General features: G+C 47.0%; 6 protein-coding genes across 7 annotated transcripts in view; 5 read left to right on the top strand and 1 right to left on the bottom strand.

The window, feature by feature from the left end:
• Positions 1-2,962, top strand: part of laptm4a (lysosomal protein transmembrane 4 alpha) — a 15,134-nt gene extending 12,172 nt beyond the window's left edge. Inside the window, exons 6-7 of one of the 2 annotated variants that reach the window (XM_084440215.1) lie at positions 1,175-1,271; positions 2,019-2,962. In XM_084440215.1, the coding sequence (XP_084296341.1) occupies positions 1,175-1,271; positions 2,019-2,221 (300 nt within the window). In that variant the 3' untranslated portion in view covers positions 2,222-2,962. Of the gene's footprint in view, positions 1-1,174; positions 1,274-2,018 lie in introns of both variants that reach the window. The other variant, XM_084440216.1, reaches the window with a different exon arrangement.
• Positions 2,963-4,154: 1,192 nt separating this feature from the next.
• On the top strand, positions 4,155-9,004 carry matn3a (matrilin 3a; the record flags this gene model as incomplete). Its single annotated transcript, XM_084440153.1, has 4 exons — positions 4,155-4,331; positions 6,047-6,622; positions 7,999-8,145; positions 8,880-9,004. Exons 1-4 carry the CDS (start codon positions 4,166-4,168, stop codon positions 9,002-9,004), a joined length of 1,014 nt encoding a protein of 337 aa, XP_084296279.1. The 5' UTR covers positions 4,155-4,165.
• A 6,283-nt stretch (positions 9,005-15,287) lies between these two features.
• ttc32 (tetratricopeptide repeat domain 32) lies at positions 15,288-18,403 on the top strand. Its single transcript, XM_084440228.1, has 3 exons — positions 15,288-15,442; positions 17,317-17,483; positions 17,881-18,403. Exons 1-3 carry the CDS (start codon positions 15,327-15,329, stop codon positions 18,006-18,008), a joined length of 411 nt encoding a protein of 136 aa, XP_084296354.1. The 5' UTR covers positions 15,288-15,326; the 3' UTR covers positions 18,009-18,403.
• A 1,513-nt stretch (positions 18,404-19,916) lies between these two features.
• Positions 19,917-29,046, top strand: zpax1 (zona pellucida protein AX 1; the record flags this gene model as incomplete). The annotated part of the gene is made up of 18 exons (XM_084440154.1): positions 19,917-19,977; positions 20,068-20,163; positions 20,234-20,358; positions 20,985-21,137; positions 21,399-21,495; positions 21,645-21,793; positions 21,873-22,029; positions 22,298-22,506; positions 22,606-22,690; positions 23,368-23,547; positions 24,216-24,385; positions 24,642-24,772; positions 24,843-24,973; positions 25,054-25,243; positions 25,501-25,642; positions 25,737-25,872; positions 26,313-26,326; positions 29,020-29,046. 18 exons carry the CDS (start codon positions 19,917-19,919, stop codon positions 29,044-29,046), a joined length of 2,253 nt encoding a protein of 750 aa, XP_084296280.1.
• Positions 29,047-38,795: 9,749 nt separating this feature from the next.
• LOC311310686 (delayed-rectifier potassium channel regulatory subunit KCNS3-like) lies at positions 38,796-40,301 on the top strand (the record flags this gene model as incomplete). The annotated part of the gene is made up of 1 exon (XM_084440211.1): positions 38,796-40,301. The coding sequence occupies one exon, from the start codon at positions 38,796-38,798 to the stop codon at positions 40,299-40,301; it is 1,506 nt and encodes a 501-aa protein (XP_084296337.1).
• Positions 40,302-61,646: 21,345 nt separating this feature from the next.
• mideasa (mitotic deacetylase associated SANT domain protein a) overlaps positions 61,647-70,795 on the bottom strand; it is a gene marked incomplete at its 3' end in the record, with an annotated part of 11,872 nt that continues 2,723 nt past the window's right edge. The window contains exons 2-13 of the mRNA XM_084440155.1: positions 70,430-70,795; positions 67,731-67,949; positions 67,048-67,390; positions 65,655-65,721; positions 64,722-64,861; positions 64,477-64,580; positions 64,289-64,364; positions 64,000-64,088; positions 63,730-63,873; positions 63,466-63,588; positions 62,885-63,063; positions 61,647-61,926 (exon numbers count right to left, since the gene is read on the bottom strand). The exon at positions 70,430-70,795 is cut by the window's right edge and continues 1,388 nt beyond it. Of these exons, the coding sequence (XP_084296281.1) occupies positions 61,647-61,926; positions 62,885-63,063; positions 63,466-63,588; positions 63,730-63,873; positions 64,000-64,088; positions 64,289-64,364; positions 64,477-64,580; positions 64,722-64,861; positions 65,655-65,721; positions 67,048-67,390; positions 67,731-67,949; positions 70,430-70,795 (2,130 nt within the window). The remainder of the gene's footprint in view (positions 61,927-62,884; positions 63,064-63,465; positions 63,589-63,729; positions 63,874-63,999; positions 64,089-64,288; positions 64,365-64,476; positions 64,581-64,721; positions 64,862-65,654; positions 65,722-67,047; positions 67,391-67,730; positions 67,950-70,429) is intronic.

The following is a 70,795-nucleotide window of genomic DNA, read 5'->3' on the forward strand; positions in this document are numbered from 1 at the left end:
TATAGTACACACTCACCACACTCCATCCTGTACTGTATATAGTACACACTCTCCACACTCCATCCTGTATATAGTACACACTCACCACACTCATCCTGTATATAGTACACACACTCACCACACTCCATCCTGTATATAGTACACACACTCACCACACTCATCCTGTATATAGTACACACACTCACCACACTCCATCCTGTATATAGTACACACACTCACCACACTCCATCCTGTATATAGTACACACTCACCACACTCCATCCTGTACTGTATATAGTACACACTCTCCACACTCCATCCTGTATATAGTACACACTCACCACACTCATCCTGTATATAGTACACACACTCACCACACTCCATCCTGTATATAGTACACACACTCTCCACACTCCATCCTGTATATAGTACACACACTCACCACACTCCATCCTGTATATAGTACACACTCACCACACTCCATCCTGTATATAGTACACACACTCACCACACTCCATCCTGTATATAGTACACACACTCACCACACTCCATCCTGTATATAGTACACACACTCACCACACTCCATCCTGTATATAGTACACACTCACCACACTCATCCTGTATATAGTACACACACTCTCCACACTCCATCCTGTATATAGTACACACACTCACCACACTCCATCCTGTATATAGTACACACTTTGCATCTGTGCCTCCCTTTTTTAACAGTATATCGTCATTTCTACATTGCACAGTTTGGTTTGCACAGTATTTAGTATGTTTTTGTGCTGTTTGGCACCGTTCTGCACGCTGTCCTGTCGTCTGCTACAGCGTGTGCCTCAACCCTACTCACATTCCTAGTCTGTCTGAACCATACATACGCCTAATCAACAGATCTGGAATTTGCGGGTAGCAGATAAGAGAGAGAAAGTCTGTTTTTGTGCGCGGATGGCACAGATGGCCGCATCTTGTCTAGATAACATAACAGTCATTTGGCAGACGCTTGTATTCAAAGCGGCGTACAATAATTGCATACAACGTAGGAAAAGCCAATGTACCAGAAATCACAAGAGCATCTTCTCTCTAAAACAAGGGAGTAAGAGTGTAATCTAGTGCTGAAGGCAAAGTTGAAGAATAGCACTCAGGCTGTTGGGGTACTGGTTCATTCTCACCATGGCTCTTCTGTTTGCAGGCTTATCTGATCAACTGTGTGTGGAACTGCTACAAGTACATCAATAACAGGAACCTTCCGGAGATTTCCGTCTACCCGACCTTTGAGGCCCCCCCCCAGGTACAGAGACCGAGCTGCTTTCCTCTCTTTTTGAGTGGGGAGGGCTGTCATGAGAGGAAGAAGGCCTTAGAGGCACATGGTTATATTCAGTACGTAAGCTCTGCCAGTAGGGGGCGCACCCTTCATGCCCACCCTGGGTTGGAGCGCTGCGCTCTGCTCTGGTTCTCTGGTTCTCTGGTTCTCTGGTTCTCTGGTTCAGCGCTTTGAGCTGTTCTCAAATGAAGCGCAACACGTTGGATCACCTCTGTCTGCTCACTGAAGCGTGTTAGGAGAGATATGATGATGGATTGGGTCTAAACTATCTCTCTCTCCCTCTCTCTCTCTCCCTCTCTCTCTCCCTCTCTGTCTCTCCCTCTCTCTCTCCCTCTCTCTCTCTCCCTCTCTGTCTCTCCGTCTCTCTCCCTCTCTTTCTCTCCCTCTCTCTCCCTCTCTCTCCCTCTCTCTCTCCCTCTCTCTCTCTCTCTCGCCCTCTCTCTCTCTCCCTCTCTGTGTCTCCCTCTCTCTCCCTCTCTCTCTCTCTCTCTCTATCTCTCTCTCCCTCTCTCTCTCCCTCTCTGTGTCTCCCTCTCTCTCCCTCTCTTTCTCTCTCTCTCTCTCTCTCTCTCCCTCTCTCTCTCTCCCTCTCTTTCTCTCTCTCTCTCTCCCTCTCTCTCTCTCTCTCCCTCTCTCTCCCTCTCTCTCTCTCTCTCTCCCCCTTTCTCTCCCTCCCTCTCTCTCTCCCTCTATCTCCCTCTCTCCACTCTCTCAGTACATCCTGCCCACCTACGAGATGGCGATGAAGATGCCGCAGAAGGAGCCCCCTCCTCCCTACATGCCTGCTTGAACACTCCACCGCCATCCCAGACCTTCCTAACCCCACCCCTTCTCTCTCTCTCTCTCTCTCCCTCCCTCTCTCTCTCTCTCTCTCCCTCCCTCTCTCTCTCTCCCCACACTTGTGTATTTATGTGACCATCACCCACAACTTGTTGTTTTCAGCTGCCCACGCATTTCCATTTTAAAAACCCACGTTAACTTTGACTTTGACCTCCTGTCTTGTAGATGAGTGAATGAAGAGAGAGGGGACAGGGCGTTTCCTCTGTCAGGGAGGGGTGTAATATACCGGAAGGCTTTCCGATTTTTGCCAGTCTTTTTTGATGTCTTAGTAAAAAGGGATATTGTGTAAATGCCATTGCTTGAATGCCAATCATCAGTCCGTTGGTAGAAGCACCACCGCTCCTAGATGGATATGAGAGGAATGTACAGTATGAAAGGAAAACTCTTAAGACAATCAATCCACCTCCGATCGATAACTCTTCTCTTATTGAGTTGTGTGTTTTGTGTATTAAAGATTCTAGATTTTAATCCGTCTTAAGAGTTTGATGGGGAAGTTTGTAGCACTTTTTTCGTCTTGTTATTTAGGCCCATTTAGCTGTGGATGTCCACCAGCCCATTCACTTGTGTGATGTTCATCTCCGCTGCCTTCTTTGTGATCCTGCGTTGTGTTAACTGAGCTAGTGGAGAGTGTTCCAGCTGGGAGAGCTGCTGGTTTAGAAGAGACACTTCCTGTCTGAGGTGACTGACCTCTGACCTGGAAGGACAGACGAGTGTTGTGAACGTTAGTGGATGCATGCGACTCTTTCTTCCTCTCTTTACTTTCCATGCGTTTTAACCCTTGTGGAAAACAAAATGGCTACAATAAATATTTCAAAATATTTGTATCCAGTATCTGACTTTGTGAATTCTTATATAATGGTTTGCGTGTAGTGTCCATTTTGGAAACTGGCCCAGCCCTGCATGTCGTAAGACTGTTCTAGAGAAAGAGATTGCGCTTCAATTTTATGGCATTGCACAGATGACATGATAGCTGACATGACCTTGAGTGGTCGGTGGCCAGATGCTGCTTGGATTAGAGAACAAGCACATTATGTAAACTGTGACTAATGTAGGCTATATTCGGCTGAATTGTGTTACATATAAACTTGTTACAGGGAATCTGGTGTGATTGGCATTTGGTAATCACCCTGCTTCTCTCAAACTGTCGATCAATTGTCCTAATCCCATTAAGCATAAAAGCAAAAAACAGCTAGGGGGATCTGGCCATGATTACTCTCCAGAAGTTGTATATTAGGCAATACATACCACCTGTCTGTCTTTATAAGTCAAATAGGTATGCCTAGTTGTTACGAGAGCCCTTGAAGCCCAATGAATAAAACAATATGCGTAGGCCTATATAAATGGAGTTGACGCATTTACGAGCCTACGTCATGGAGGTATAGGTCTACATCCATTATGATGTGGCAGCCGAGGAGTTTTGTGGCAGCGCTTTCAGTTCGCATCTGGCGCCATCTTGTGGTAGTAAGTGGTAAATAATGGGGGTCATTTTTGGATTGGAAAATGCGTCGCCTAATTTTGCGCTCACAGTTGACCCAAAGAAACCTAACCCCGTCGGTGCAGATTAAACAAAGATTTGCATTTCACAAACGTTTTTATGTTATGTTTTATGTTTTTTTAAAACTGATATTAATGAATGAATGCCTTCATATAATGTTCTATCGTGCCTACTACAAAATATAAACTTTTTAAACATAAAAATACTATAAAAAGGAATGGATCCAAAATAATTGGCAATGTGTCAAACATATAGGAGCTGAAGCTGGTCTAGTTCTTCCACTCCGCCTTCTCCAAACCTAGTTCTATTAATACATCCATGCTCCAAACCCTCCATCATCCCAAGTGCGTGCTTTTCTGTTAGGACATCCTCCGCGTCTTTGGATTGGATAAAACTTTCACACGTGCTTTAACCCTCGGGCTTCAAATTGACCCCCAGGATCCTGTATGGGCCCACATAAGCTTCAGCGCTCAAAGGTTTTGTCCTGGAGGTTAAGCGGACGTGAGAAGAACATTGGTACAAAAATGAAGTCCTTATTCTGGAGTCTCGTCTATTGCTTCTCTGTGCTGGTGTCTGATGTGTTTGCAACGTACAGGTTGAATGGATTTGATCCTCAGCAGATTGCGGGTCAAAGTTACGCACAAAGCAGAAATAACGCCAGACCACCACAGAGGACGCTGAACCCTGAAGGTAAGTCTTTTACTGAAAGTTGTCGGTCCACGTAGGTCTACATCTTTCTATTCTCATTCTGCTTAACATCCACAATTTATTGTCTGTAGCACTAGATTGTTTAGCCAAAAATGAACACTTATTAGGAAAAAAAATGTTGGTCTGTTCAGATCAGAGCCATATAGCAGGATAATCTTAGTGAGTAAAACAACATTTTATGTTACCCGTTAGTGGGAACAATAACAAAAATATAATTTAAAAAAATAATTATTATTATTAGTTTTAAAGATATTCAATAGTCAAAAGACCATATTATAGCCTACTGTATTGCTATTCTTTTAATTCAGATAAATCAACATAATCTTTAAATTAAGTAAGTAATGATAAGTGATAATGCTATTTAATTGTTGGCTAAACAATGACACTAAGTTAACCCCTGAACCACACATATTTGAGTTGCGTTTCACAAGTACCATATTGCCTTGTTTGAAACGAGCCGAGCGGCTACAGCTGAAAGTTTGCACTCATGCTTCAACTAATCTACTTTCTCTGCTGGTAATGAAAGCAGAGGATATTCTCACACAAACTACAACCACAAAACATGACAGCTATTCGTACAAACTCACATCATCTCCCTTTTGCTGACTTCATCTTACTAATTTGCCCTATCGCTTCTCCTTCTTTCTGGTGCTGGCCCTTAGTGGCCCGTTACGGTTACACCTATCGGGGGTATCCCTACCTCTACCTGCCGCCACGGATCCCATCCCCGGTGTATTACCATCGACCGGTGCCTCTCCCTCCGCCCGTGGCTTACCACCACAGACCCACTGCCCCCTCGCCACACGGGCCCTATCGTCCGCCGTTTAAAGGGCCAGCACCACCACAGGTGTACAACCAATACAAACAGCCTTCTCCACCAGTAGTCCACCACAGGTTCAAAGGTCACTTCCCACCGCTGAACCATCACAGGTTCAAAGGTCATTTCCTACCAGTGGCTCTCGCAAAACCTACCCGGCCCCCAACAGTGCCAGCTACACCTGTGGTGCAACTACCCACCACGCTGCCAACCCTGCCAGTGACTACCCTGGCACCACTGACGACCACCTTGCCACTTGTGGTGACCAGCGCTCCCCCGTCGCCGACGCTACTGGTCAGTACCCAAAGTGGCCTCATCACCACCATCAGTGCTGTGGAGACAGGTAGAACTTTCCTAGTCAGGTTTTCCTTTCAATCCCAAACAATTCACAGAAAGTTGTCTAGGTCAGCTCACGTTTGAATTAGAAGTAGAATCAGGCTACGCAACCTGCGAGGAAGTCATGCATTGATGGATTTAGCTGTTAAAAGTGCAAGAGGTGCCACTCATGTGACTGTTAAGTGAAACTACAGCATGAACGTGTCTTTCTGCTGAACTATTGGTAGGATTTTTAACCGGTGAAAGGAACTTATCAAAGTCTCCCCTGAGGGCGCATGACATCGTTGAACCAGTAGCTACTGTAACCGCTGCTTCAGTCTAACCATCATAACCACCCAAACGATGCACAACTCCCATACCTCCTCATCACATCATCTCCAGGAGATCAGTTGTGCATCCCTGCCAACTAATATAGTGAAGTCATGTACTTTTATAATTACAATCAACAAACATGAGAAGTGTTGTTAAATGCATGATAGTGTCTGACTCCCGGTGTGAATATGACAGCTTGTTAAGAGCAGCGATACTTCTGGTTGACCCCCAGCGACGGACTCTCAGTGCAGGAGCCGTCCCCTGGACCTCGTCTTCATCATCGACAGCTCCCGCAGCGTGCGCCCTGGCGAGTTCGAGAAGGTGAAGATCTTCCTGGCCAACATGGTGGACACGCTAGACGTGGGGCCGGACGCCACCAGGGTTGCCGTGGTGAACTACGCCAGCACGGTCAAGATCGAGTTCATGCTGAAGCATCACCTGAACAAGCCAGACATGAAGCAGGCCATCACCCGCATCGAGCCCCTGGCCGCCGGCACCATGACCGGTCTCGCCATCAAGACGGCCATGAACGAGGCGTTCACCGAGCCGTCCGGCGCCCGGCCTCGCTCCAAGAACATCTCCAAGGTGGCCATCATCGTGACGGACGGGAGGCCCCAGGACCAGGTGGAGGAGGTGTCGGCGGCCGCCCGCGGCTCAGGCATCGAGATCTACGCGGTGGGGGTGGACCGCGCCGACATGGCTTCCCTGCAGCAGATGGCCAGCATCCCTCTGGAGGATCACGTCTTCTACGTGGAGACCTACGGCGTCATCGAGAAGCTCACCTCCAAGTTCCGCGAGACCCTATGTGGTAGGACTGTGTAGGGCGTAGGAGACATGTCTTCCTCTGGGTTTGGTACTAGTCCTAGTATGTGTGTAGGGCGTAGGAGACGTGTCTTCCTCTGTGTTTGGTACTAGTCCTAGTATGTGTGTAGGGCGTAGGAGACATGTCTTCCTCTGTGTTTGGTACTAGTCCTAGTATGTGTGTAGGGCGTAGGAGACATGTCTTCCTCTGTGTTTGGTACTAGTCCTAGTATGTGTGTAGGGCGTAGGAGACATGTCTTCCTCTGTGTTTGGTACTAGTCCTAGTATGTGTGTAGGGCGTAGGAGACGTGTCTTCCTCTGTGTTTGGTACTAGTCCTAGTATGTGTGTAGGGCGTAGGAGACATGTCTTCCTCTGGGTTTGGTACTAGTCCTAGTATGTGTGTAGGGCGTAGGAGACGTGTCTTCCTCTGGGTTTGGTACTAGTCCTAGTATGTGTGTAGAGGGGGATCTTGAGTCTCTCCTGATGTCCATGATGATTGATCGTTTAAATATAAATTGATGAATTTAATTTCAGTTTATTTGAGAAGGGACAATGCATATCAATAAACAACAAATGTAAATACACCAGATTTAGCCAAGAGGCTCATTTTCATCTGTGGTCCCTGGCCAAGATGTTATAAATAGGCCTCCTAAAATGCACAGTTAAGTGGACATTCTAGAGTAACTCAATGCCCAGTTGACCATCTTGTGCGGCCATTTTGTCAGAGTGTACGTCAGTCTCCAGTGGGCGTTTGAATTTAAGTGACTGATGAAATTTCAACATACTTGTTTGCTTTAGTAGCTCTTTATACTGTCCACCATTCCGGAGATTGTTATCCGTGTTGCCACCAACGGTAATCTTAGCAGTGTGTGACGGCCTTTGGCGGAGTCATGTTGACGGTGCATGCTCTCCAGTCACATCACACAGTACGACATGCGGCCCACATCCCGCGCCATGTCAACATCGTCTGTTGACGTACTTCCATACACCTCGTTGAGGCTTTGCCAATATTGCAGATATTGTTAGAACGCAGACAAAACAAGTTTTGCATCTACAATTTCATCAAATATGGCTATGGCGATATATTATACACTATATATATATATATATATTCAATAATATGTGATCATTGTTTAGTATTTAATGTTCTCAATGCCTCAAAGGGAGGTTTTCCATCTAATTGCTATCTATGGATAAACAACCAGTGAGAAACACATGACCTACAGTACATAGCTATTAACTGATAGAGTGTGTTTGATTTACTTGCTTTTTCAGAGTGCCGAACCTTAGAGAGAGAGCTCACGATCACTAACAGAACACACTGCCAGCCAATGAAATGGTACCCTTGCCTGTGCTTGACCCCTGACCCCTCTCAATTGCAGGTCTGGACCCGTGTGCCGTGGGAAACGACTGCGAGCACATATGTGTCAGCAGCAGCAACTCGTTTTACTGCAAGTGCCGGAACGGCTTTATCTTGAACCCGGACAAGAAAACGTGTTCCCTGAAACGTAAGCCCCCGAAGCCCACTGGTAATGACTTTAACTTACGCTTATCACTGTCCAATGTATTACAAATATTTAGATGTGTTTATTTAACCTTTATTTAACCAGGTTAAGAAGCTTGAGATCAGAGAACTGTTTTTCGAGCAACACCTGACCAGAATGGCAGCATAACGAACGCGAAACTAAAACAAAGACAGACCGATATAGAACCCAGCTGGCCAGAAGACTGAACACAGACAGAAGAAGGGAGAGAGAGAAAATAGAGCAGTAGCCAACGTGTGTGTGTGTGTGTGTGTGTGTGTGTGTGTATGTGTGTGTGTGTGTGTGTGTGTGTGTGTGTGTGTGTGTGTGTGTGTGTGGGGGGGGGGGGGGGTTAAAGGGGGTGCTGTGGAAGGAAGGTCAAGTTAGATTAGCATCATACACATGCACCACTACTTGTTACCTCATGGTGTTACTGTCACGCCCACGCACATGGAGCCAGGCTCACTGTCTGTCACTCTATCAGAACACAAGGGAGATGGGAAGGTTTACAGATGCTTCTGCTGCTCCCAGTGCAATACCAGAAGACTGGGAGCTAGCGCAAGCTCTTTATTTCTATATTGGAACTATCCACTGGCCTGCAGTTGTACTTCTGTGGGGAACATTGGGGAGTTGAAGTGTTGAGTGTGGAGGTATTGGCGGGGAGGGCTCTGTGTACTTTCATGCCTGCATGTATGTACCTGTAACACTAATGTGAAATGTGTCTCCTTCCTGCCGTGGAGAGGTGAGAGCCGTGGTGGTCCAGGACCCGTGTATGTGTGAAGCCAGACTGGCCTTCCAGAAGCAGACGCAGGCGGCCCTCCAAGAGCTCAACACTAGACATATCCTTTCTCTTATTCCACCATAGGTGAAAAACAAACTTAAAAAAAATAAAAAATACTTTATTTAAACTTGAAAGGACACTGAGGTCTGTGCACCTCATTTACAGCCTCACCGAGTGAACAGTGCACACATCAAATAAACATCACATCACACATCAAATAAAACAATTACAACTCTAATCCCCAAAGACAGAGATCATGTTTTTAAACTCTGTGATTGAAGGGAGAACCTCCATCTTCAACCGAGTCTGAATGTCATTCCCAGACTTTGGAGCAGCGTACGAGAACGCTGTCCTGCCCAGCTCTGCGTTAGCTCCAGGGACCTGACGCACAGTCACAGCCGTCCCTCACAGTACAGTATGCCCAAGACCACCAGTTTATCATTCTGATTATTATTAAAATGCTGAAGGGGCTGAATAAAATGTTAACAATAACTTTGTCGGATGACCCTTTGACCTTTGGTTACAGTAGTGTTGTAGAACCCTAAAAAAGATCATCTGTATAAATTACTTAATTTCATTTAATTTTAATTTCATATACTTTATTGTCCCCGTGGGGAAGTTAGTTGTGGACTCCGTCGGTTCTGCAGGTCACAAGACAGACCAGATCATCCTCAACACATTCATTTAAGTAGACAATAAATAAATAGCAATGGCAACATATTGCACAACCCTCAGTTGACATGTTGTTATTAAATGGCCTTTTTGTCATTTAGGTGTATTCTCCATGCTTCTTGTTCCCAGTAATGTGCCATGGACTCCATTGCCTTAACTGTTCCCACTAGCTGATGTGACGGGGAGAGTTGAGCAGCTCGAGGGGATGTTGGGCCGGGCGTAGAGACACAGAGGGGTCAGTAGTAACAGCTTCCTATGCAGATGTTAGGAGGTGAAACTCTGTCACCCTTGAGTCTCTGACCTCTGCTTGTTTACCGTCAGACGGTTCCCCCGGGCCCTGGGGCCTCCTGCTAGCGTCACGGCCACGGACCAGCGCCAGGCAGGCATGTCACCCGCCCCCCTCCACCCCTGGACCAGGACGTCAGCAGCAGGCCGAGGGGAACACGAGGCCCCTCTGGACCGTGATCAACTGAACTAGGATCAGCCTTCATATCTTCACATCATCAGTATTTTGGTCTCTTTCCCACAAAACAGTATCACAGGTCTGTGGCAATATATGCTGTATGCTGTAAGTTTTTATGTTATATCCCCCCAAAAAATGTATAGCTATCTATGATTTATTTTGTTATTTTATGTATAAGCTTTTTGTATTAAACTATAGTATGTGTTCACAGGTCCAACGTTTTGAATGCTGTCATGTAGGAGGATTTTTCTGTGTGTGCGCTATGGGCATTCTGTTTCCACAAAACAATATTACTGGTTCTTGGACAAGTATGTTTGCTGTATTAAAAGATTGATTGAGCTGGTTGAACACTATAATCTGTTTACCTACAATATACTTCTCTCAAATAAGCTTTTTGTAGTTGGCTATGCCTTATGTATCAATGCTATATGTGGGAAGAATATATACAGGCCCCTATTTGCTCCGTACATCTTTTTGAAATATGTACTGTATGTTGTTTGTTTGAACTGTTTAAATGTTTATGTGACAATAAAGAGCAAGCAGGAGAGAACGTTGTTCTACATAGAGCCTTATTATCAATCTTCACAGAACCTTTATGAACATGACTTCCTGTTAAATACGAGTTTATAACTTGAGTGTTTTTTAATCCGTATTTAATCAATATTGAAATGATGTCTACCATAAAACATTGCAGTCTAATTTGCTCTTACCACCAATGCGGATCAATGAGGGAGACAGTTGAAATAGCAACATGGTAATGATACTTCCTGTGCATATTTCTCTCGTCTGTACATACTGGTACAATAGCAGCACTATATTGCACTCAGTTTTTGAGGTCCTTTCTATGTCAATACAGAAAGGCAAATATCTTGGTCTAGCGATGACATTTCTGTTAACACAGCGTTAAAATGTACTCTGTCGGTATGGAAACAGTGAATCCTTTCAGAAACCTATGGCTTCGGCGGCGGGAGATGGATCCCTTCTGTTCAATGCTATCATTCATGAATTCCTCCACGTACATCACATCCACTCTCCAGGAGAATTTACAACATACACATCCTGTTGAATCACACTGCATTGATAACAAGAAGTCATCCATCATTCAGTCATTGTGATGGACTAATTTAGCCTCTGTCTGAGCTGTATCCAATGAAATAACTTAGTATTTCCAACCAGGCTGGAACTCTGTGTTTTAATTGGGCGAATAACCTGTCTGTCAAAGGCTAGATGCGTGTAGAAGCAGGGGTTGGACCCAAATGCAGGATGCTGGCAAACCAGGTTAATGAGGTTTAGTCCAAAACATATAAACAGGAACACGAGGAGACACCACAACAACAACAACAACAACACACAGGACAAACAATGACCTGACAACAAACACAGGAAGAGCGGCTGACTAGGACAGCTAACGAGGTGCAGATGGACTAACGAGCAGGAGGGTTCAAGTGGGGTAGACGGTCTCACAGGAGGGTTACCGAGACAACGAGAGCACAACAGAGAGAGACCAGCGTAGGGGAGACCAGGGCAGGGGAGGGGAGATACCAGGGGGGAAGGAGAGACATGAGGGAGCTAGAGGGGAATACATGTAGGGTTCAGGGGTGAGGAGACTAGAGGGAGACTAGAGGGGGTTAGGGTTCAGGGGTGAGGGGACTAGAGGGGGTTAGGGTTCAGGGGTGAGGAGACTAGAGGGGGTTAGGGTTCAGGGGTGAGGAGACTAGAGGGGGTTAGGGTTCAGGGGTGAGGAGACTAGAGGGGGTTAGGGTTCAGGGGTGAGGGGACTAGAGGGGGACTAGAGGGGGTTAGGGTTCAGGGGTGAGGAGACTAGAGGGGGACTAGAGGGGGTTAGGGTTCAGGGGTGAGGAGACTAGAGTTTAGGGAACTGAAGCCGTGAGGACTGGAACTGGAACAGGGGAACACAAACAAGAAACTATAAGAAAATACGGAACAACATGGACTCCAGGAAGAACAGACAGAACAACATGGACTCCAGGAAGAACAGACAGAACAACATGGACTCCAGGAAGAAAAGACAACAACATGGACTCCAGGAAGAAAAGACACAAGCATGGACTCCAGGAAGTCCATTGTGAAGTGTGGGGCAGTAATAAGAAAAGTCTCTGCACACTGAGGTCCATACAAGTTTCTTTTCATCTGTGCTTTCGGTCACAAGGCTTTTGTCATGGCTGACGAAGGTCTTGTGACCGAAAGTTCAGATTAAACGAAATTTGCAAGTATTTAAGTGTGCAGAGACTTACTGTTATTCGGTTTTCTGGCACCTCAGCACTTTCTATAGCCGTGAGAGCTATTATCTTCTCAAGGATTGAACAACTTTATTGTTGCCAAAAAATAAAAAGCTGAGAACAGTCATAATGTTCTCTCTAAAATCAGACAAAGGTTATTCAGTCTGCTACTGTCAAGGTTCAAAGTTCAAGTTTATTTGTCTCCCTACAGAGAAATTCTTAATAGAGGTAGAGGCACTGTCTGTGAGTTACTAAGTAAACACTCAAACATTTCCCTCTAGTCTGGTATAGACACCCCTCTAGTCTGGTATAGACACCCCTCTAGTCTGGTATAGACCCCCCTCTAGTCTGGTATAGACACCCCTCTAGTCTGGTATAGACCCCCCTCTAGTCTGGTATAGACACCCCTCTAGTCTGGTATAGACACCCCTCTAGTCTGGTATAGACACCCCTCTAGTCTGGTATAGACGCCCCTCTAGTCTGGTATAGACACCCCTCTAGTCTGGTATAGACACCCCTCTAGTCTGGTATAGACACCCCTCTAGTCTGGTATAGACACCCCTCTAGTCTGGTATAGACACCCCTCTAGTCTGGTATAGACACCCCGTGTCACACACACCCCGTGTCACACACACCCCGTGTCACACACACAGATGAATTACATAAACACAGAGACCCTCGAGTAGTTTGCTTTCTTAATGTAGAGTTTGGGATTCTCAGAAATAGAGGAATCATGACAGTCTAATGAATTCAGAGCTTTGTCGCCTGCACCCCCTCACCACACACACACACATTGTCACACACAGTGGAGTGATGGCCTAATTTCAATAGGCTCTTTGCACAAGCTCCACTACTTCCTGCAATTCTACAGGCATATTTATTTCCTGTCCTATACTATTGGATGGAAGTGATTAATCAGGTGTGCGGCACAGCTGATCACACCTGATTAATCACTTCCATCCAATGGTATAGGACAGGAAATAAATATGCCTGTAGAATTGCAGGAAGTAGTGGAGCTTGTGCAAAGAGCCTATAGGCTACAAGCCAGCAAATGTCTGTGACCAATCATTGTGAAAGTAGTCTTTTTATTTTCTTTTTTTACTATTTTACTATTTATTTGATCAAAAAACACAATTTGGACTAGTTCTGCCTGCACTCACTTAAAAAAGAGAATGTTATTGAAAAGGGTGGTTGTCAGGGAAAAGGATTCATTGGACTGTTTTGTGTAGGCTTTGGGGTAGATTTATGCCTGGCCTGTTTTTGCCAGACCAGTAGACTTTGACACTCTGTGTTAATTCTCTCAGCAAACGACAATATTTGAGGCACTGAAAAAATACCAGCTCCTTGCTCCCTCACCTGGCACACCCTTGACCACGGAGGAGCTGGGCCTGGAGCTAAATTTACTTTTTAACCTCTGCCAAAAGAGGGATGAATTAGATGTGCATAATTAATATTTACTTTACAGCCAGTGAGTAGATCTTCAAGACTGTAATGTAAATCCGGTCAGATGCTCTATCTGTATAGTGCACTCTGAACACAACTAATTTCAAGATGCTGCTGTGTGTTTTGAATCTAGCTGAGCCTTGTGACGCAATAGACGTCTAGAGAAACGCATTCTATCCTCGCCATGATCCTCGCCATAGTGCGTCATTGTGCGCCACTGTATGTTATTGTGACGTAATAGACGTCTAGAGGAACGCATTCTATCCTCGCCATGATCCTCGCCATAGTGCGTCATTGTGCGCCACTGTATGTTATTGTGACGTAATAGACGTCTAGAGAAACGCATTCTATCCTCGCCATAGTGCGTCATTGTGCGCCACTGTATGTTATTGTGACGTAATAGACGTCTAGAGGAACGCATTCTACCCTCGCCATGATCCTCGCCATAGTGCGTCATTGTGCGCCACTGTATGTTATTCCTGCCGTCTGTACCCACAGCAAGCCGTCAGACAGGACCCTATAGCCTCTCCCTTCCAGTGGGGCTTCCCTTTGATCGGCCAGGCTACTACACACTCTTGGCGTAAATGAGGCGTGTTGGACGTGACTGCTGAATAGCCCATAGTTCCTTCCTCAAGGCATCTTTTTTCTTCATCTTCTTTTTAACGAGGAAGACAAATGACCTATTCACCTAGAGTTCATCCAGAGAATTTCTCACATGCGTGCTTATGGCACTTTAAACATCCCTTTTTGCAGTTAGATCTCTGATCTATTTAACATGTTCCCCGTCTGCAGTTGAAGTAATACCTCCTCTCTGATGTGAATTGTGATCTTGTGTGCCCTGTTTTCTAAAAATGTTCCTAGCTCAGACCTAGCTAGTCAATTTGGAGGCCTACACTTTCAAGTTAATATTACATGTGCTATTATGTTCTGACACATCATGTAATTATGTTATTTATTTACAATAACAAAAAAAATAAGCCCTATTTTAGGAGAAAATTGTGTACAAATAGTTTTATTCTATCGCTGTTCTACCATGCCACCTGCTGGCTCTACAGTGCCAGGTTTTGATTGGCTGCTCTCAAACGTCACTTCCACCCGTGCGCTGTATGAAATCTGTATCTGAGAGGAAGGTTGTGATGGAGGGAGTGGGTAGGAATGGGTAGGAGTGGGTAGGAATGGGTAGGACTGGGTAGGACTGGGTAGGAATGGGTAGGACTGGGCTGGGGGGCTCAGGGGTTCAGGGAATACTGGAGTGTGGTAGTGGTGGGGGAGGCAGGAAGTATCTGGTGGGGTTTCTAAAGGAAACCGGCGTGATCGGGAGAGTCTGAATCATAGACATTATAATTATAATGTTCTTTAAAGAACTTCTTTATAATGTCTATGGTCTGAATGGACGGATCCCGTAGAGGTTTTTTAGCTCCAGTAGATGGCGGTAATGCAACTTTTAGGATGCCAAAACCCCACAGAAGAAGAAGAAACGTCACTTCCTTTTCATGGCACTTCCTAGCTGAGAACAGGAAGAGAAACAGATCAGTAAACAGATCAGTAAACGGTTTGCTGCAGTTTCCCTGCTGTTCTTGTATCACTTATGGAAGAAGACAGGACTCAGACTCTTGAACATGCCCATGTCGAGTTCAAAAAACATCATTTCAAACAGGCAGAAGAGCTATACACAAAGTTCATATTATCCTGTTTGCAATCAAGGTAACGTAACTACACTAGTGCTAGTAGCTAGCTTAAAAAGTACTAGCACCAAGCTAGTACCTACTAGCACCAAGCTAGTACCTAGCACCAAGCTAGTACCTACTAGCACCAAGCTAGTACCTAGCACCAAGCTAGTAGCACCAAGCTAGTACCTACTAGCACCAAGCTAGTACCTACTAGCACCAAGCTAGTACCTAGCACCAAGCTAGTACCTACTAGCACCAAGCTAGTACCTAGCACCAAGCTAGTATCTAGCACCAAGCTAGTACCTAGCACCAAGCTAGTACCTACTAGCACCAAGCTAGTACCTAGCACCAAGCTAGTACCTACTAGCACCAAGCTAGTACCTAGCACCAAGCTAGTACCTACTAGCACCAAGTTAGTACCTAGCACTAAGCTAGTACCTACTAGCACCAAGCTAGTACCTACTAGCACCAAGCTAGTACCTACTAGCACCAAGCTAGTACCTAGCACCAAGCTAGTACCTACTAGCACCAAGCTAGCACCAAGCTAGCACCTAGCACCAAGCTAGTACCTAGCACCAAGCTAGTACCTAGCACTAGCTACTGTAGCACCAAGCTAGTACCTAGCACCAAGCTAGTACCTAGCACCAAGCTAGTACCTAGCACCAAGCTAGTACCTAGCACCAAGCTAGCACCTAGCACCAAGCTAGTACCTAGCACCAAGCTAGTACCTAGCACTAGCTACTGTAGCACCAAGCTAGTACCTACTAGCACCAAGCTAGTACCTACTAGCACCAAGCTAGTACCTAGCACTAAGCTAGTACCTAGCACCAAGCTAGTACCTAGCACTAGCTACTGTAGCACCAAGCTAGTACCTAGCACCAAGCTAGTACCTACTAGCACCAAGCTAGTACCTACTAGCACCAAGCTAGTACCTAGCACCAAGCTAGTACCTACTAGCACCAAGCTAGTACCTAGCACCAAGCTAGTACCTAGCACCAAGCTAGTACCTAGCACCAAGCTAGCACCTAGCACCAAGCTAGTACCTAGCACCAAGCTAGTACCTAGCACCAAGCTAGTACCTACTAGCACCAAGCCAGTACCTAGCACCAAGCTAGTACCTAGCACCAAGCTAGTACCTAGCACTAGCTACTGTAGCACCAAGCTAGTACCTACTAGCACCAAGCTAGTACCTACTAGCACCAAGCTAGTACCTACTAGCACAAAGCTAGTACCTAGCACCAAGCTAGTACCTAGCACCAAGCTAGTACCTAGCACTAGCTACTGTAGCACCAAGCTAGTACCTAGCACCAAGCTAGTACCTACTAGCACCAAGCTAGTACCTACTAGCACCAAGCTAGTACCTAGCACCAAGCTAGTACCTACTAGCACCAAGCTAGTACCTAGCACCAAGCTAGTACCTACTAGCACCAAGCTAGTACCTAGCACTAAGCTAGTACCTAGCACCAAGCTAGTACCTACTAGCACCAAGCTAGTACCTAGCACCAAGCTAGTACCTAGCACCAAGCTAGCACCTAGCACTAGCTACTGTAGCACCAAGCTAGTACCTAGCACTAGCTACTGTAGCACCAAGCTAGTACCTACTAGCACCAAGCTAGTACCTACTAGCACCAAGCTAGTACCTAGCACCAAGCTAGTACCTACTAGCACCAAGCTAGTACCTAGCACTAGCTACTGTAGCACCAAGCTAGTACCTACTAGCACCAAGCTAGTACCTACTAGCACCAAGCTAGTACCTAGCACCAAGCTAGTACCTACTAGCACCAAGCTAGTACCTAGCACTAGCTACTAGCAGTTTGCTCTGTTACCAATATTATCTTAGCGAATGTCCACACGACCCTAGCTACATGTTGTGTTATTTTTTTCTTGTTTTTTTTTTTTTCCTAACAGGAAATGTGATGCAAGTGACCTTGCTTCTGCTCTCAATAACCGTGGGCAGATCAAGTATTTCAGAGTAGACTTTCCTGAGGCAATTGAAGACTACACTTCAGCAATTGAAGCCCATTGTCAGTTCGAAGTAGCATTCTACAATAGAGGACTCATTCACTATAGATTAGGTAAATATACCATTCCGAAAATACACCACATTTAATTTTCGTCTTACAGTGTGATATTTGGATATGTCCCTTTCCTCACACACACTCACACTTTCTCGTTCGAGTCACTAGATGGAGTAGTTAATTCACATATTGGTAACATGTTTTCAGTGTTCATTCTCCATGGAACTGCTGACTTGCATTTATCACTACCCCTATAGATTAGACTGTCAAGCTGTGACCTGGCTGTGTTCTAAATGTTCCTCGAGGGAAAAGTAGACCTTTGCCAAATATAACACCTTTGTTATATGATTGTATTTTGCCATATCTTAGGTTTTACTGAAATTATGCCACTGGACTGGAGCATTATGTTTACAGTCTTGTTGTTACATTAATATGATTTGATCTTGTCTTAAAGGTCGTTTTCAAGATGCCGAAAAGGACTTCAAGACGGCGCTAAAGCTCAATGCTAATTTTGAAGATGCCAAAATGAGCCTCCAGCAAACTCTACTGGACCAGCAGCACAAGATTAATAGGGGATATTGAGTATGTTAAAATCTAACAGAAAGTACACATACTTTATTCTGATCCAATGGCAAGATTTTATTCGTCACATGTAATGTACAGTACAGCGTAGAGTCACAGTGAATTGTTCTTGCCGGCTCCAAGATCATGCTACAGATAATACTCAATTGCAAATTTACAAGTTACAAATTTACAATTATAATTTTACTAATTAACACAAAAACACAATAAGTACCCTTTCTATAAATATACAATTACAGTTCCAGATAAGACTGACTATGTGTGTGTGTGTGTGTTTAAAAATAATAATTTTAATGGCCATATTCGGAATATGTTTTTTTGTGATAAATATGAATGCTGCTGAAGCTATAGTCATGCTGTAATGTACACTGAAATGCACTTTGAAATAAACAATAAATAAACCTCTCATCACTACAACACAATGTGGATTGGCACTCACTGGCCGCAAGAAGGTCAAAACAGTCTTTTTTTAAACAATTTAGTTTAACCATTTTCAAACAATCAAACAATTTTGTTGTTTATGTATCAGTCTAATAAGACATTTATTTCAAGCAATGACAAGTCTAAACCAGAACTGGACCTTGATTAAATTGAAAAAGACAGTCAGAAAGTCTAAGGGAGCTTGTTCAGATTCCCTCTCCAGGTTAGTGATTTGTGATCCATCTATTGGTTAGATAGGGCTGCTGATTGCTAATGATCATCACCTGTGTGCCTTGAACTGATACCAGATATAAGGGCAGGTGAGAGGGCCTCCCTACAAATCAAGCAGTGCTTTGGTACTGTGGATCCTTAGTCGGTGTCCTAGGAATTTATTGGTGTGTCGTGCATGAGGTCTTACAAACCAACTTGATTTGACGTGATGCGTGCACTTGAATCTCTGTAAGTATTGTCAGAACTGATGCTTAATGATGAGCTTGCTATTCCCTCTCCAGAGGAGATGTTGTCTTAGCTCGTGTGTTCTCTCCCCTTAGTGCAACATGGAGTCTTAGCTCGTGTGTTCTCTCCCCTTAGTGCAACATGGAGTCTTAGCTCGTGTGTTCTCTCCCCTTAGTGCAACATGGAGTCTTAGCTCGTGTGTTCTCTCCCCTTAGTGCAACATGGAGTCTTAGCTCGTGTGTTCTCTCCCCTTAGTGCAACATGGAGTCTTAGCTTGTGTGTTCTCTCCCCTTAGTGCAACATGGAGTCTTAGCTCGTGTGTTCTCTCCCCTTAGTGCAACATGGAGTCTTAGCTCGTGTGTTCTCTCCCCTTAGTGCAACATGGAGTCTTAGCTCGTGTGTTCTCTCCCCTTAGTGCAACATGGAGTCTTAGCTCGTGTGTTCTCTCCCCTTAGTGCAACATGGAGTCTTAGCTTGTGTGTTCTCTCCCCTTAGTGCAACATGGAGTCTTAGCTCGTGTGTTCTCTCCCCTTAGTGCAACATGGAGTCTTGGCTCGTGTGTTCTCTCCCCTTAGTGCAACATGGAGTCTTAGCTCGTGTGTTCTCTTCCCTTAGTGCAACATGGAGTCTTGGCTCGTGTGTTCTCTCCCCTTAGTGCAACATGGAGTCTTAGCTCGTGTGTTCTCTCCCCTTAGTGCAACATGGAGTCTTAGCTCGTGTTTTCTCTCCCCTTAGTGCAACATGGAGTCTTAGCTCGTGTGTTCTCTCCCCTTAGTGCAACATGGAGTCTTAGCTCGTGTGTTCTCTCCCCTTAGTGCAACATGGAGTCTTAGCTCGTGTGTTCTCTTCCCTTAGTTGCAACATGGAGTCTTGGCTCGTGTGTTCTCTCCCCTTAGTGCAACATGGAGTCTTAGCTCGTGTGTTCTCTCCCCTTAGTGCAACATGGAGTCTTAGCTCGTGTGTTCTCTCCCCTTAGTGCAACATGGAGTCTTAGCTCGTGTGTTCTCTACCCTTAGTGCAACATGGATTCTGATGACAGCTGTTGCGGTCTTTGGACAGAAGCTGCCACCTTCAGGGAAACCTTCACGTCAAAGTAAGGGTTTATTTAGGATGAACCTACATGGTGGTTTAGTGCTTTCTGGATTTGTATCTAACCTACACCGATCACTTTCACTCCAAGCAGACAGTGGTTTGCAGTTGGAGTGTCTTGGAAATATCATGAAAGTGACTTTGGACAAGTCTCTTGCTGTTGGGAATCAGTTAGAAATCGATGCAATGAGTGAGTATCATGATATTGAGGTGTACGATATTTGAGTTCATCCTGCTTCAGGCTCAACTTCCTGTTTCAGATGGAACGGACCTGATACCGCTGACACCAGGCTTGGCTGCTCAGTGTGGCCACAGCATGGATTCTGACCCTTGGGGCAACACCAAGATCTATTCGTCTCTACTAGGCTGCTATGTGGAAAACAAGGTATTTCAAACGCCGCCACCAGCCTTTTTGGTTCTCTTGTCGTCAGAAGCTGAGCTAGACGTGTTTTACAGATGGATACGACGTTCAAAGTTGGATTGCTGCTTCGAATGTATGGAAACCCTCAGTTGGTGCAGAATACTTATGATGCGACGAAAACTTGCACCGCCTCATTGGCCTCCCGAGAGATTCTGTGCGACAGGAACTACATGGAGGTGGGTCATCCTTCTGAGCGCTGACTTCATAAATATTGTACGAACATGGTTGTAATGACTAGGCAGCTAATTCAGTTACATTGAGTTTCAGCTGTTGCAAACATTAAAATGCAAACATTAAAATGCAGAGGTTATGTAGGGAGCTCCATGTCGTGCCCAGAGCAAAACATACTGTAGCGATGCTATCTCTACATTTGCTATCTCTACATTAGTGACAGATTTCCTTGTCTTTAAGGTGTCAACCAAGCTGCCATGGCCTAAGGTCGAAGTCGTCACTTTGGCGAGCAAGGGTGTCCTTCAACATGATTCCTGGCAGGATGCAGCTGATGACATAATCACTGGGGTACGTACTCGCTTGTAGACAATTTTAGTACTACTTGACGGTAGTGGTTTAACTTGTTTTTCACACACCAGGGAGATGAGTTATTCCAGGTGACGTTCTTTACCCCTGAAGCAAAGACCATGTTGACGTATGAGGCACAGCTAGCCGGCTACGGTATCCAGCTGACCCCGAGTCGCCTGGTGATGCGAAGCCCCTACAACACGGCGATGACCTTCTCTCAAGAGGTGTGCAACTGTAGAGTTTTACACTTTCACCAACCAGGCTCTGTCAGTCCTGTAGCCAGCCTTGTGGAGGGGGGGGGGGTCGTTTTTATCCAAAAGTGTACTGTATCGTTTTGAGTTGTTGACGGGGGATGAGGGGAGTGTGGACCTTTGGTCTTAAATTCTGGACCTTTGGTCGTGAGGGGGGAGGGGGGGGTGGGTGGCGGTCCCCCCCCCCTTGGCTACGGGCCTGTCTGTGATGGTCATGCTCATTTGTTCTGCCAGGTGGCTGGAGTTCCCATGGAGGTGCTCAGTGCGGCAAATTACTACAGGCCCGTTCATGGCATGCATATCTTTGAGTCAAAGGCTGCCTGTCCTACTGGTGAGTACTGTTTTTTTTTTTTTAAATTGAATATCAAATGAAGTAAGACCTAGGCCTTTAACTACATTTTTCCTTTTCAGGTGGTGTGATTTTCACCGACGATTTAATCAAGTGGCACGTACCTCAGCGCATAACCCCCGTGATCGAAGGCGCCATCAGGATGCTGGAGATGCACATGGGCATCGATGGCAAGAGGCTCGACAGGAGCAAGATGGCTGCCAGGCGCTACAAGCTGTCCGCCACAGACTCTCACATTATTGTCGAGCTCCCAGTGGGTTCACCCGATGGCTACTACAAGGTCAGTCGTCGTATAGTTCTGACTCATTCATAATGTGCTACCACCTTGCCAACTGCTAATATTTTAACTGCCGTTGTAGAGTCATGCCCCAGATTATCAGTACCACATCAGCTTTACCATCGAGCCCATGCTGGAACTGCTGTGGACGGGACACAAGCCTTCATCTGACACCCGATACAAGGTCCTCTTCCCCATCACCACCCCCCTGATGCCTCGGCCGCCACAACTTACTGACAGTGAGCCTGTTTTCATTAACGTTTTGAACATCAACAGATCCAACACATCCAAAACCATGTAGAACCTAGAAAAGCAATACAAGAACATGACTACAGATCAACCAAAACGCCACATAATTCGGGCAGGAGGGATGATGAACATGACATCTAGACCTACAGGAAATGGGTCTGGGTGATTTCCATCAACCAGACAGCGAGTCTGGATCATGGGTTGCAAAATTTTAGTTCTGCCTCGGAATCCCCATTGTAATCATGTCGTTTCTCTTAGATACGGACCATGAGAAGAGGGTGTTTGACGGACTGTTGGGGCCCTTCCTCCACGACGTGGAGCTGGTGAACATCACCTTCACCACCGGGGTTCTGTCTGTGGCCGAGTGCAACGCCAGAGGGTTCAACGTCCAGGAGCACCGGCTGCCCAATGACATGAAGACCTTCTCCCTGACGGTCCCCTTCTCTGATGACGTGGTCGTCAAGCGTGTATGGCCCTCATTCAATTGGGATTCATTTGATTAGTAAGCCTCCTGCTTGCTCATGCACCTTCAGACCTCACTGTGATTTGTTTCTCCCCACATGCAGAATTCTGACCCTTTGGTCACCGTCTACTCCCTCCCCCTGGTCTATGGCCTACTCATCCTGCCCGAACAGACTCCATTCCCTCACCGTACTAAACTGGAGTCCTCTCTAAATGATATTGGTAGGTTTGTCTCCTTGCGCATAACGGCTGTAGGTTGCATTCCTTAATTGTGCAAAACAGAGTTTTGATAAGTGTACGAACTAAATGTAACTGTCCTGGTTCCTTGGCATGCATGCCTAGAAATGCATGTTGTACAAAAGTTGACGGTAAATGCTTGACCTGCCCTAGCATACTCCAAGCTCACGCAGTCTGTCAACCAGTCAAGGGATGCGTTGAACACTCATAGCGGCTGAATCTCAACGCCAGACTCTGTTCTTTCGCTGGTGTAGTTGGCGTAAGAGTACTTGATGTGTTACTGCATGCTGCAGATCTCTCTGGGTCTGGGACACTTACAAAAATCTGGTGTTCAAATCCCGGCGACAACAAACGGTACGATCAGGCGCGCTCACCCAACCTGGCCCCGCCCATCTAACCTAGGCTAGCGTCTCATTTGCTGCTACAACCTGTCACTCAATTTTGACCTGTCGATACGCCCTCAGAACACCAGCTTGGGCGGCAAAGTGGCACAGACTCTATTATGCGGAGCGCAGCGATTCAACGTAATGAGTCTAGTGAGAGGCTAAGCAGCTGGTACAAAATTATATGCTTGTGAACTTTGACAAGGAAAATCTGCTTACTGGCATACATTTTGTTTCCATGTCTAGCTCTGCCCGTCATCAGTGGCTCCTGTGACCAGGAGAACTTCTATGTCAGTGTCAAATATGGCAGCCAAGGCCCCAACTTCCAAGTCAGACTTGGCCATCGGGATCTTACCCTTGAGCTGGCAGAGGGCTATGGCCTGACTGAGAACAGCACTCACTTCAGCCTTGTGATTCCTCACGCTAGTACCGGCTCTGTGTTTGAGGTAAGGACTCTGTTTGAGGTAAGGACTCCCTGGCCTGAGGTGGTGGTCGATCCCTGTTTTGCCACTATTGGACTGGGACTAAACACCTTGTTCTCTCTTTACAGTACTTCCAGGCTAATTCGCTCCAAGCCAGAATTGACCTACTGCTGTTGGATCCTATTAACAACTGGACAATCAACGATTTCTCTCTGGCGTGCCACTTCCCTTTCTCATCAGCTGGTTTGTTGATTTGTGCTGGTGTAACAGCTTAACCAATGGGCTATATGCACACTCCAGTACTTCCTGAAATTAGACATGCTTCTCCATTTCCTGTCTTACACTATTGGATGAAGTGATTATTCATGTGTGCCTGATTGTGCTGCAGTCAGGCACACCTGATTAATCACTTCATCCAATAGTGTAGGACAGGAAATGGAGAAGCATGTCTAATTTCAGGAGTTCTGCATATAGCCTTCACTGTCCTTGATGGTATTGCCCACTGCACCATAAAATCTGTGCCATAGCTGGCTGAAGCATTGTTTGAAAGGTGGTAATGCTTTGCCAAGTAGAGGCACTGAGAAAGAAACCCAGTGTGAACAAGAGGGTTGGAAGCAATACTGAGCAGCGCAGTTGCACCGGCAAACTAGTTTAACCTTTGCCTCTTTTCAGAATGTTACTCCAATGGAACCGTCACTAGCCTGGCCGTCAAAGTGGAATCTGTCCCCAACCTGATCCCCAGTCAGTTGACCTTGAGAGATGCGTCTTGCGGGCCGTACCTCAGCAATGACCGCTTTGCCTTCTTCTCGTTCCAACTTGACACCTGCGGGACCACGAGAAGGGTAGGAGGGCAGAAGCATTTGGGATTTGTTCTGGACTGCTGACTCGCTTTACATTGGATAAAGGCGTCTGCTAAATGAGTGACTAACAATTGCATTTAACATAGGAAAAGCCAATGTACTACTTGCCAGGCCTCAAGTCCATCTTTCTAAAACGAGTGACTTAAGGGCATAATCTAGTGCTGAAGCCAAAGTGCAAGAACAGCAATCTAAAATATTAAGTGATCACTTGCTGTTGCAATGCTGTCTTCCCTTCTAGTTCTACGATAACGGCTATATGGTGTATGATAACGAAATCAGCTTGCACCACGCTCCAGCCAAGGGGGCTTCTGCCAAGGGGGCTTCTGCCAAGGGGGCTCCCCGGACATCTCCAGTTGATCCAGAGTACAGGTAAAACTGCCCCAACAACCACTTCTATTGATGTGCCTCCCTGACTGGTTGATTCCTTGTCTTTCTCTAGGCAAACTGTCTTTTGTGTCTTTGAGATCAACGACTCTGAGACCATGGAGTTCCACGCCCGCGCAAGCGTCAGCGAGCCCGTGGCAGAGGTCGGGGAGGGACGTCTGGTGGTCCAAATGGCCGTGGCCCAGGGTAAAGACGCGTGAGGTTAACGCCGAGGTCCATCTGCTCTAACCTGGACTCCCTTCTCATTGGCTTGTCTTGGTTTTCAGACGCGTCGTACAGCCTGTTCTACACGGTGGAGGACTACCCGCTGATCCAGTTCTTGAGACGGCCAGTGTATTTTGAGGTCCAGCTCATGAACTCCATCGACCCCCAACTGGAGCTGATCTTGGAGAACTGCTGGGCAACAGCACATGAGAACAGGACCTCCCTACCTAGCTGGGACCTCATTGTGGACAGGTAATGGTGCACAAACTCAGGGAAACCTACAGTAACTCTGCCAAGTCCCCCATGTGTGCCTTTATGAACTGAAGAATTGCGCACTCTTTGCTTTTAATCTGCCAACGTTTCGGTTGGACCTGTAACGGAAACGTTGGCAGATTAAAAGCAGAAAGTGTCATTCTTCATTTGAAACTTAAGGGCGTTTACTCCCAGCACTACGATGATTGCATGTTGGTATTTTCACTTTATGAACCGACCCACCGTTTCCCCCTCAGCTGTGAGAACCTGGATGACCACCACCAAACACACTTCCACCCTGTGAAGGCTGACGCCAGAGTTCTTATCCCCACTCACTTCAAGCGCTTTTCTGCGAAGATGTTTGCCTTCACCAACAAAGAGGTGGTTCTGAACGGCCAGGTAAACAAGATTTTGCAATAACATTCGGTGCACTTCAGTCTTGTGAGAATCGGCTCGCATGTCAAACGGGTAACCTTGCTCTTCCCTCCTGTAGATCTTTGTGCATTGTGATGCGGTCATCTGCGACACCAACAATCCGTCTGAAGGCCTCTGCAGTGGCCAGTGTGTGCGCCCCACGAAGACGAACCCCAAGAGGATGAAGCCCCCGAGACCCACAGGGGTGAAGAGGGGTGAGGTTCAGTCAGTCTGGTGCATGTAGATGGTGTTCACGTGTATAAGACATTAAAACCTTGTTCTCTTGTTCCAGGCCGCAGAAGCGCACACGTACAACTTCAGAAGCAGATCTCGTCCGGACCGATTCTCATGTTTGCTCACCAATGAATCTTGTTCTGAGAGATTGAATAAAATTAAATTGTATTTACTCTTGTCTTCTAGTTGACATCCTAAACTGAACAGCAGGGACACTTTGTGGTGGAGGATTTTGGTCTTCCCTCTGGTGCGTTAGCATGCTTGACCATCTCTGAAGGGGCTGCATCTAGATTTTACTTGACTGTTTACCAAATGGGAAATGGACTCTTATTTCTACCTTAAGTGTTCAAAAAGTGGCGCAAGATTCATGGTCCTTAACACAATTCTGATCTCTTATGCTCTGGTGAATTTGACCTGACAGGAGGTCAATATGAGGTCAGTTGTGTACAAACTGCATTGAGTCATTCATGCAAAATTTCGTTCATTTCAAAGACCGCCTGTCAAACATGCTCATTGATGTGGGATGTCAATTTCCATGATTTATGGTGGCCTCCAGGGCCCAAATTGAATGTTAGTTCCACGGTAGAGAAGTTGTTTCTTTCCTAGTTTTGAATGGTTTGAGTCAGAAACCTATAGTCCTGTTCAATGGTATTTTCCCCTGGTTTTAATCACTACTGTACTGACAACTTTTCACTAATGAAGCTTAAAGCAGATCTCTTATAGGGAATTTCCACTCAAAGGTTTGAGTTTTAAATGAACAGTGGAATGCTTTTCCACTACCTAATGTGCACAAGTAGGTGCATAAAATAAACGTCTAAATCTATCACGCATATATATGAAAGGAATGAGTTGAAGGAACAGATTAAATTGTACAGTTCTACAAGTGTAAAGATTAATTCAGAGATCGGTATTTATATTTATTTAAAATTATGCATATTCACATCCATTTACTGAATGTAAATGTGTATTCTAACGAGTAAATAAAAGGTTCTGTTGTGCTGAGTATATTGTAGTTTAACTTGGTTAAAGGACAATGCTCGTTTTTGACAACCTGGACCTTATTTACGACATGACATTTGACTCACCGAGATCACTTTGGTGTAGTTCGGAGGCATGTAGAAGAAATTTAAAATCCAGCGCGAGCCAGTATATCCATGTAATGGCGGTGGTCGGGGCACTTAGAATGCAGTTTCTAAAAATCTATTTTCTGCCGCGAAACGGTTGTTTTCATCAATCTGTCTTGATGAATCGCTAGTTGTGCTTACATAGAGCATAGGCCTGTTGTGGTTTTTCACATGCCTCTGTAATATGATCTTTAGAAACGTCTTTAGACACGAAATAGCTTCCTCACTTGCTCCAGCACGCATGCGCACAGCGTGCTGGAGCAACGATTGCGCGCTGTGCGCATGCGTGCTGGAGCAAGTGAGGAAGCTATTTCGTTTCGAAAGACGTTTCTAAAGATCATAGATTTTTAGAAACTGCATTCTAAGTGCCCCGACCACCGCCATTACATGGATATACTGGCTCGTGCTGGATTTTACATTTCTTCTACATGCCTCCGAACTACACCAAAGTGATCTCGGTGAGTCAAACATCTTATATGTCGTAAATAAGGTCCAGGTTGTCAAAAACGAGCATTGTCCTTTAAGTCCAGAGATCAATGGGTGTTGTGGGGGTGATGTAGAAACTCTGACGCGTCTCGGAATTTCCTCAGACCTCTTGCGGTGGAACAGCGGTGTGACATCCTCACCAGTGTCAGAGTTTTGCTATCTGTTGAAGAGCTATAAATATATTAATGAGTACAAACATACAAATAGACACCTCTACATCTGTGATATACTGTCCCTCAGATTGAGATAGTAGAAAGCAGTTTCTCTCTCTCTCCTTGTCACTAACGTGATGTGCCAGAACTCTCTGTGGGAAACTGGATAAGGGAAGGCACTTTCAAAAATACTTGGCAGGGGATTGGATGAACCATCTGAAAAAGTATCACGCGATTTGTGAGCCTGTGACAGGATGGTCTCACAAGGCTACATTTTCACTATGGTATGATCTACCTGATATGATTTGACACCTTGTCAACCTGACAAGGGACTACAGATGAAAATTAGCCTGTTGGCTATCTCTGGCATATTTACATTTATGTATGTATTTATTTAAATGTTTCTCTCTGTCTCCCTCTCTATCTCTGTCTCTCTCTCCCTCTCTCCCTCTCTCTCTGTCTCCCTCTCTCTCTCTCCCTCTCTCTATCTCTCCCCCTCTCCCTCTCTATCTCCCCCTCTGTCTCCTCCTCTCTCCCTCTCTCTCTCTCCCTCTCTCTCTCTCTCTCTCTCTCCCTCTCTCTCTCTCTCTCTCTCTCTCTCTCCCTCTCTCCCTCTCTCTCTCAGGCGGATGTTCCTAACGTCGCCCTGTTGGGGTCTTGGGGAGGGGTCTGTTAGGATCGCTGATACAGATGGATACATTCTCCAATCGTTACATTGTCATTACTGTCTCACACCTACTTTATACAAAGTTACATAATTGATCTTGATTGAGAACAGATACATGACTTATAAATGTCTACCTCTACTTTAAGTGATTACATTTCCAATAAATGATATTCAACTCTAAGCAGTGTTACTAATTGATAACATCTTCTACTTTTAACGCCTGTTGTTCACATCTTAACACACTTCAGGTCGTTGTTTTCTCAGTCAGTCCTTCCAACAGATCTCCTTTGATCCACTTCATTCCTGATAAGTGCCTGACCTTGGCCGGATGAGGGGGAGGGGGGGGGGGACACTTATTGGTTCTTAACACTTCCACTTATTACTAGCCGTGCCCCTTGTCAGTTCCATGTGTGAGAGTGTGGAGCATTATTAATCATCCATACATCCCTGACTTTTATAGGGATCCACTTATAATATGTATGACCATCTTCCCCTGGTATGTGGGAGGGGGAGACCTCCCTCTCTGTATTGCACAGTATCTCATGAGCCAACGCCCAGACTGTCTCGCTCCCGCCCCCGTTCCTCTCCATGCCATCTTTCGGTTCCTCCCCGGGCCCATCCTGGGGAGGCATAGGCTCTCTCATGTTCTCTTGATTCTTGTCCGTGATGCCCTCCTCTCCCCCCTCGGGGTGGTCCCAGGTGGTGGAGCTGGACCTGCCCCCGTAGGCCTCTCTTCTCTCATGGCTCTAGGGCCTTTCGTCTCTCATGGCTCTAGGGCCTCTGTTCTCTCTAGGGCCTCTCTTCTCTCATGGCTCTAGGGCCTCTAGTCTCTCATGGCTCTAGGGCCTCTCTTCTCTAGGGCCTCTGTTCTCTCTAGGGCCTCTCTTCTCTCTAGGGCCTCTCTTCTCTCTAGGGCCTCTAGTCTCTCATGGCTCTAGGGCCTCTCTTCTCTCTAGGGCCTCTAGTCTCTCATGGCTCTAGGGCCTCTCTTCTCTCATGGCTCTAGGGCCTCTCTTCTCTCTAGGGCCTCTCTTCTCTCTAGGGCCTCTAGTCTCTCATGGCTCTAGGGCCTCTAGTTTCAGAAGGGGCCCTCCACCTTTTTCCTGACTGGAGCTGGGGATTGCCACTATCCATGTCAGGTCCTAGTCTGGACACCAAGATACTGGGTTGTCCACTCGGGTCCCATTGATGTTTAGAGGGCTGTAGGTCGTCTCCTGCTTCCTCCAATAGTCCATTAGCATCTCTCACCTCATTGACATTCAGGTGGAGGTTGTTGTCCTGACATCATTTAGTCATCCAGGTGGGCCTTGTCATCGTTGTAGGAAATCAGTTTCACCCCCTCACATTAGAGCAGCCCAGACTCTGGTAGCATTCAAGTCCCTCCTCAAAACCCATCTCTTCTCCCTCACCTTTGATTAGAGTTCCTGCCTGCCCCCCTGGTAACCCAATTATTTCCATTTTAGTTCCTTTTATTTTTTGTAATTTGCTGCACTTTTTATTTTTATTTTGTTGTCTGTGTCTTTGCACTTATCTGTATTTGCACTATTCTTATGCTTTTGTATTAATATATTTTGCTTTTATCTGTACAGCACTTTGGTTCAGCCACAGCTGTTTGTAAATGTGCTATAGAAATAAAATTGACTTGAGCAAACTTGACTGGAGTTGGAATCGGAGGTGGCTATGCAGTCATGCGTCTTCAGGGAGTACAGCACTGGAGACCGCAAGGAAATAGGAAATTAACTACACCCCCTTAAATCATCAATGGGTCCCCTGTAGAGAGGCGACCGTTTCCAGTACCTCGGTGTTACGGCTGGAGTGTGGTCTCTCTCTGGTTTTCTTCCCCCCAGGTACGTGCCCTTCTCCCCCTGGTACCTGGTGGAGAGGTGTGCGCGCAGCTGGTTCCAATCTGCTGATTTTGGCCGGGGACATAAGAGAGGGAGAGAGGCCCAGTCGAGGCCCCGTTGCCGTTGCATAACGTTGTGCTGTTTTCTTGTTGGGGCCAAGGCCTGTGTGGCCTTCCTTTTTCATAGTTATTGTTGAGTCTGTTGAGACTGATTCTTTTGTCATTGTTATTCTCCTTTTTGGATTAAATTATTCACCGCATCCGTTTTTTTCCTGCCTCCTTTGTACCCCCGGTTTAGTTTGTTCTGTGTTCCTCCCCCCTTTCATACCCCTAGATGCCTTTCATTTTGGGGGACGTAACACTCGGGTCTCCAGGTCACAGGACCCCATCACGGTCAACACACACACAGACACTGCCCAGCAAACACACAACGTCAGGGAGACGTTCAGATCATGTCTTAATAACGTCCGTCGGTCCAGAACCCCGTTTGTACGTCTGCTGGACCCCTCAATATTCACACGTCTGGCTTGGACCCCTCTAAGACGTCTGTGGACGTGCAGAACGGGTTCAATATCTGAACGTCTAAAAAAACTTTCATTCTGGCTCCTAATTGGATGTCTTTGGACGTCCGAAAAAGACAGAAAAGACATCTAAAAGACGTCTTTTAGACGTGTCTTTGCTCAGTGGGTGTGGTGAGGAAAGTACTCCAGACTCCTACCTCAACTGAGGAAACTGAGCATCCCACCATTCAATGGAGCTTCAGGTGCCAGTTGCTCAGCGCGTGACGTGTGTAAAGATGATTTAGCAGAATTCCCACATCACTGGTCCCTTTTTAATGTTGTTAAATCTGGCCTACTTCTAATACAGTAAAGTTAAAAAGACCAGAGTCGGATCAGTTTGCTCTGAGCCAAGTATGCCATGACTGAGAAAGCATTTTCCATCTGGAAGAGATTTGTATAATGTTAAGTGAACTGCTGTCGATCCAACAAATGTTTATTCACGCACAACATGATTTTGCTTGTAACATGGCTGATCTTTTCCCCAGAAAGACAATTCTAATAGGCCTAGATTAGATTTGGGCACACCACAAAATCCCGTGCCTCATGGTCTGCTTTCGCTTTGATATTGAAGCAATTCCAGGGTACTCAAGGCCGATTGATTTATGCCTCAGAAACAGAAACTGATCAAATTCAAGTGAAAAGTTTATAAAACTTTATTTGGACAACATAAGAATGGCTCCCGATGTGACATGTACGACGTTGGAACTGTACACTTCTGAAACGGCACGTCTTTTACCTGTACAGAGAGAAGGGTTCATTCAGTGATCTTATCATGAATCATTAACTGACTTTATACAAAGGATGTGAAAACGTCATACCCCTCTTCTGCTTGTTTACACACTTCCCACTACAAGGGCCACTCTTGGGACTGCTGGCATCACATATGATCACATCACAATGGACAAAGACCTTGGGGATTAGATAAGACAGAAGATTAGAGATGAATTGTAGTCGGCCATTTTCCAAAGCAATTATGACCTCATAATGACCCCTGAGTAATAAGCCCTCTTGACCTGTTAAAAGGCTCTGACTGATAGGACGAATAAAACCATTGTAAATCACCGGGCCGCTCAGATCGTCCTCGTCCGTGGCCTCGTCCGTGGCGAAGAAGAACATCTGGGCCTGAAAGCGCTTGAAGAGAGAGGGGTTCTGGACTCTGGCGTCAGCTGAGACCTGATGGAAGACGACCCGGTACGGGTCATCTGGGTTCGCGCAGCTACCAGCGCAGAGGGGAAATGGAGTCATGATTATTGTAGTGTTAATTGTGATAAAATCAGTAGGAAGCACCTGGTAATGATTCTAATCACCCGTTAACAATGAGGTTCCATCTGGGCCGAGACGTCCGGTCCTCGTGGAGAGTAGACCAGCAGTGCTCCAGCACCAGGGTCTCCCCAAGGTCCGCGGACCTGGTCAGCTCCACCTCAAAGAACAACGGTTCCCTCAGGAACCTCACCACCGGGTACTCTGCCTCCCCAAAGAACCGGTCGTACGAGGCGTCTGGAAGAGAACCCACCTGGTTATAGCCAATAACGGGCTTCGTTTACGGTTTCGTCTATAAACAAACGCACCCTTACCCCGGGCGAGTCTCATCGAGACCTGCAGTTGACCTCGAGCGGCCTCCGCATAAGGCTGTTTTTTGCGCGGGCCTGTGACGAAGGCGACGGTGTGTGTGGTGTTTACCACGTAGTAGCAGGACACCAGCAAACTACAGAGAAGAGTCGTGGAAGACCAGTCAGATACAAGTGTGTGACAACCGAGTTATGGGCCTCCATTTTGGACTGTACTCACTGATATTCTGGCTCTTCCGTCTCCGACTCAGTTTTCACAGGTTTCACAGCCCGTTCAACAGGCAAGGAGATTTCATTCTCATACAGCATGACATTGGACAGAAACTGGACAATGAACAGAGTGAAAGTTTTGGCTCTGAAAAGGAAACGATCTGTTTACTGCTGAGGATTTTAGGGGCCCGTTACCGTACCTTTCTGGTGGTCCCACAAGAGCTGCCAGTGAAGAGGAAGTAAGCGAACCGATCGTCCCCATAGGACGGTCCACAGGTAGGGTCTTTCAGGGTCAGCTGACCTAGGGTCAGACTAGGAACGTGTTCAGTCTTTACAGCAAGGGCAGTCATTGTCCCGTTGGCAAAACATTCTAGGGAAAATTGAGGAAGGACAGGTAAATGGTAAATGGACTGCACTTATATAGCGCTTTTCCACCTTAGCGGCACTCAAGAGCGCTTTACAATGGCCTCTCATTCACCCATTCACACACACATGGCGGTAGCTGCCATGCAAGGTGCTAACCTGCTCATTGGGAGCAATTTGGGGTTAGGTGTCTTGCTCAAGGACACTTCGACATGTGGACAGTCGGAGCTGGGATTCGAACCACTGACCCTTCGATCACTGAACGACCCGCTCTACCAACTGAGCTACAGCCGCCCTATAAAGGTAAAGATATAACTGCTTTATACATGAGACTCAGATCTGGTTCATCATTTACCAGAGCTTACCAGTCAGTATTGAGAGGAAGCTGCAAGCAAGCGAAAAGTGGTGGATATTCGTTTTGGTGACTGGATCCTTCAGAGCCACATCTAACCTGGTCCTGAGGGACGAGGACTGAATTGCCTGTGGAACAATAAGGGAAAAGAGTTACTTCCGAAAGCAAAGAGCTGTGTAGCCTATGACCTTGAGAAAAGCAAAGAGATGTGTAGCCTATGACCTTGAGGGAGGCTGGTGTAGTGAGTTGCATTCAATTCCTCAGGTGAACATAACTCAAACACATCAAACACACCATACCTCAAACACACACACCATACCTCACACACACACCTCAAACACACACCACATGCCTCAAACACACACCACATGCCTCAAACACACCATGCCTCAAACACACACACACACACCACATGCCTCAAACACACCATACCTCAAACACACCATACCTCAAACACACCATACCTCAAACACACCATACCTCAAACACACCATGCCTCAAACACACCTCAAACACACACACACACACGCCTCAAACACACACCACATGCCTCAAACACACCATGCCTCAAACACACCATGCCTCAAACACACCACACCTACCTCAAACACACCACATGCCTCAAACACACACCACATGCCTCAAACACACCATGCCTCAAACACACCATGCCTCAAACACACCATGCCTCAAACACACACACACACACGCCTCAAACACACCATGCCTCAAACACACCATGCCTCAAACACACCATGCCTCAAACACACCCACCATACCTCACACACACACACACCTCAAACACACCATGCCTCAAACACACCATGCCTCAAACACACCATGCCTCAAACACACACACACCATACCTCAAACACACCATGCCTCAAACACACCATGCCTCAAACACACCATGCCTCAAACACACCATGCCTCAAACACACCATGCCTCAAACACACCATGCCTCAAACACACCATGCCTCAAACACACCATGCCTCAAACACACCATGCCTCAAACACACCATACCTCAAACACACCATACCTCAAACACACCATACCTCAAACACACCATGCCTCAAACACACCATACCTCAAACACAGTCTCGGGTGCGGCGAATGGCACCGCTATGGAGAAGTGTGTGTCATTTGCAACCATGCCAAACTGCTGAGCCTTCTCTGGGTCCAGGAGGCGTTTGCCCACCATGGTGTGGAAGTCCAGGCCTTGGTTCCCATATTTCACAATGATATAGAAGTTCTCATGATCACAGGTGCCAGTGATCGAGGGTGGAACTACAATAAGAAAACGAATTAACGCCAGGATCTCTTTTCCGCCCAGAAATTGAGCTTGCCACCGTATAGCTCTCCAAAACATTCCTTATGGAGCAAGGAAGGCCAGAGTATTATAGACATATTTACATGCCGTTACATACCAATTTCAGTCAATGATGTCTCCAGTACTGCAACATAAGCAAATGAAGTGGACTCGGGCCGTATCACAAAGCCAAAGTTCAGGTAAAGAGCGTAGTGGAGTACCTGGTCATTTACATCATCTCTCTGTAGTTGAAATGTGAAATCAACATTCCTAAGTCACTATGTACAGCTCATAGGCTCAATATATCACAATGTATGAGGTATGAGGCACTTTAATTTTTCAATTTTAGACAGAAACATACCTTTTGTAAGACGGCGGAGTCAGAGAAGGGCACGCTTAGTGTGAAGGTCTTTGAGCCGTTGGGGATTCTCTGTTCCTGAATGTTGAAACCCCTGGCCTGGCACTCTGCCACAGAGAGGACCTCGTCGGAGAACGTGATGTTCATCAGTTCCACGTCATGGAGGAACGTGCCCAGCTCCACCTTGAACACCTTTTCCTCAGGAACAGTGTCTGAGAGAGAATAAACAAGTCATATTGGGAGAGATTTGAAGCTTACCGCGTCACCGGCAAAAATGTCACAATGCCGAATAAATCTTTTTTTTTTTTTTTTTTTTAAATCCACATTCCAACACTTCCTGAAAGCTGAGAAACTGCGCTTTCTAGTAATAAAAGGGAAAATCCAATTAATATTCAGAATGTTGATACTGAACTTTCAGGACTAAAAGGGTTAAGCTCTGGCTGCGAAAACGCCACGTTATCAAAAACAGATGCCACTCACTGTCCGTGACTTCCACAGGGCTGACGGCTAGCGGGGTGGTGATGGAGAAGAGAACCTTGTATCTAGTGTCCTCGCGAGGATCGTCCTCTATCCAGCGCACCTCAAGCATCGGCTTAATAGAGTAGCTGGTGAGATACACACCATTCTGGACATGGCTCTGCAAAGGAACAAAAGTAGTTCACCAAGTGGGTAAGATGCTACAAGAAATTTCCTACTACATCACCCCTGAAAGCGATCAAATGAATGATCCTCTGCTCACTTTGAAGGATCCTCCGACCGCTCCTACTGGAATCTCAATGATGATGTGCATGTCAGTGAGGGACAGGGAGTATCGTCTCGCGGCGATCTCAGCAGCGTCTAGCCGCATACCGTCAACCCCCATGTGGACCTCAAGGATGTGGAAGTGGTCGGTGGAGACCAGAGGGTCCATGTGCCGGGGCATGTACCAGGTGATCGTGCTGGAAGTGAAGGAGACGCTTGCTAAAAGAGAAACAAGAAGACACTGACTAGTAAGATAAAACCTTTTCCATCTTGCTGTCAAGAGGGGAAAGCCATCCTGTTAAATGTCAAGTTTTATTGCAAATAGTGGTTTGAACTTTACCTGGTGTTGGACAAGCAGCAGAAGCCTCTATTTGAGTCGCCAACCACTTCGTCTCGAAGATGGTGGCGGTTCGGAGCACTATCATCGTTACCCCCGCTACCTATTAAGAGGTGTAAAAAAAAACAATTAATTAAACATGAGAATAAATACATTAGGAAATCTGGACGATTAGTGCATACAAAAGGATAATTAGGCTTACATCTTGGGGATAAGCCTCTGGTGTGTGGATGGGGCTTCGCAGCACAAGTCGTGTGGGGCTGTTGGTCATTACGTAACCTCTGCTCGGCAGCTGGTCGACCGCCATGACCCTCTGCTCCGGAGTAAAGAACACCACGGTGGTGATATGGAATCCTCCGGCAGCAGCAGTCTGTCACGGAGAATATAAATTAACCAGCATGTCCCCCTCAGGCGAAATCCTTTACATTAGCTTCGCCTGTGACCTGAGAAGCCAAAACACCACTCAAAGGCCACAGGGGAATTTTACCTCAGAACTAGTTGCTCTCCAAGAATCAACAGGATGAGTTCCCTGCTGGTTGAGGTGTTCAGGGAGGGCGTTGTCTGGCATAGTCCTTCGGACAGACACCTAGGGATGAGGCCGTTACAGCCAATTAGGTGTAATCCATCTTCCCCCCTCCCCAAACTCAAACTAAGACCAGGGGCACTGGTAAAATAATCTGCCACTTAAAAGTAAGAGAGACCCACTTAACAGACTGGCTAAGTATCTGGCCTGTTGACCTAGTGTTATTCACATACCTCCATGTAGTTGTGGTCACAGATAATCTCTCGCGATGCCCAGGAAGTGTACCTACAGGTGTCCTCCACTGTGTACAATTCATCTTCAGTCACGTCTTTTCGTTGTAGTCGAAGATAGGTGACCATGGTGAATGTCTCATCATTCTATAATAATGTGGAGAATTCGATGGTGTGATAGATTTAAGAATGTATTAGTACAATAAACAGCTTTCTTTATCAATAGGGGTTTGAGTAGGCTACTGTACCCTGTTTTTAGCAAAGCAGTTTTGAAGGGAGGCGAAGACCATGGCGTTTCCCATTGGATCAATATGCATACTGTATCCACACCGAGCAGCCAGGTCTGGTGTCAGCGTTATGAGGTCAGTGGCATCTAAAAGTGAAGAATGTAACAGCCAATAAGAATTTATACAACGGGTAGCTCCGACCTCACAATCTGATTGGTTGACAGCCACATTAATGCCAGCCACATGATTGATTGATTGATTCATGACAATATAATATAATTAATAACAATATAACAATAATAATTATAATAAATATAATAATACTAGCAGATTTTATATTTACAATGGTGTGTAAGGCATCAAATCATTAAACACTACAAATAGTGTCAACATACTTGTTGATATGGCTGCTCCAACTTCCAGATTACCCCCATTCAGAGGACCTATACTCATGCGCAGTACGTTCCCCAGGCATTTTGAGTCGATATCTGAAACAGGACGTAGGCTATTTATTAAAAGTCAAGGCCTTCACTTTCAGGATATGCGAATTCACACCACTGCCTATGAGTGAGACGGCCTTACTTAGAGAGAGTTTCTTCTCTGCTTGTATGCTCAAGACTGTAATCAAGAGTAGGAGTGGTCTGAAAAAAATGTGAAACTTTAAGCATTATTTTAAAACACAACCTTTATGTCCTAAGCGCACTCATATAACGGATAAGACAGCTTACCTGGATACAAGAAAACGGGACATAGCAGAAGAGAAATGCAAGAGAATGTGCTGTGAAGGCTCTAATTAACTCAAAAACACGAGTAGACCCATGGGTATCACTGTTCGCCTGCCGAGAAACATTTGATATTTTCCCATACGCTGTTTATGCGCAGGTGAACCTCATCACCACTTAATTTGCTGGCTAATTGGCTACCACATGTAACTGGCTCCCCCTACTTGCATGCCCCTCCCTATCAGATCTCCCTCCCGAGCGCGGACTGCGCAGTTGGAAGTGAAGGACGCGTGTAGAAGCGTGCCTTCCAGCTCTCCATCAGTTCAGCCCCATCATCAGTGACTGTGCCTTCCAGCCCCATCATCAGTGACTGTGCCTTCCAGCTTGGTCAGCACGCCACGCTTGAGCATCACAGGACGAAGCGCTCCGTGGGATTCGCGTGTTTGGAATTAGGAGTAACAAGAAAGCTATTTTCCGGGAAGTTATTTTAATGGAAAGGAAGGCTGACCGACCAGGTAGAGTTCAATTAAAACAACTTACAGAGTAAATCAATTCAGTATTTTGTAACTGTCATGAGAGGGTGAGCCAAAATGAAAGAGGTGCACAATTCAATGTGCAAAACACATGAAATACTTGTTCTTAAATTAACGAAAGTAGCTACAACAGGCTTCTTGGTTTTTGAATAATTGTTCGACGTAATGTGCGTGTCCAGTTTCAAGCTACTGCCTCTTTCCTCTGGTCCCGGGCCAGTTCTGTAATTTGATTCTTGTGGTAATCATGCTGTACATCAGTAGCCTACTTGAGCAAGCGACAGCGGCAGAGTGCTTAGTGCCCCCACTCCCCTTTCTTCTCATTCAGATTAAGCCATTTCCTGTTTATATATCCACGACGAATGCCTCCAGCAGAAAATAGAAATGTAGTTATATTGATTGATAAAATATGTCCACGACATGCAAAATGCCATTCAAAAGGACAAACGACAAAGAGAATACAGGCAGGTTTTTGCTCAAGCTTGTGATTTCTATCCTTTCATAGATGGACCCCTGAACCTTTGCATTTCGACTAGGCTGCACACCTCAGATTCCCGCCTCCACCTTCGTGCCCATGCGCCCTATGGATCATCCTCACCATGGGGTATGGGCAAGTCCTCCACCGACGCGGGACTGAGGAGGAGCAGGTCCACCTCAACGTGGGAGGTGTCAGGTATGAAGTCGACGAGGAGACGGTGCTCCGCTTTCCCCACACGCGCCTGGGCCACCTGCTCCTCTGCCGGAGCGAGGAGGCCATCCTTGAGCTCTGTGACGACTACAGCCCCGCCGACAAGGAGTACTATTTCGACCGGAACCCCCGAGTCTTCCTCTGCGTGCTCAACTTCTACCACACAGGGCGCATCCACATGATGGAGGAGCTGTGCGTCTTCTCCTTCACCCAGGAGATCGAGTACTGGGGCATCCAGGAGCGCCACATGAGCCCGTGCTGCAGCGGCTGGTACCAGGAGAGGAAGGAGTACATCGAGGATCGCGACTGGGACATCCGGAGCGACGACCAGCAGCCGCCTAGCTTCGACTCGTCCTTCGAGGAGCTCTCGGCGCTGGACAAGGACCTGGCCAAGTTCAAGGGTGCGTGGTGCGCAGAGGTCAGGAGCTACGTGTGGCTGAGGCTAGAGGACCCGGGCTATTCGTGCGCCTCAAAGGTCATCGCCGTGGCGTCTCTCAGCGTGGTGCTCACCTCCATCGTGGCCATGTGCATCCACAGCATGCCGGAGTTCCAGGTGGTGGACGAGAACGACAGGCCCGTCGAGGACCCTGTTCTGGTTATCTTGGAGACGATCTGCATCATCTGCTTCTCGGCCGAGTTCATCATCAGGCTCATCGTAGCCCCCTCCGCCAGGAAGTTCCTAACGAGCCCTTTGAACATCATCGACGTCGCCTCCATCCTGCCGTTCTACGTCACGCTGGCGTTCGAGACGGCGGGCGAGGTGAGCCTGGAGGAGAGCGAAGACCTGGAGAACGTCGGGAGGGTGGTGCAGGTTCTCCGGCTGATGAGGATCTTCCGGATCCTGAAGCTGGCGCGGCACTCGGTGGGCCTCCGGGCCCTCGGCGCCACGGTGCGGCACAGCTACAACGAGGTGGGCCTGCTGCTCCTTTTCCTTTCCGTGGGCATCTCCATCTTCTCCGTGCTCATCTACTCAGCGGAGAAGGAGGAGGAGGACACCGACCTGGGCACCATCCCCGTAGGCTGGTGGTGGGCCACCATAACCATGACCACAGTGGGCTATGGTGACACCTGCCCTGTGACATTACTAGGGAAAATAGTGGCCACGTTGTGCATTATCTGTGGCCTGCTGGTGGTGGCCCTGCCCATCAGCATCATCTTCAACAAGTTCTCCAAGTATTACCAGAGAAACAAAGCCCTAGAGGAGAGCCAAGGCCTGAATCCGGTTGAGAGACAGGACCCCGACCTCCCGTATTACAACATGAGAGACCTGTACGCCCACAGCATGTATCCCTTCATGGGAGGTATTTCTTTCAGGAACAGTGAGAGCAGTGCGGGGGACGACACAGACGCTTCCAGTCTCCAAGACATTGAAGAAGTGTGTGATGATGACACTTGTGAAAATGGGGCTGCGAAATGAGCTTTGTTTCCATCCCAAGGTTCTCAACGGTTGTTGCTCCTTTATGAGCTCGCCACACCTGACTCTTTGTCTTTCCCCGTGACAAAACTCATCATAAACAACTGTCTTCCATTCGTGGTTCACATTAAGATGCTGTAAACTAACTGTGGCCATGGAATTTTATACTTGGAGGCATTGTCTTGGAATACAAATATCTTTAAACTGGTTATGGTGGCACAGAGGGAAAGGTGACTTGCCTTGAGCCTCATTTGGAGGTTTCAAGTGTCGTTATTCTGCTTGAGGAAAATGGCAAAGATGCATGTGTATGTTACTGTTTCGCAAGATATTGTACTACAGTATATTGATAAATTTGCTTGAGTTCAGTGAAGGATCGGATGAAGAAACACAAAGAAAAAAAAAAGACTATTGATTAATTTCCCTGAGAGTTCAATCAAGGTTCAGATGAGGAAAGAGAAAGAAAAAGACCAAATTTATTCTAAAAACTATGAAAAATGGACTTCACTTTTGAGAGTAGACTGATGTTCACCCCCGCACGCATGAATAGAACGGGATGTGCTCCATCATGGAGAATGGATCATTACTTGACACTGCAGCTAGATGAAAAGATAAAGCAAATATCTCCATAGCACTGATGCACTGGCAAGTCATTGCGACATTGTCTGATGAATTCATGTTGGCATGCTGGCTCCCGGGGTGCGGCCATGTCGACATACTAATCAAATAAAATCTGAAGTGATGATGCACATGATTTACGCTTCTAATTTGTGACATCGTCTTGAGTTTTATTCCTCGTTCATTTTGATGAATTTAGGATCGTCTGTACCACTTTACATATCCTATATTTAAATTACTCTGGTATTTATGGCAAAAGAGACTTAAAACTTGTTTAAAACATTTTAGCATTAACAAAAACAACTTAAAGCGATGTCATTTGTGAAAGTTATAGTAAACCAAAAATTCAGGATTGATTGAAAAGAGAGAATCCTAAAAGCGTGTGCCTAGTCTTCTGGGGCAGCTGTAGTTCCAATGATTTGCTGTCATCTCACATCATGTCTGGATGAGAAGCTTCTGTCCCAGCTGAATGAAATGTGCTAAAGCTTCCCAAATCTCTACAGGGATTCAGAAGTGGTCATGTAGTAGCCATAGTGAAGCTTCTCTCCCAGCTATAAACATTATAATGGTGCAATGAGCAAGTTAACTGGGTGAAAAGTGCTTAACGCAAACAATACAGACAATTACCTGATTCTATCAATAGATATAGATCTGCGGAGAAAATTATACTATTACTCTTTGCTTCTTCCTTAGCGCTGTGACATTCTTATGGATCTCTTATCACGTGGATGGTTTCAGTAATGCTTCATCTACATTTTCATGTCTGCTGATGTCAGAGAAACCGCACCATGACATCACCACCTCCAACACACACATTTTTCTGCAAACAGTACATTCATTTTCCCTTATTGTGCTTTAATGTTTTTTTCACTCTGCTGAAATGCATTCAAATCAAATCAAACTTTATTTGTATCGAGCATTTCATACACAGAGGTAACACAATGCGCTTTACAGAGAGCAATGGGGGGGGCATAGGTCCCACCCCTACATATTCCAGAGGGAAGCAAAAGAACAGTTTCACCCGGGGGCCAGAAAAGTGAGCTGTAAAAATTATTCTCTGACCTCTTTCAACGAGACGAGATCAAGCAAGCTCCTGGAAAATGTTTGTCTATTGGCTAGGAACACATATGCACATTCTGTACATATACATTCACCCTGCCGTGGAGAAAAGCATCCATCTTGTTTCTGTATTTGAGTTGTGTTATCAGCCTTGCTCTGAAAGGATTCATCCCTGGAGTTTCAGATGGCATTGGGATGCCCTAGCTTCATATCCCTCTAGGTAGTGCTGATATGCATGCGTTCCCAGCCATTATTCACAACTCAGTGACTTCAAGCAAATAGATACTTTGATGGACGCACAGCCAGTAACATCCAGGAAGTGTTCAATATCCTGTCATATCTTTATTGCCAGCCCAGCCATAATAAATTCTATGCTATTGGATTTCTGTCAGGGAGTGTATGTGTTTTAAAAATGTTTCAAATATCCAGCAGGTAGTGATGACCTGATGTAATTTTGAAACCAACCCTCCAGGGCAGGGCATGTTTTGTGTTCTCTGAGAGTTATTACTTGTTGTAAACAGTGTCATCAAATATGTCAGGCATGGCAGCTACAGGCCGATGCTGTGTGAAGGTCCCCACCCAGGTGGCGGGAGGAGTTTGACTTTACACCTCAGGACAGCAGTTGACTTCAGCCCAGTGTGTGTTTGCCCAACCCCACACACCCATCCTGTTGGATGTGGGTCAACATGGAGTGGGGTCTGTATAGATTTTTGAGAGGGTTTGACGCCAAGGACAGATCGACATTGTGTCATGCTGAATCAAAGAGACTTCTCTTTGGTCTGATTGGTGGGGAAGAATAGAAAAATGTTAAAAAGTTAAGTCTACATTAGATTGCACTGGCGAAGAATGCTTAGATATGAAATAGACAGATTATAGCGAAGTCAAATATATGCTGATCCCTGAGAACATTGTGGGGATTGTATTATAGTCGACGTTCACCTTTTATGGAAAAGAGGGAAGCTGCTTTCTCTCAGGCTTGATGTCTTGAATGTTCACTTTCAGTCTTTGAAATGTTTGAAGAGGTATATTTGGAGTTCTGCTTCAATATACATACTGACATAAACTCGTTTTTTTTCAGTTTAGCTACTCTACCCCAATTATGCCCAACCATATTAGCCATCCACTGATGAATGGATGTGATGGTGCATACATTAACAGGATGTGAAATCCCATTAACTATAGAAAAAGTTCCACCAAAGATATTGCGGTCAGATCAGATGGTCATAAACCCAAAGATTTTAAAAGGAGAAATATATAACATCAGGAGAATTTATGGCCACTTTAACACACTTTATATTTCAAATTAATACCCAGTGGAGCGAGTCTCCAATTGCGACCAAGTGGTCTAATGACCCTATGCACGCGGAAGAGACGGAGATGGCGGGCGACGTTTCCGCGCTGTCAGCATGTTGATGGGAGAGAGAGACGGGCATGTTGATGGGAGAGACTGTCAGCATGTTGATGGGAGAGAGAGAGACGGGCATGTTGATGGGAGAGAGAGACGGGCTTCCCTTGACGAGCTGTCAGCATGTTGATGGGAGAGAGAGACGGGCTTCCCTTGACGAGCTGTCAGCATGTTGATGGGAGAGAGAGACGGGCTTCCCTTGACGAGCTGTCAGCATGTTGATGGGAGAGACGGGCATGTTGATGGGAGAGAGAGAGACGGGCTTCCCTTGACGAGCTGTCAGCATGTTGATGGGAGAGAGAGACGGGCTTCCCTTGACGAGCGTCCAGGGCCGGACTGGGTGAATATTTAATGCCTGGAAATGTAGCCCCAGTCAGGCCCCCGATTTGTTGACGGGGAGGAGGGGGGGGGGCAGGCCATTCACCGCGGGCCAGGCCACCGGGAAAATCCCCGGTGCTCCCGATGGCCGGTCCGCCCCTGCCTCTGCATCGCAGCTCGTGACGGCCTGACATGAAATACCGGCTGACCTTTAATGGCTTTGTTGATGAACGGGAAACGGGGTGACTGAAAGGGCTGAGCGATGGGCTTTTACATTGATGAATGTGTCGTAGGAAACACCTCTTTAATGGAGATCCCCAAGGGCGTTCTGTGTATATGAACTGGCACGTCGTTCATTGTGTGTGTGGTGCGCATGTTCCCATGATCCTCCGAGTGGCAATCAAGCTGCTTCCTGTCTCATATCCACTATCCACCATAGACAAATAACTGTTTATGTAAAGCATGTGCTGCATTGATTGGTATGAATGGTGCTATATAAATAAAATAACATCGACATTGACACTATCTGTAAAATAATTGGCACAGTTACATAGTAATAAATCAAGTCATACAATGTATTTCATTTGCTGTCTTTTTATTAATTGAAATGGAAAGAAAGCTATAGCCTCAATATCAGTAACTACAGTGCCCTTGCTTTTTTTCATAGATGTCCTTCCAGTCATGGAGGTAATAGCATAAGTTCCTAATTGTAATCGTGCCCAGAGGTCTGTAAAGTTGGTTGTTCCCGGAGCTTTCTTTTAGATTGCAAGGAAGACGAGGAAAAGGTCGTTTCAGAAACCAGGGCCCTGGGGAGGGAAGGGGAGGGACTTAAGTGTTTATCCGTGAAGCCAGGAAGCACAGGAGAAATGCCACGGGTTTATGACTGGTAACAACATTACCCTGACACAAAAACAAGCTAACAGTGACTAACATACTGCAAATATTGGCCACATATTCACATTTCTGTGTCGTTGTTTTTTTTTCAGAGCATTCATTGTACTAAATTGGTGTTTCACTGAATGGACAGTGTGGTATGATAGATATCATAGCACACCCTGGTTATAATGAGGAGATGCTTGCCCAGGCATGGGGAGGATGGGTTATGGCTAACCCATAGTAAGATAACTTAAAGCGCATTGTGTTGCTTCTGGGTGTGAAATGCGATATACAAATAAAGCTTTGATTGATTGATTGATTGATTGATTGATTGATTGATTGATTGATTGATTGATTGATTGATTGATTGATAACGGGCTGGTCCCTCCCACAGAAGAGCACTCCTAGTTTTGCGTTTCTGAAGCCAACGACCTGCTAAAAGACTCTGTGGCCACAAAGCAGGCCTATGTTTTGGTGACGCCATAAAGTAGAGAAGTCTTTTTTTTCTTTTCAGATGAATGGGAGATGGAGGTGCTGGAAGCAGCATGATTTATGCATGTTTCCACATTTAGTTCAATTAGTCTTTTTGCAAAGATTTTATCTGATTCATTGCATTGCTGATTACATTAAATCAATTAGATACAGACGAAATTTAAGGTATGATCAACAGAATATTGATGTACAGTTGTTCATTTTGGCCAAATGGAGAATTTGTATCTGATGTTGCAAAGAAACAAATGCTATTTAGTCCTGAACTTTCCTCGTTCAATTTTAGTAAACTGAGATCGGATGCACGTTTTTATTCTACCAGTTAATAATACTTTTATGCAGTGACCACCATTTGCTTTTCCCCCCCCCCTGAACGTCATGTCCCTCCAGAGTGGTCTCTCCTTGAACTAGGCAGTGAAGGGCGGCTTATCTCATTACAGGCAAGAAAACAGTGATGCATTTTAAATTAGCGTCTGGCCATGCTCATTGTTCTCCATTAGAGGCGTGTCCAGTAGGAACCCTGACCAATTAGGAGGTTGGAGAGCAGAAAATCCCTGGTCCCAGGTGGACTTTACTATTCTTCTCACGGGGGAATCCACAGGCGCCACACAGCAGATCTGCAGCTGTTTCGTCACTATTCCACTTCTAACCTCCCTCCATTTGGACTAGATGTGCATCTGACTGATTCAACTGCTACTAGATATCATCATCATCAGGTCGTCCACAGACGGGCCTCTTATCTTCGTCTCCAATTAGCCCGGTCCTCCATACACCTGGTGATCTCATCGGTGGTCTCCACTTCCGTATCCATCTTAATTATGTCCTTTTTTGATTGTTTTAAACCTTTATTTAACCAGGGGAAATCGAAATCTCTTTTGCGAAGGAGCCCTGGCCAAGAGTAGCAGCAATAACAAACAAGAACATCAAGTCAGACAATACAAACATTCATGAATGTTTTGGCAGGACGTCCTTGCGACTTGCGACTTGCTCCCATAACCAGCTCTCAGTGTCTGTAGCAGTGCCCAGATAGCCTCCGTGATGTAAGGCCCTCTCATCCAACATCAGTGTCCGACCTCACAAATGCTCTTCTGGATGAATAGGCAAAAATCCCCATAGACAAACTCTAAAATCTTATAGAAAGCCTTCCCAGAAGAGTCAAAGCTGTTATAGCTGCAAATGGGAGGACCAACTCCATATTAATTCCTATGGATTTAGAATGGGATGTCATAACAGCTCCTGTAGGTGTAATGTGTAGGTGTCCCAGTACTTTTGTCCATATACAGTAGTGTACTTACATGTTGTGACTTGTGTATTTACCATATGTAGGAATAACATAGTTATAGTTAATTTAATTGAAATGCAGATACATTCTTGGAACTACAAACGACACTGCCTGGGCTCAGTATTGGGCTCAGTATCACTGAGATCAGGCAGTGGTATTGTAGTTCCCAGGCACTGGTGGTTTGTAGTTCCAAGAATGTATCTGCTTTTCAATTAAATTAACTCCCCCAATTTGATTATAATTGTGCTGACTGAAGCCAAGGGAGGGAAGTTTACTGCGAATACTAAAGGCACTTCTGCGGGGGGAAACTTCAGGGGATAGATATATTTCAGAGATATTTCAGACGGCCGATATTTTCTTCATTTGCGTCTCTGCTGTATATCAGATGCAGGTCAGGGACAGATTGGGCGCGTGACGTGTCCCTTACACTGCACACATCAGCGGCCAGACGTGACATAAATTTACACCCCATCAATCCGGCGCGAGCAGCCCTGCGGAGTCAGGCTGAATGGCCGCGCGGAGCTGAGCGAGGCTATAAAGTGAACAGGAAGAAAAATGCCTGTAAGAGCGCGACGGCCGTTTGCTCAAATGATGGAGTGAAACTCTCTCTCTCTCTCTCTCTCCCAGGTGGCCTCATGTGGAGAGAAAGGCTTTAATGGAGGATATAAAAGAGGAAGGGAGAACATTCTGGGACCAGCTAATGACTCGGTGCACAGGAAGGAGGTAGGGGATGCGTGACAGAGAGGAGGTGGGTCACATAGAGACATGAGTTCTCTCCATCCTATTTCCCACTGAGCTAAGACACGTCTAAAAGACAACCTTTTAACGTCTTTTCCGGACATCCAAAGACATCCAATTAGGAGCCAGAATGAAAGTTTTTTTTTAGACGTTCAGATATTTAACCTGTTCAGTCGAGATCACTTTAGTCAAAATTGACCCATTTATTAGCATGCAACAATATATACGCATATAAATCTTTGGCGGTGTGCTCTGTTCGGGGGGCCCCCTGCCTTCCTTCGCATGTGGAAAGCGCATTAGTAGGGGGAGGCAATCTAGATGTTCCCCCCCTCTGGGCCGCTTGGCCCAGAGTGCCAGAAGAGGGAACGGCATCTAGCCCCCTGCCTCTATGACGATCAGAGTGGGCTGCGATCGGGAGGACGCTCGGAGGTAACTCAGCCCACTAAGACCATCAAAGAGAGCCACAGGGGGAATACTGTACATTATAGTCCCTGGCCTCCACGGGCCGACGCTTCGTGGAGTTCCGAAGGAGATACAGCCTAGTGTCTCCTCCATGGTGACCGGAGGGACCGCTGGATGGCCCTTCGGAGATGTTTCGGCCCACGATCGCACGGAGCGCCACAGAGACTAAGCTAGTGAAATTCCCCGGCTTCCACCAGCCGACGCATAGTGGAATACCAGAAGAATGCAGCAATACCCCCGGAACAGAGAGCAACGACGACAACAGAGACGACATCGACAGAACACAGGCGGAGCAGGGGAGGAGGTGAGGCGAGCGCGCAGATACAGCGATCAGCAGTAATGGCATGAGCGAACAATGACATGTTTTGACAGCTTAAATACATGCGCTCTAGCGAGCTGAACCAATGCTATGGCAGCTGACAGTCAGCTGGTGGGTTGCGTCATACGGGGTGTGACTGATTAGCCTCTGCCGATTAGCCCGGCGTTGACATCCGTACCTCGCCTGAAGTTACGTCGGAGACTTCCTTTCTGCACGTCCACAGACGTCGGGTCCAAGCCAGACGTTCGAATATTAAGAGGTCCAGCAGACGTACAAATGGGGTTCTGGACCGATGGACGTTATTAAGACATGATCTGAACGTCTCCTTGACGTCACATGTTTGCGGGTTAGCTTGCTGGGTTAGCTTGCTGGGTTAGCTTGCTGGGTAAGCTTGCTGGGTTAGCTTGCTGGGTTAGCTTGTTGGGTTAGCTTGCTGGGTTAGCTTGCTGGGTAAGCTTGCTGGGTTAGCTTGCTGGGTTAGCTTGTTGGGTTAGCTTGCTGGGTTAGCTTGCTGGGTTAGCTTGCTGGGTTAGCTTGTTGGGTTAGCTTGCTGGGTTAGCTTGCTGGGTTAGCTTGCTGGGTTAGCTTGCTGGGTTAGCTTGTTGGGTTAGCTTGCTGGGTTAGCTTGCTGGGTTAGCTTGAGTGTTCAGGTGAAAAGCAATGAGCACACGTGGGATGGGACGAGACCACAGGACTGCATTAACTGGAGCTCCTCATCAGGACACTATTTACAGTGTGGTTCTATTAGTGTTTACACAGCCAGCCAAGCAACAAGCTGTATATCTCTTGTACAAGTGCACGACTGAGATTAAACTAAGGTCTTATTTACTGCCAGGAATCCACACTCTGCTTACCTATAGTAAAATCCATGCATCCATAACAACTCATCAGAGCCAAGACTGTAAAATATCGCAGGAGGATTTTTTACCATGACTGCGATTTATATTATACCTGCATGCGGCAGCGTGTAAAGTTATACAAGAGTTATGCCGAGGATGGAGAGCCTGCAGGGTGGCGGTGTTCACCCTGTAATTGGACACACTCAACCTTTCAGAACACCAATAAACCAACGTAATGAAAAATCAATGAAAAACATAATTTCTTTTCTGTTCTTACAGGAGTCATAGTTTGATTAATTTTATGCGTTATGATTTAATCTGTTGCGGAAGCCACCAACGCACAGTGTGGTGTCCCTGCCCGTGGTTCACATCTAGTGCACTTCTGTGTTTTGGCACCATTTCAATGAAGTACATTGAAAATCGCAATTATAGCTGACCTATAAAGTTAATTTGCTACGACTCTCGGTGGTGATTCCAGTGTTGGATATGTTATGGCTTTATAAAGGACAGATGCAGTGTGAGAGGGCACACACATCCGTTATCCCAACAGGGGCAGGATAGAAAGAGGACCATATCGCCAAAGAGAATGTCCACACTGTTTTCCATGCTCCCACAATGATTCATTGTATTGGTACAACGTTTCGACCTGAACAGTCCTCTCCCTCTCTACCTCCCTCTGTTTCTCCACCTCCCTCTGTTTCTCCCCCCTCCTCATCCCTCTCTTTCTCCCTTGGACTGCTCTGCCTGTACATATTGACTTTGCATTATGACAAAGATAACTCAATTTGTAGAGACATATTTCTAACAGAAGTAGCTTATTGCCAGTGAATATGATCAATTCTTCACTACTGTATTGCAACTCTGTAAAAGTAGCCCATAACTCAGGCTATAGTCCAGTGAAAGTGTATGGGAACAGGATACTTTATTATGACATATACGGTATTCATAGATTCCTTTTTCCAGAGTAATTCTGTCATGTCAGGCCAGCCCTGTAAAGGCCCTGGGATCCATCTCACCTGTCCGTGACTTTGTGCTTCAAGGCTCCTCCTCGTGAATCATGTTTATCAGAGACATGCAGTCATCCAAATCACCATTTGGCCCAAGAGAAAGGTTAATGTTTACTGGTGAGGTGACAAGCTATTAAGCACACGGGGGGATTACACACTACCCTTGACTCTGCCTCGGGATACCCCTGCCCCCTCTGACACAGCAAGGGCAGAAAATAATTGAAAAAGAAAAAGCATTTTGTTATTGTGAAGTCATGAAAAACGTTAATAGGAAAACTGGTGGACTACTTTTGAATATATCCTGATGCCCCAAACTTTCTCAAAAGAATGGTTGTTTGAAGGCTGGGTGAAGGCCCTCTATGCCCTCAAACAACCATTTATTTTTTAGAAAGTTTGGGACACACAGCTTAGTTTAACAAATCCTTCTGTTTGCTGAGTCATTCTCACTTCTGCCCTGTGTTTGTGCTGTTAATCAATCAAGTTGGATTTATATAGCGCCCTTCATGATACCCAGAGCGCTTTACAGAGTCCAGTATTCATTCAGACACAGTCATACCGGTGGTGGTAAGATACATCTGTAGCCACAGCTGCCCTGGGGCAGACTGACAGAAGCGTGGCTGCCAATAAGCGCCTACGGCCCCTCCGACCACCACCAACATTCATTCACATTCATACGTTAACTGTCATGGCAGCAGCTGGTTCCAGGGTGGGAATATCAATTAGCCTAGAATATCAATTAGCAGCTGGTTCCAGGGTGTGAATATCAATTAGCCTAGAATATCAATTAGCAGCTGGTTCTAGGGTATGAATATCAATTAGCCTACACGTACACGTAGGCCGACAATCTTTTTGCAGTCAATGAAAACATTGAAGAGCAAAACAATCAGTGCACTGCTCATTCCAAAATCCCTCGCAGTAAGCAACTAAGGTAATTAGTTATTGATTTATTAATTGTCTTATGCATTTAAAACGATTTTAATCTCAGTTGATTACCCTCCAAACGTATGTTACTTGACACAAATTATTCGCTTGATTTCAACATCAATATGGCTAAAGCCAATCTCGAGGTCCTTTAAATGACAAAATAATCTTGTCAGCCTTTATTAATATTTAACCAGCTATATCCAACTAATAGTATTTCTTTGTGCGGATCAGATAGGAATTATTTTGCCAGTGCAGCATTTCTCTTTATTTGTGACATCAATAATACTAAACGCATTTTCCCTCACCGAAGTTGTTGATGGGAAATCTATGAGGCTGTGGCAAATCAGAATGGGATGGTCATCTGAGATCACCTAAATCAATTTATGATCCAGAGAGCTGAGCAAGAGCTGCCAGTGCTCCAGGCCCTCAGAACAGTCTGTGTAGCTTCACAATGATCCAGAGAGCTGAGCAAGAGCTGCCAGTGCTCCAGGCCCTCAGAGCAGACTGTGTAGCTTCACAATGATCCAGAGAGCTGAGCAAGAGCTGCCAGTGCTCCAGGCCCTCAGAGCAGACTGTGTAGCTTCCAAGGTTATTATAGTTAACGAAAACTAACAAAAAAAATGAAACTAGGTGTGAAAAAACATTTTAGTTAACTGAAATAAAAATAAAAACTATACTTTACAAAAAAACGATAACTAACTAAAACTGTATTGTGTGTTTAAAAAACTAACTAAAATAAACTAAAATTATAGAAAAAATGTCCTAAGTTTTAGTCTTTTTCACTTCATACGTAAGCCTAGTCTTTTGGGTGGTTATGAAATCCATCTTTTTTTGCTGTGCCCCTGCACAGAAGTAACCTGACGTGCGCCAGATGGATTGTTTCACACAGAGTGAAACAACGTGAGCTCACGAGATCAGGATGGTCTCACGAGGCTAGCGCAGAAGAAAAAAAAACTAAAACTAATACTGAAACTAATAAAAACGAAACTAAAACTAAGCATTTTCAAAAAATAAAAACTAAACTAAACTAGCAAATCTGCTTTAAAACTAATCAAAACTAAACTGAAATTGAAAACAAAAAGTTAAAACGATATAAATAAAATAAAAACTAATGAAAAAAGCAAAACTATTATATCCTTGGTAGCTTTGCTAGCACAATGTAAACAGACATAAACATAGAACAGTAGAGAGAATCAGACAGATCCTGGGTCAGTCACAGAGACACACTCCATTCAGAGTATAACAGCAGACAGATCCTGGGTCAGTCACAGAGACACACTCCATTCAGAGTATAACAGCAGACAGATCCTGGGTCAGTCACAGAGACACACTCCATTCAGAGTATAACAGCAGACAGATCCTGGGTCAGTCACAGAGACACACTCCATTCAGAGTATAACAGCAGACAGATCCTGGGTCAGTCACAGAGACACACTCCATTCAGAGAATAACAGCAGACAGATCCTGGGTCAGTCACAGAGACACACTCCATTCAAAGAATAACAGCAGACAGATCCTGGGTCAGTCACAGAGACACTCCATTCAGAGAATAACAGCAGACAGATCCTGGGTCAGTCACAGAGACACACTCCATTCAGAGTATAACAGCAGACAGGATCCTGGGTCAGTCACAGAGACGCACTCCATTCAGAGTATAACAGCAGACAGATCCTGGATCAGTCACAGAGACACTATAGAGTCAGTGAACTCTGATCGGACAACATAGCATTGAGTTTGGTCCATCTTTATAGTCATGGTGTGGCTGGATTCTATAAATAGTTCAGTCTTACACCCTTATACATCCATGCATCAGTGTCTAGTTGGCTTTTCCTGTTTGCACCTGGTCTTCTCTCTGTTCCTAGATTCTGACCATATGTGTCCTGGCACTGAGAACAGAGAAAACTAGACTAGAATCAGCAGAAAACCTCGTATCACCATCCAACCCTTCTGTCTCTAATAAATGGTACAACTAAAGGACCAAGAAATACATATTTGATTGCCAGGCAGATAGATGAGTTCTTGGTGTGAGAATTACTGTAAACAACCCTGATTAATTCAGGCTTCAGGCACCAGATGCACTCTCATCTAATTGACAATAAAGCCAAACTAAAAGAGTTTCTTCATGTGATGTCATCTTTATTCATCAAAGAGGCAGAAGAGACGGAGAACGCGCTGCAGTTTGTGTCTGTTAAAATTCAAAGTGACCGTTCGTAAATGCAACCCTGCCATTAAATGTTTCATAACTCTCTTCCCCAGAGGTAAAGTGAGAAAGGCCAGTCCATGTGTTCAGTATTAGGATCATGTTGTCCTGTCCTCTTTTTGCAATCAGACCCCCCGGAGTGGAAGGAGACCAGGCAATTCCGCCACGTTGGTGAGAGACACTGAAAGCAGTTAAAGTAGGGAAAGGTAATTCACTATGTTGTATAAACTACTATGATTCCCTTTCATCAGTTTACTGACCTAAAGGAAACCACAAGGGATGCTTTGTTTTCCTTTTCTCTTTTATTACTTTTATGTGTATACAGTGCATGTATATATGGGTATGAATGTGTATGTATTTATGCATATAGATAGATAGATAGATAGATAGACAGACAGACAGACAGACAGACAGACAGACAGACAGACAGACAGACAGACAGACAGACGACACAGACAGACAGACAGATAGATAGAAAGATAGAAAGATAGAAAGATAGATAGATAGATAGATAGATAGATAGATAGATAGATAGATAGATAGATAGATAGATAGATAGATAGATAGATGTCGTTCTCCACACATATCACATCCGTCACACGCTCCTGCAGATTCCTGCTCTACAACATCAGGAGGATTCATCCTTTCCTCACTGATGAAACGGCGCAGGTGCTCATCCAGGCCCTGGTCATCTCCCGCCTGGACTACTGCAACTCCCTCCTCGCTGGGGCACCGGCGTCAGCCATTAAACCTCTGGAACTTGTCCAGAAAGCTGCTGCTCGCCTGGTGTTCAACCACCCCAAGTTCTCCCACACAACTTCCCTTCTCCGTTCCCTACACTGGCTCCCTGTAGCGGCTCGCATCCAGTTTAAAACTCTGGCGCTAACCTACAGGGCAATGAAAGGAACAGCCCCCTCCTACCTCCAGGCCATGGTCAAACCCTACACCCCCTCCCGACCGCTACGCTCTGCTACCTCGGGGCGACTGGTTGCCCCGTCACTCCGAGGCCCCTGTGGTCGATCGACACGGTCTGCCTTAGAGGTTCAAAAGCCTTTCGAGCCTCATCAGCCTCTGGCGTCCATCTCCTCATCCTCAACCCCGTGGTCACTGGTCGTATCCTCTATCACCCTAACGTCGCCGGTAACAGAGACGGTAGAAGGTTTTTACATAATGGAGATGTCATCAAGTCTTCTGGTTCTGAGGAGATGGAGGGTGAACAGGTTTGGTCCAGCATCTGAACAATGGATCCCACCTAAGAGCTTCTGAGTTTTTATTAGGACTGAGTGTTTTTATTAGGACTATTCAACACATTCATCACAGATCACTTAACTGTACTGAGACTAATTGCATTTGGCTATGCATTGGCAATAAGTGGTGTTGAGGCTTTTGCTGCAACAACAAGCACTCCCATCATGCATTGCCAATCATATCTTGATCAGATTTCCCTTGCGGTACTGACAAGGGTGCTTCCCCCACTGTAGTAAATCAAACAGACATTCACAATAAACATCAAAATCTGTTCAGTAGCCTGTTTTGACACAGTGTACAGAGAGAGATTTACAATGGGACCAAAAAAATCTTGCCGTCCAATTTTGATGTTCGTCGCAGTCTCTGATGGGATCAGCCCTGTACCGAGACGATTTAATTTAGCGCTGCTGAAGGGGAAAATGATATGATCGCTGGAGACAAATCGAGCTGGAACTGAGGTCAGCAACTGTCTGGCTCTCAGCTCGAAGTAAGGTCAGCATCTCTCAGAGTCTATCAGAGTGTTTTTATGCTGAGGAACCAAGAACTTCGCAAGAACTCCAGTCAACGCCTTTTGAAAGCATGTGCCTTCTCTAGTCGCTGGGGCAAAGGTTATCAGTGGTCACATGTTTGATAGTCTTATATATACTGTAAGGACAGATCCATACTCTCAAGCACGTATACTAACGGAGAGAAGCCCGCCTGAGACCCAGACGGTGGGAAGCTTACAGGCCTCTCCTTCTCTGTTCAGTGGACTCCACCACAGCACTAATGGACATGTGGACAAGGGCCAGAATCGATCAGACGGACGTAATGCAGAGAAATCTCTGAATCTCAGGATCTGGACCGCCCCCCCCCCCCGCCCCCCACTGTACCCTGGGCCGGCCCGGAACCCTCCTGATCTATACCCACAATCCATCACTCCTGGCTGCCCCGACCCTCCCTCCCTCCCTGCATAATCATGTCTGCGTTGGCCCCGACGGCGGCAGATGAGATGGGATGCGAGCCGAACACAGCGGGAACAGAGCAGGGGGTGAATCATGAGGATCAATCAGAGCATCCAGACCCGCCCGGGGGGGGGGAGGGCGGGGAGGCGGGAGGCTGATGGGCTTATGATGGATGGCAGGTTCACATCCCATCAGAAATGGTGATGCATCATAGCAGGGCTGCTGGGACTTTGGCCCTAAAGTGGTTGGCTCAGCGGTTTTGAGGAAGCGGTTCTCTTGCAGATGAGACCAGCGGGGAGACTTACGCCCGACGACGGTTTATGGATCGTCTGTGCAAGTGATTATCAAGAGCCAAGGCTTCTGATTTCAACACGCTAAGCATCTTTTAAAAGGAGGAGTTGAAACAGGAGGGGATATAAGCACCGCCCCCCCCCTCCCCCAACCAAAAAATAAAGAAAGTGCTGTGTGCTAAAAAAAGTTTCTCACCGTCGCAACCAAGCTCTGTGAAATACAATCACACGGGCGTTCATGGATGCAGACGTGGCTGGCTCCCCTTTCTTTTGCCGATGTTTTCACTCTCCCGGGCGGGCTGAGGATGAGTATTAACATAATGTGAGGGAGTAGTCTGTTTTGTCAGAGGAACGCCTTTGTCTCAGCAATGACTCAGCAAGGATGGGCTCCCAGAACATGCTCATCACCGGGCTGGCAGGAGTCAGGAAATCTGGCCCGAACAGCCCGTCCTTTTACTAAGTGCATTTGGCAATTCTACAGGCTGGATCATTATGTCGGTCAGATATCAGCGCGGTGGCCCTCGTCAAGAAGCTTTTTCTGTCGAGTCGACATAGAGGACAGCATTTCCCAAATTAAAAAGGAGTTAGAGAGCAGCCCGAGGCTTTTTTTCTCAGTTGTTGCTGTGCTAATGGAAATTGTTCCATCAACCTTAATGTGTTTAACATTCAGAGAGTTCATAAATCACTCCCCCCCCCCCCCCCTCTGAACTGTTTATAGTTCCTGGCTTTAAAGAATACAGGATTCCTCAGCCTTGCCAATATCGCTCCAGAAAGCCTGACAGAAGAGGAACGAGATGTCACTTCTAGGCCTTGTAAGCCCCTCGGATGGCCTGGAGGGGGGGGTGGGGAGGGGGGAGGGGGGAGTGGGGAGGCAGAGTGCACTGTGGGACGCGGTCACGGGGGGGCTGAGCGATGGAAGCATGGGGCGCTCGTCCCTTTAAAGCCCATACCTCACGCTCTATAGATCCCGGGGGCAGGACGGCCTCACCTCATCACAGGAAGCGTTCGCCGGAGAGGGGCGGGCGCTCGGTCGTCTGTCTCGCTCTCGCCCGTGACGCCGGGGACGATGACAGGCGCGCGTCTCCCGTCAGCTCCTTGTCGTCTCTCTGATACAGTCTCCTCCGAGCCCCCCTTCCTGGGCTAGAGGAGGTGGATGAACTGGTCTACCCCCACTCCGCCGTTTGCATAACGGTGCGAGAGTTATGCTGCTGACGCGGCTAAAGTACTGACAGATGGCTTTAATTCGGTTAAGTGAGTTAGTGTGCGCCGACCTAGCGAGAGCTTGATCTATGATGCGCCTCGTGGCCTCTTTGGTTCAATACAGACCGGGGCCAAATCTTACGGTGCCCGTCCACAAAACTGGGGAGTGTGAACAGGGATGGGAGCAGAGAGGAGCAGAGGAGAGGAGAGGAGACAAGAGGAAAGGAGAGGAGACGAGAGGAGGAGAGGAGAGCAGAGGAGAGGAGAGGAGAGGAGAGGAGAGGAGAGGAGAGGAGAGGAGAAGAGAAGAGAAGAGAGGAGTGGAGTGGAGTGGAGTGGAGTGGAGTGGAGAGGAGAGGAGAGGAGAGGAGAGGAGAGGAGAGGAGAGGAGAGGAGAGGAGAGGAGAGGAGAGGAGAGGAGAGGAGAGGAGAGGAGAGGAGAGGAGAGGAGAGGAGAGGCAGTTTATAGAAGCCAATCTGAGAGAGGCGTTTTAAGGGTCAGGAGTCAGTAAGGATGATTGGATTTGTGGTCCCTGAAGGCCAGTGACGACAGGCTTGACATAAAACTGATTGATTATTTAATGGCCTTGCTGAATTGATTCAAATGATTCCAATTCTGCGTCAATGACTGTTGTGTGTGGCCCATAAGATCATATCCCGGTGCACAGTCATATCTGGCCCAGGGCCAGCAAGACATTGACACGAACTCTCACAGGTCACACTCGGAAAATGATTCAACGTCTCAGTTGATTAAAAATTCCATTGTAATAAGGGTATGACCGTAGATGATCTCATTGGCCATTTCTACCTAACGTCGATTTTAACCTCGGCCTTGCTGGACAAGAACAACTGATCGGACCGTTCGTCTTCTGAGACAGTGATGTTCCTGTTGCCCTTGTGCTGAGCTCACGCTCTGGGCTCCTTCCACAGCACGACGACCCCCGACCCGTCTCTCGCTCACCCCCGACCCGTCTCCCGCTCACCCCCGACCCGTCTCACGCTCTGGGCTCCTTCCACAGCCCGACGCCCCCGACCCGTCTCACGCTCACCCCCGACCCGTCTCACGCTCTGTGCTCCTTCCACAGCCTGAAGCCCCCGACCCGTCTCTCTCTCTGGGCTCCTTCCACAGCCCGACACCCCGACCCGTCTCTCTCTCTGGGCTCCTTCCACAGCCCGACGCCCCCGACCCGTCTCCCGCTCACCCCCGACCCGTCTCCCGCTCATCCCCCGGTCTGCTCCTAATGGCGTCTTATTAGCAGGCAGAGTGCTCCACCATGACATTTGATCCCTGCTGCCTCAGCACTAACCACAGGGGAATACCGGACCACGGCCGGCTCCCTCCGAGAGCTGCCAGGCGACGCGGACAGTGTGTATTCTGTAGTTCTCAAACAAAGGTGATCTTTGTGGTCGGTTTTTATATGAAAAATTAATAAGGTGGCGTGTTTCCAGCTGCGTAAAGTAGGTCTACTTTTTTTTTTTTTTCCTGTGGTGACATTATAGCACGGAGCGACATTCCTGTCTACCTGGAAAGGCCACGGGATAAATTTCAATGCTTCGCCCCTCCTGACAAAAGGCAGCCTTTCAGACTAGCCCCTTTCAGGACTGCACTATTACCAACCAGATAGTAACACTCGGCTCGGTTCAGACCTCCCTCTCTGTCTCACTTCTACAGCCGACAGCTCTTCTCTGCGAGTTGCAGATGTCTCAGTGTGATGAGTGTGGGATAAAGCGCTGGGACTCTTATTCTCATCTCCAGGGCATCTGTGTCACATCTCATCTCTCTAAGTGCTGTGCCAGCCGGTCCTGCCCGCTACAGAGTGCTGAGTTGTGTCACCTCTGGTTGAACTGCGTCGCTCTTCGATCAGAACCCCCTGCCACCTCCGGACAGCTGGCCTCCGCTCTCAGACACGCAGACTGACCGGACCTACCTAGTGCAGCGGATCACTGAAAGAATCGTTCACATGGTGATGCAAGCATGAGATTTGGCACAAATACTCTCTAAGGGCCACTCTTTTGGAAAAAGGCGTTAGCCACTCAAAAATTCAAGATGGCGATCTTTTTTCAAGATGGCCGCCAAAACGTTCGAATGTTACTTATGTCAATCGTTGAAATGGTGATGCAAGCATAAATGTTGGCAAAAATACTCTCTAAGGGCCACTCTTTTGGAAAAAGGCAATGGCCAGTAAAAATTCAAGATAGCGACCATTTTTCAAGATGGCTGCCATTCCTGTCATATATTCATTGTCACTGTCTTCAAATGGTGATGCAAGCATACATTTCAGCACAAATACTCTCTTAAGGGTCACATGTATGGAACAAGGTGTTGGCTAGGGTTGCAAAGTTCAAGGAATTTCATTAATCGATAACTGTTAACCTTAACAAACGATAGTCGATTAATTGATAAGAACATCCCACGCCGGACTGCACTTTGCTCGCTCGCTTGCTCGCAAGTCTAGCCTCATCCACACTAACAGCTGTGCTCGATCTATCGTACATCAGGACCACAAACTTCTCCAGGATCTCCAGGTCAACATCAGTCACTACAAGCCCTTTGCAGGCTTCATTTATTTTGTCTGTCTGACAAAGACAACATTTCTTCCAATCAGTTTGCCTCTTGGCTAACGTGGGATTTGCATTTGCCATTTTTTGTGATTGAGGTCTGATTAAGGCCGAGGGGTAATCCTTTTACCAACTTAATCAAAGTGATGCCACACATTCAGGTATGGGATACAACTAGGTTCGGGTTACCTACACCTAGCCCGATCATTCATCCAGTGCCATTTAAGTCCCGTGTGATCTGTACACCTTCCAGGGAAAGTTTACATGAACAAGTCCTGTATTGCCCCTCTTACCCTTGACTCGGCTCTCCCACGCTGGCACAACCTGTCAATTCAGGTGCAGCTATCTAACTACAGTACATCTAACTATTATTACTAGCTTATTGATTAGGGGCTGTTAGACAGCATTTGTGACACTAAGCTAAGCTATACTATCACTATTAGTCAACAACAACAGTATTAGTAGAACTAGATCAGCTGATACTGAACCCCCTGCTGAGTTTCACAGTAGTGTTGTCACCATTGTGCCCTGGTTGTGTGACATTCACTGTATTAAACAAAGCGTGCCTCAACCCACTCAATTGTGCTCTGATAACAAACCAATGGGTCTATTGGAATCTACAACACCTATAGACCAAAAAATTGTGTTTCTGTGTTTTAGAAATGGCGTCCATCTTGAAAAATGGTCACCATCTTTAATTTTTCAGAGGCCATTGCCTTTTTCCATAAGAGTGGCCCTTAGAGAGCATTTGTGCCAAATTGTATACTTGCATCACCATTTGAACGATTGACATAATGAACATTCGACGGAAATGGCGGCTATCTTGAAAAATGGTCGCCATCTTGAATTTTTGAGTGGCTAACGACCTTTTCCAAAAGAGTGGCCCTTAGAGAGTATCTGTGCCAAATTTCACGCTTCCATCACCATTTGAACGATTCTCTTGAAATATGCAATTATCTGCTGCACTAACCCAGACTCCGCCCATGTCAACACATGTTTTTGTTTACTTTTTTGCTAGACTCTTTGTACCCTGACACAATTTTCCCTTTCTGATATAATGGAAATGATAAGCTTGGCAACATGATGGAACTGTATCAAGATGCGACATCATCACGTCTTCAAGACCACATATCTCCCCTCCCTGTGATAATATGATGCTCTGTTTTGACCTGCTGGACGTAATGGAGATGCTCAAGTTCCAGTAACAACACGCAGGAGTTACTTATTACATGGCAACACCATTCAGTATTCCAAGAGGAAGGATTCCGTTTATATAAATATCCGTGAGGCTAAAATGATAATACCGGCTCATGAGGGACGCAGTTTGGAACCATGGAGCGGATGGTTTGTAACTTGGAGAACTATTTGTTCCGATGTCGCGCTGTCTCCCTCTAGTGGAGGGTTTTAGCCCCAGCTTTCATTTGGGCCGTCAGGTAAGCACACTATCAACCCTGATGATCACCATTAACACTCTATCAACCCTGATCACCATTAACACACTCTATCAACCCTGATCACCATTAACACTATCAACCCTGATGATCACCATTAACACACCGGAACACAAAGAAAACCACACAAAGGAGTGAATAGTGAATTGATAAATGTTTTAATAAGAATTTTCAAATTCTTCAATTCAAAAGGCAGTTGACATGATTGATTAGTTACATGTTGTCAAGATCATTTCATTGCAATATTTTAAATATATTTCATAAACATTCTTATTTTATATTTACGTAATACAAAGTATTTTTGTATTAAGACACATTCAATTATAACAGTCCCTTATTGTAATATGTAATATTGTAATACGTGCAATTCAACCTTAGAGTTAGATGGCCATTCTTAAAATTCACCAAAATATTTTCTTTAAAAAAAGCAAATGAAGAATTTATACAAAGATAATATAGGCTATAATCCCCAATTTTTGAACAGACTCAGAAGTATAAAAATGAAAAGTTCCTTTGATCGTCATCATAGTATTGCAAAATAAACATCCTCAGAAAAACTAGTTTGACAATAACAAGAGCAACTATTAGAGTAAGCCCACACAAACAGTATTTCAATATCGATATTCAATTAAATAAGTGATATAAAAGGAGCGAGATTGGCAAAAGCTGTAGCGAAGCAAACAATACAAGTGTATTTACAAAAATATATTTTCATGTGAAAGTAAACGGAGAGAATTCTTCGTATGGATGTGGAGTGAGAAGAAAGTAGCTGGAAGACTGCAAGGAGGCACTTAGGTGAGACGAGCTCCATTTCATGTGTTTATGTAAAGATTACTGTGCCTACTCCGTTCTCCTGTAAATAAGATACACCCCCCTCGCTTAACCTTTGACTCGCCAAAACCGCTCTCTCTCTCTCCCTCTCCCCTCTCCCTCTGCTCTCTCTCTCCCCGCTCTGCTCTCCCTCTCCCCTCTCCCTTCCTCCCTCTATGCTCTCCCCTCTCTCGCTCTGCTCTCCTTCTCCCTCTCCCCTCTCTCCTTCTCCCTCTCCCCTCTCTCGCTCTGCTCTCCTTCTCCCTCTCCCCTCTCTCCCTCTCCCCTCTCTCCCTCTCCCCTCTCCCCTCTCTCACTCCCAGTCCTCGTCATTTTCATCCTCCGCCTCTGACGACTCCTCTCGGCTGCTGAGCTCCGCCCTCTCTCTTGCTCTGTCCCCGCCCCCGTTCTGCCCCGCCCCCGCTGCCTCTCTGGCCCGCGCCTCCTCCTCGGCCGCCATGGCCGCCGCCGCCACCGCCGCCGCTGCCGCCGCCCGCTCCTCCTCCTCCTTCAGGCGCAGCGCGGCGGCCTTCTTCTCCTGCTCCGCGTGGCTCTTCATGTGGGCGCTGCGGCTCTTCACCTTGTAGAACACCCTGGGGGTCAGAGAGCAGATGAACACATGAGCAGTGACCTGGGAAGTGGCGGCGCGGTAGAGCGGCCGGCTGGGGATCGCAAGGTCCCCGGTTCGATCCCAGCTCCTGGCGTTGTGCTGAAGTGTCCTTGAGCAAGACGCTGAGTCCTCATCACTCACGTGCGGCACGGTGGCGCAGAACCTAGTACTGTCTCCTCACAGCATGAAGGTCTCTGGGCCTTTCTGTGAGGAGTTTGTTGTTCTCCCCGTGTTCACAAGGGTTTCCCCCACAAAGAACCCACTGCTTAATCTCCAGAACCTCAGAACTTACTTTATTCTATTCACCAAATGGAGGCTCGCATTGTTAAGATTGAGAACCAATTCTCATTTACAATCAACTGTCATTCTCTGCAAACAGCACATCGGTTACACTCTCCTGCAGATTCCTGCTCTACAACATCAGGAGGATTCGCCCTTTCTTCACTGATGAAACGGCGCAGGTGCTCATCCAGGCCCTGGTCATCTCCCACCTGGACTCCCTCCTCGCTGGGGCCCCGGTGTTGGCCATCAGCCTGCTGGAGCTTGTCCAGAAGCCTGTAGCTCACCTGGTGTTCAATCGCCCCAAAATCTCCCACACAACTTCCCTGCTCTGTCCTCTACACTGGCTCCTTGTAGCAGCTTGCATCCAGTTTAGGACTCTTGCACTGTAAACATTCTAGTAAAAGTCAGTCTCCTGACATTACATTCCAGTCATTTAGCAGACGCTTTTATCCAAAGCGACTAAGAATAATTGCATTTAACGTAGGAAGAGCCAATGTACTACTACTCACCAGAACTCACAAGTGCATCTTCTTTCTAAAACAAGTGACTAAGAGCATTTACTAGTGCTGAAGGCAAAGTGCAAGAATAGCAATCTAAAACACAATAGGTGCTTAGTTCAGTGAAGTCCTGGTCATTTTTCCCGCTAAACAGACACTGACCTGGTGCACTTTTTGCAGGGGAACACGCCCTCTGGTTCCTGCGAGGGTTTGGGGGGCGCCCGGCTCTTCTTGGCTGCAGACTCGGGCCGGGGTTTGCGGGCGGCAGGGGGAGGGGTGGACTGGGGGTGAGCCTCCTTATTCACAGCATCTCTGTCTTTCAGCACCAACACACTTCCTGTCTGTTGGGCCAAAACATGTCACAGTTATGGTAAATGGTAAATGGACTGCACTTATATAGCGCTTTTCCACCTTAGTGGCACTCAAAGCGCTTTACAATGACCTCTCATTCACCCATTCACACACACACTCACACACCAATGGCGGTAGCTGCCATGCAAGGTGCTAACCTGCTCATTGGGAGCAATTTGGGGTTAGGTGTCTTGCCCAAGGACACTTCGACATGTGGACAGTCGGAGCTGGGATTTGAACCGCTGACCCTTCGATCATTGAACGATTGTTACTGTCACTGTGTTACTATATATTCCACCACATCATTGAGACCTCTCAAAAGTGTTAGTATAGAATATAACGAATAGACTAAAACCTGGTACAACTAAAGGGTGAAAAGGAAGACTACTTACGTTCTCATGGGCCTGTAGTGTCTGAGAAACCTGCCCCTGGCCACCATCTTTGTTCTGGTCACATGACTCTTCCCACTTCCTGTTGTCTCCTGCTTCCTGAGACACTTTTGATTGCTGAGAGCTCTGAGATGGCGAATAAAAAGGTATAGCACAGGAAAAACTAATAGTATCAACGGCAATGAATGAACAGTGATTATATCACTAAACTTTTGTTTTTTAATCAACAGTCTTTATTTATTCTTAGAATCGAATTAGCTACAGTACCTTGACATCCACTATAGACTCTGCGGTCCTCTCCACCGGCGAATCAGAAGGGCCGTAGGTCAAAGTTCCACTGCGCCCTATCTTCACCTGCTTCTTATATGTGTAGTAGAACTCCACACACTGTGCCATAGTCTTTGTCCGCACCTGTGAACACACACACGCGTAAAACACACACACACTTATTTATTACCTCACACTGCTCACCGAGTTAGTGATTATGAGTGAGTCACGCGGCGTGAGAAGCCATGTGGCCTGATTAAACGTGCGTACCAGTTTCTGTACCATGAAGAAGTCCTTCCTGTAGGCTGATATCCCTTTGTTGAAGTAGCGTTTCTCTGCTGGGGTCCAATTGTCTGACCCTGAGGATAAATGAGTCACAGCACCGTCGATATTAGCGCGCGTGTGTGTGTGTGTGTGTGTGTGTGTGTGTGTGTGAGAGAGAGATGGACAGATTGGAGGAAAGGGGTTGTAAACATGAAGACTTGAGTTTCTGTAAATGTGTGACCAACACATCACCCTTTAACCAGCTTCCCTGTTCCCCTGTAAATCACTCCTCTACCTGAGTAGTGGTAGTCAGCCAGCGGATGGCCTTTGGAAAAAATGGGTTCCTTCAGCAGCAGGAGAGCCAGCGCTCCCTGGGGATCGACACAATTCATCAGCGTGAGCAAATCATTTAACACAATCAGTTACCGCCGCGCTGTGACCACATCAATCTCCAGGTCAGCTGAGGACGGGCGCGGTACTCACGAGGACATCGCCCCTGCTTTCATGCAGACAGTGTAGCGCCAACTCCTGGTTCGTCCCTCCTCCGTGGAAGGCGCTGGAACAGGCCAAGTTCATCAGTTCGTCCACTAGAGGGGGGAAGTGAGCAGGATTCGGAGGGAGAGGGGGGAGGAGGCGGAGGAGGGTGATAGAGAGGTGGTGAGTTGCATTTAAAACCGGGGTGTTCTTTCTGTGCGGGTCAAGCCGAGGAGGTGGGGGAGTGTCTGTACCCGTCTCATGCTCTGATTGGCTGAGCGGCTCCTGGACAGGGAGCCAGACCACGTCGGCCCGGTACTGATCACTCTGGGTCAGGGAGCGATCTCGCAGCTCGGGGACCTCCGCCTGGTACTGCAGCCCGATGTTTATACGCCTGGACATCCACCAGACAAGAGGGAGAGAGAGAGAGAGAGAGAGAGAGAGAGACAGAGGGAGAGAGAGAGACAGAGGGAGAGAGAGATAGAGAGTGAGAGAGAGAGAGGGGGAGAGAGAGAGAGAGAGAGAGAGAGAGACAGAGGGAGAGAGAGAGACAGAGGGAGAGAGAGAGAGAGGGGGAGAGAGGGAGGGGGAGAGAGAGACAGAGAGAGGGAGAGAGAGAGAGAGAGAGTGAGAGAGTGAGAGAGAGAGAGAGAGAGAGAGAGAGAGAGGGAGAGAGAGACAGACACAGAGAGAGAGTAGTAGTAGGGAAAGAGAGGGAGAAAGGAAAATCAAAGCCGAAAGAGCAAGAGAGATTCAGATTTAACAAACATAGTGACTCCAAAAACACTGTAATGATGCACCATGTTGTGGAAGGAGTAATATATTAATTCAAAGATTATTCAGATAACCGTAAATAATTCAAATAACTAAAGAAATAAACTGAACTAGATAAGACGGTAACATAGCCGGGTGGTTTGAACGATCAACACCTTAGAGCCTGCAGGGCCTTCTGGGAAGGCAGAGCGGAACAGGTGAGTCTTAAACTGTCTGGTCAAAGACGAGAGAGAGAGCACAGCAGCACTGGTCACTGTGAGAGACGGCGTGTTTGAGGACGAGAGAGAGAGCACAGCAGCACTGGTCACTGTGTGGAGACGGCGTGTTTGAGGACGAGAGAGAGAGCACAGCAGCACTGGTCACTGTGAGAGACGGCGTGTTTGAGGACGACGGTTCAGGAGGCAGATACTCACGGGTCAAAGCTGACGGGCGTGGCGTCGGTGAACAGAGGGAGGACCGGGGGGGTGATGTCAGAGCTGGCTGGAAAACACACAGGAGGACACAGAACCATTAGGGCCCAATCTGGACTGATCGACAGAACCTTTAGGGCCCAATCTGGACTGACACAGAACCCTTTAGGGCCCAATCTGGACTGACACAGAACCTTTAGGGCCCAATCTGGACTGATGAACACAGAACCTTTAGGGCCCAATGTGGACTGATGTAATGGCTGTGTAAATGGGCCCCATCTCTGAATGCAGCCCTTGGTTAGAGAAAGCTAAAAGACGAGTTGATGTGGGAAAAAGGGAACTATGAGTCTGTCTGCACACTGGCGAGAATAAAGAGTGATGCAAGATAGGATTTAGCTGACAAGGACAATAATGAAGAAGCAGTCAGAGTTAAGGCTTACGGACAGAGTCAGAGTTAAGGCTTGCTCCAGCACGCATGCGCACAGGCCAGCGCGCAGACTGGCTATTCTCCGGCTCACATTCTCTGCGCTACGATCGTTGTTGGTGCCGAGAATATTGTCGTCGTCATTCGTCAGCAACAATCCGATCGTAGCGCAGAGAATGTGAGCACCAGTCTGCGCGCTGGCCTGTACGCATGCGTGCTGGAGCAAGTGGGGAAAGGCGTGTAAAGATCATATTACAGAGGCTAAAGACCCCGTATTTGAAAACCACAACAATGCCTCGCGTTGAGGAATCTCAACTGTCGATTCATACAATCTGATTGATGAAAACAACCGTTTAGCGGCCGAAAATAGATTTTGAGAAACTGCATTCTCGGTGCCCCGATCACCGTCATTACATGGATATACTGGCTCGCGCTGGATTTTAAATTTCTTCTACAGGCCTCCGAACTACACAAAAGTGATCTCGGTGAGTCAAACTTCTTATAATATGTCGTAAATAAGGTCCAGGTTGTCAAAAACGAGCATTGCCCTTTAAGGCTTATGGACAGAGTCAGAGTTAAGGTTTATGGACAGAGTCAGAGTTAAGGCTTATGGACAGAGTCAGAGTTAAGGCTTACGGACAGAGTCAGACTTAAGGCTTATGGACAGAGTCAGAGTTAAGGCTTATGGACAGAGTCAGAGTTAAGGCTTATGGACAGAGTCAGAGTTAAGGCTTATGGACAGAGTCAGAGTTAAGGCTTATGGACAGAGTCAGAGTTAAGGCTTATGGACAGAGTCAGACTTAAGGCTTATGGACAGAGTCAGACTTAAGGCTTATGGACAGAGTCAGACTTAAGGCTTATGGACAGAGTCAGACTTAAGGCTTATGGACAGAGTCAGACTTAAGGCTTATGGACAGAGTCAGACTTAAGGCTTATGGACAGAGTTGGCTAGAAACCCTTCTGGGGACTTACTGGAGCGCAGGAGGCTGCGTGTGCTGGACTTGGGGGTGGGCAGCGGGGGCAGGCTCTGGTTGCCGGCGGCGATGGAGGACAGGAAGGTGGAGAAGTAGAGTCCCGAGCCCTCGCGCACGGGGGAGAGGATGGGCGGGGGGGTGTAGGGGGGCAGGCTGAGGGGGTCCGGCAGGCGGATGGGCGAGCGCAGGTGGCTCTGGTAGGGGGTGATGCTGGAGTACACGGACGGGGCGATGAACATGGCCGGCTTGGGAGGAGGGATGATGAGGGGCTCGGGGCGTGGCCGTCTTTTGGACTTGGGCGATTTCCCGTCGTCGTCCGCCCCTGCGTCAGTCTCCCCTTCCTGAGTGAGACGGTGAGATTATCAGAGGAGGATTTCAGGGAATGACAGAGGAACTGGGGAAAGGGATGTCTGGCGCCCCCTGCTGGAACTGCTGCCTCCACAACCCGAACCCGGATAAGCGGATGATGATGGATGGATGGACAGAATAACTACTTGAGAAATAAACACTATAGTCAAGTAACAGACAAGAATGAGATGAAGGGGGGGGGGGGGGGGGGTTACTGGTAATTGCACATCATTAACTACACTGAAGGTGTTGGTAGCCCCCTTAGTTTCAGAGACTGACCATGCGAGATCAGAGGTCTTAGGTCAGAGGTCCCCGACCCCTCCCAGGACCTACCTGACCAATGCTCTCCGTCAGCGAGTTCCTGAGCGACCGGCGGCGAGCCACGATGACGGACGGCTTGTGTTCGGGTTGGGGCGCGGCGGCGTCACGCTGGCCCAGGCGGCCGAGGGGCCAGGCGCACGCGGGGTCGGTCTGACCCTGACGCACCGGTACGGACACGGGGATGACCAGGGGCACCATGCCAGCCTGCCTGCCCACAGCGCCCTCCTCCTGCTGGGAGGGGGAACACCGGGTGAGGTGAGAGAGAAGAGAGTGAGAGAGGGGAAGAGGAGAGAGACATGGAGGAGAGAGAAGAGAGTGAGAGAGGGGAAGAGGAGAGAGACACGGAGGAGAGAGAAGAGAGTGAGAGAGGGGAAGAGGAGAGAGACATGGAGGAGAGAGAAGAGAGTGAGAGAGGGGAAGAGGAGAGAGACATGGAGGAGAGAGAAGAGAGTGAGAGAGGGGAAGAGGAGAGAGACATGGAGGAGAGAGAAGAGAGTGAGAGAGGGGAAGAGGAGAGAGACACGGAGGAGAGAGAAGAGAGTGAGAGAGGGGAAGAGGAGAGAGACACGGAGGAGAGAGAAGAGAGTGAGAGAGGGGAAGAGGAGAGAGACATGGAGGAGAGAGAAGAGAGTGAGAGAGGGGAAGAGGAGAGAGACATGGAGGAGAGAGAAGAGAGTGAGAGAGGGGAAGAGGAGAGAGACATGGAGGAGAGAGAAGAGGAATAGACAGAGGGCGTTGTGTGTGTGTGTGTGTGTGTGTGTGTGTGTGTGTGTGTGCGTGTGTGTGTGTGTTTACACGTGAGTAAACATCCCGTTCTACATAGGCTTTAACGACAGAATAGAAACCCTGAAGCCATTGTTTGTCAGCCAGTAGGTTTACACTCTTCCACACACACTTCCACACACACACACACACACACACACACACACACACACACACTCACACACTCACACACACACAAACAGGGCTGCAGTATAACATGGATATTACCTTACAGGCCTATTCTGTGTTGTTGTACTATCACATGTACAGGAGAACACAGCATACATGTGGCAATGCTCCCCATATCATTACACATCCCATATACAGCACATCCTATTTAGGAAAAACTAACTGAATCCAACATGGCGCATGCCAGAATCGACCTCCGCATTGTGCTCTCCTCAACTTTCCCCTGATCCGGCGAGGCCAACTCAATGCTATACTGGCTGCGGATTCAGCCTTGGGATTGTGAATAAACAGTAGTAGGCCTGTCTGGAGCCGCTGTGCATTGTGGGAGTGTTCTGCAGCCCTGCCCGAGCTGCCCTCCTGGGCCACGGTCCGGCCCCGCCCTGTCCGTGAATAGCTGGGGAGATATGGAGGAATGTGGAGGTGTGCAGACATGCAGCCCATTCAACACTGCAGCCAGTACCACCTCTCTCTCGCTCTCTCTCTCTCTCTCTCTCTCTCTCTCACCTCTCTCTCACCTCTCTCTCTCTCTCTCTCTCTCTCTCTCTCTCTCTCTCACCTCTCTCTCTCACCTCTCTCTCTCTCTCTCTCTCTCTCTCTCTCTCTCTCTCTCTCCCTCCCTCCCTCCCTCACTCACTCTCTCCCTCCCTCTCTCTCTATCCCTCTCCCTCCCTCTCTCCCTCCCTCCCTCCCTCTCTCCCTCCGTCTCTCTCCCCCCCTCTCTCTCTCTCTCTCTCTCTCTCTCTCCCTCTCTCTCCCCCCCCTCTCTCCCTCCCTCTCTCTCCCCCCTCTCTCCCTCCCTCTCTCTTTCCCTCCCTCCCTTTCCCTCCCCCTCTCCCCCTCTCCCTCCCCCTCTCCCTCTCTCCCTCCCTCTCTCCCCCTCTCTCCCTCCCTCCCTCCCTCTCTCCACACACACGCCCGCTCCTTTCCTGCCCGAGGGCCAATCGTCTCCACCCATCTCAAAATGAACAAAACAAGGAATGACTATGTTCTCCCTGACTCCACCCGGAAGTGTTTCAATGTCGTCTCGTGTTTTGGTTTTGAAAGAATGCGAGCTACAAATGTTATACAACGCAGCTGCTTCAAGTGGGTGTGCCCGGTGAATGTAAACATTATAAATCCTTGACCGCAAGGTTATGGAGCTTTTCGCTCACTAATAAAGCATGGAAGATGACATGGATTAATCTAATCCAAACGGAGGACTGTAAGAAAAGCTGTAGTTCAGGTTGCACAAGTATCTAGTGACTAACAATAAAGGCAATGAACCATGTGATTGTGTGCGTGTGTGTGTGTATGTGTGTGTGTGTGTATGTGTGTGTGTGTGTGTACTCTGCTACAGCCTATAGGCCTCTATTTTTGAAAAGTAGACAGAAGCATTTTTGTGAGGTCTACATCATAAGGGAAGTCCTCCATTAAACCATGTTCTTCCTCATTTGAGAGGGAACAGAGTTGTGTAGTGGAACAGAGTTGTGTAGTAGTACAGAGTTGTGTAGTAGTACAGCAGCTTTGCAGTGTGACACAATCACTCGTATCTCCAGTCTTACTGAAAAAGTTTGGGCTGCCTCCTATTGCAAGAACATATGGTTCATCAATATCAAACTTTTATTTCCCTCAAGTTAGACGGGTTAGAAGAGTAGTAAGTATGAGAAGGATGGGCCAGGTGGGCCACGTTTATGAAGCGTGAGGCAATGAAAATTCTGTGTGTAAAGGTCTCTCTTCGGAAAAAAAATAGAGACAACAAATAAACACCTATTTCTATTTACCTTGGACATCTTGGCCGGCAGGGACTCCATCTCTGAGGCCTTCTGAGCAAGAGTCTCCAGGTTGATCTCTTTCGACGCCCTCCTTCTCCTGCGGGTGCTCTGGATAACCCCCCCTGAGGGTGCCGGCGCCTCCCCGGCCCTGACCCCGTCCCCCCCGGCCGCCAGTCCGTTCTGGGGAACCAGGGGCTCCCTGGAGCTCTGTGTCCAGGGGGTGAGGGACGGGGGCCCGCCCAGCGGGGACAGCCCGTCCCTGGAGAGCCTGCGGGAACGCCGGGGGAGGACCTGAGGGGCGTCGGACGGCTCGGCCGAGTCCGGCGTGATCTTCTGGCCGCAGGAGTCCGGCGTGGCCGAGGAGTCACTCGCTCG

Source organism: Borostomias antarcticus, assembly GCF_949987555.1.
Source record: "Borostomias antarcticus genome assembly, chromosome: 6".
Taxonomy (NCBI): Eukaryota; Metazoa; Chordata; class Actinopteri; order Stomiiformes; family Stomiidae; genus Borostomias; species Borostomias antarcticus.

Excerpts from the sequence above, each read along its gene's own strand:
- ttc32 (XM_084440228.1), top strand. The coding sequence starts at position 15,327 with ATGGAAGAAGACAGGACTCAGACTCTTGAACATGCCCATGTCGAGTTC. Across the intron at positions 15,443-17,316 it reads TTATCCTGTTTGCAATCAAG|GAAATGTGATGCAAGTGACC; the intron begins GTAACGTAACTA and ends TTTTCCTAACAG. Across the intron at positions 17,484-17,880 it reads ACTCATTCACTATAGATTAG|GTCGTTTTCAAGATGCCGAA; the intron begins GTAAATATACCA and ends CTTGTCTTAAAG.